Here is a 72,089-nt window from a genome sequence, read left to right on the forward strand (position 1 = left end):
TTCATTCGAAACATTCCAATAGACCTTGATACATGGTGGGCTGGATTTTACCAACCTCAGTGGGTCCGGGGCGGGCAATGTCCTTGGTGAGTCCCGACTCCACAGCTGTGATGATCCGGGTCTCCAACATGATTTTACCTTGATGGGCTAAGGTACCCGGCCAATTAAAAGGAAGAGGGTCCGATGGCATCATCTGATGACGCGTCATCAGCCAGTTTCCTTAGGAGGGACCATGTCCATATACATTTTGAAAGTTGTGCATCAGTGTTCTGCAGCATTGAGTAGCTGCAAACACTGACAAGCACTGCACAAAGGTTCATGGCTGCACCCAGGCTCTCCCATCACTCTCTCTAGATTCTTATGGAGGGAGTCACAGCTCGCAGGGAGGTTCTCTTCCCTTGCAAGGGACGGAAGAGAAACTCCCCAGGACATCAACGCAGCCTGGATGCATATTGCACAGGAGGACACACAAGGATGTGGTCAGGAGGACCTAGCTGCTGTGGCGCAAACCTTTCAATGATCTCAGTAGATCACAAAACGTTACTGCAAAGCCACACTGAACCTCATCCTGCTGTGCCACTCATCACATCCCCATCACTCTGCCTTCCCTACCCTACTCCTGCACATCCTTACTCACACTATCTGACCTTGCACCTCCACCATCCCTCTCTCTCTCTATCTACATTATCACTTCCCCATCTCACTAGCCACCCTTCACACTCACCCTCATCGTTGTCCAATCATACCAACTAAGAAGGGTAGGCACTTGGGTGTTATTACCATTGCTGATGTAAAGTTTCTGCTAATGTGTTGTCAAACATTGAAATCTATATTTTCAACACTTTATGTTCTTGGACAGATCTGTGTACACCTTTGCAAGTGGCTTAGTGAGTTGTAGTGAATGGTGAGACATAACAGTACCCCTTCCCCGCCCCCACCCCCCCACCCCAATGGTGATGAGTGCGAAAGGAATGGCTTGGGCATTTGGGCATTTTAGGGATACTAAATGGTGTTGGAATGGGGGGTGGTGCATGTGGCAGCTAGGGTGTACTGTGTCAAGCGAAGTAAATGTGGCATGGTGAGGCAGCAGTGTGGTTGGGTGCTGATGCCCTGTGTCCTGTGCAGCATCAGGTGATTGCGGAGAAGGTTGGTGTTGCTGTTGGTGATGCTGGTGTGTTTAGTGATGTTGGTGTTGGGGCTGATCGTGGTGGGATTCTGAGGACCAACATGAAGGGCACCGATGCTGCTGGAATAGATGGCAGGTGAGGTTGAGATGACAGAAGCAATGGTGAGATAGGTTGGTCCAAGGAGCTGACACTGGATAGAGAGTTCACTGCCACCCCTTAAACCTTCATAAAGCTGACAAGTGTATTCCAAATCCTGAAGGCTCCAGCTTCCTTGATTGGAAATTGAACAGCTGTGAAATGATAGCTTTTATACCACTTCTACAGCTGTCAGCTAGTCAAACTAACCCAGAGTTGTTGAGAATCCGACACATTTACCTGGCGTGTTCGCTGAGGGATGGGAGTGTCATAAACATAATGGAACAAATCCTTTGGACCATGTAAAATGCTACTTAAATAGATTTAAGCCGCTTTTTAACCAGCACTGACATGCTGCTTAGTGCCGGGTTTGCAAACTGCAGGCAGAACCGGCACTTGGGAAATTCACAAGGAGGTGGGTTCAGAATGGGACATCACCCCGCTGTCAATCACGGCCATTTTGACAGCGGACCCGCCGCCAAAACTCGCACTTGCAGGCTGGTAAGATTCTGGCCAATATGTTGGAATGGCTTCATTGAAGGGAGCTCAGCAAGGGTTGGCTGCCCAGAGCCCAGATCTAGGAAAAGTATAGCAAATTTAATTTATCAGTTTGACTGGTCAATCTCTAAGCACAGAGAGCTGGGAAGGGGGTGGGGAGTGATCAGAGATCAAGCTTTTGGCTTCCTTTCCAGCTAAGACGGGAGTCAAACAGAGGGTCCGGATAGATCTGGAAAGGAAGCCAGATCACAGAAGAGTGAGCTCTATTAGTTTAAGTCCTGGCCAGTTTCAGAGAAGTAGTGAAGAGTGAGGAGGATAGCAATAGACTTCACGAGGATATAGACAGGCTGGTGGAATGGGTGGACACGTGGCAGATTAAATTTAACGCAGAAAAGTATGAAGTGATACATTTTGGTAGAAAGAATGAGGTGAGGAAATATAAACTAAAGGGTACAATCCTAAAGCGGGTGCATGAACAGAGAGACCCAGGAGTATATGTGCACAAATCATTGAAGGTGCCAGGGCAGGTTGAGGAAGCAGTTAAAAAAGTGCACGGGATACTGGGCTTCATGAATAGAGGTGTAGTGTACAAAAGCATGGCAATTATGATGAACTTGTATAAAACACTGGTTCAGCCTCAACTGGAGTATTGTGTCCAATTCTTGGCACTGCACTTTAGGAAGGATGTGAAGGCCTTCGAGAGTGTGCAGAAAAGATTTACGAGAATGATTCCAGGGATGAGGGACTTCAGTTATGTGGATAGACTGGAGAAGCTGGGGTTGTTCTCCTTAGAGCAGAGAAGGTTGAGAAGAGATTTGATAGAGGTATTCCAAATCATGAGGGGTGTGGACAGAGTAGATAGAGAGAAACTGTTCCCATTGGCAGAAAGGTCGAGAATTCGAGGACAGATTTAAAGTGATTGGCAGAAGTACCAAAGGCGACATAAGAAAAATCTTTTAGACACAGCGAGTGGTTAGGATCTGGAATGCACTGCCTGAAAGGGTGGTGGAGGCAGACTCAATCATAGCTTTTAAAAGGGAGTTGGATAAGTACCTGAAAGAAAATAAATTGCAGGGCTATGGGGAAAAGGTTGGGGAGTGGGACTAGCTGAAGTGCTCTTGCAGAGAGCTGGCACGGGCTTGACGGGCCGAATGTACCCCTTCCGTGCTGTAACTATTCTATGATTCTATGATACATTATTGGTTAGGAAACTCACCAATAGGGATAGTGTGGTGTGTTTTATTAATTGTTATGTTATGAAGAGGGTTATGAAATGTTAAAACTCACGGCAATTTTTAATCTAATTATTCACATATTATATGTAAATCCTACTATTGGTTTATAAGTGTGTCAGCTGCGGCTCAGTGGTAGCACTCTCGCCTCAGATTCAGAAGTTTGTGGGTTAAGTCCCACCCAAAAGACTTGAGCATGAACATATAGGCTGATACTCCAGTGCAGTGCTGAGGGAGTGCTGCACTGTCGGAGATGCTGTCTTTCGGATGAGACGTTAAACCAAGGTCCCTTCTACTTTCTCACGTGGACGTAAAAGATCCCAGGGCTCTATTTCGAAGAAGAGCAGGAGAGTTATCCCCAGTGTTCTGGCCAAAATTTATCCCTCAATCAACATAACTAAAAAACAACTTATCGGTTATTATCACATTGCTGTTTGTGGGAGCTTGCTGTGCACAAATTGGCTGCCATGTTTCCTACATTACAACAGTGACTACATTTCAAAAGTACTTAATTGGCTGTAAAGTGCTTCGGCACATCCAGTGGTCGAGAAACGCGCTATATAAATGCAAATCTTTCTTTTTTTCTAATCAACATTGTCTTAGTACAGTGCTTATCAGTCTCCCTCCTGGGAGCACGTGCGAGTCGCGAATATCCAGTTCACATAACATGCAGTTTTCCTTGTTAAAATACCTCAACCTAGCCATTCTTTTACATGACCGGTCAATGGGCAACAAAGGCAAATTCTTGATCATAAGGACTGCAGAAGATAATAAACCTAAGTGTGTATAATGCAGACCTGAATTCTGCAACATGGAAGACTTAGCAGGGCATTATTATTTATCATGCATCTCTTTTTCTCTTTCATCGTAGCAAGGTGAAGCTGCGTTATACATCAAGCCTTTTGGTCGGCCCGATTCCCTTAGATTTTTTCATTGCCCCCACCTGTATGGCTCTGGTCCAATGAATTAATTGGACCAGAGCCATACAGACCAAGTAGATTCGGTGGGGGAAGGATTACCTCAGGTAGAAATATTGTGAATACATTCATAATGGATTTCTCTGATCTGTATGTCCAGTGAAATTTTGTGCTTTTTGAACAATTTATGATTTTGGTAGAAATATCAACCAGAGGAAATCTTACTGAAAACAATTACAATGCCACCACACATAGGGCTCAAGTTTCGGCCTGAGTTGCTCCTATTTTTTTGGAGCAACTAGAGTAGAATGGAGCATCTTAGAAATTGCAATTCTCGGCATTTAGTTTGCTCCAGTTCTAGTGAGTTAGAATAATTTCATTTTAGAACAGACTTGTTTTTCAAAAGGGGGCGTGTCCAGCCACTTACACCTGTTTTGCAAGTTTAGGCAGCGAAAACTTACTCCAAACTAACTTAGAATGGAGTAAGTGTAGATTTTTGTACACTCAGAAAAACCTTGCCTACACTTTAAAAATTAGGCGTAGGGAACGAAAGATGGTGGGGTGGGGGGGGGGGGGGGTTGGGGTGGAGGAAGGGAAGTTTACAAGCATTAAACACTTCATTTTTACAAATAAACAGCCATCACCAGTAATAAATGATCAATAAATCAATAAATCAACCAGTAAATCAATCCAAAAAAAAAAAATCAATCAATAAATAAAAAAATAAGTTTCTACTCACCTACTGCAGCAACTGGAGCCCTCCAACAGCGTGCTGGGATGGGACCCCCCAGGAGATGCCGGTCAGGCGGGCCCCACCACCACCCAGGACTTCAGACGGGCCCCGCCACCGCCGCCACTTTGGGCAGGGCCCGCACCCAGCGAGATGCTGGTCGGGCGCGCCCCGCCGCCGGTGACGGTGCCACTTTGGGCGGGGCCTGCACCCAGAAGATGCCAGGCCCACCCCCAGCGAGATGCTGGGAGGACGGGCCCCACTGCCGACGAGGTAAGGGCTATCAGGCCACTTGGCCCGGGCTAGGGATGACGTCCCTTCGGCCAGGGATAGGGTCGTCGCCCAGAGACAGGACGCGCTGGGAGGGCCAGGAGCTACTGCACACACGCGCAACCTCCACTGCGCACGTGCTCATCTGCTGGCACTGTTTTTGGTGCAAGGCTGTAGCTCCGCCCCCAGCAGCTCCTGCTGCCCAACGCCGAGCTGGAAACAGGCCTACAGATATTGGAGAATCGCGAGGTAAGTATTCGGCGCAATTTCTGTTCTACAAATTAGGCGGGCCTCTCCAATGTGCGCCATTCTAACAGGGGTCCAAAACTTGAGCCCATAGCAACCAGAGCAATTGATGCCTTCCTGTTCATCCCCAAACTGTTAGCTGATCTAAGCTGGGATACAGCTATGGGGCATTTTAATTTGGCCTGACCTGGAACTGCTTGATGCTGCTACCAAGTACTCGAAATGGAAAGTGTTCCACTGCCCAACACTAAAACTTCTTCATTTTAATGAACACACCAAAAAAAAATAGAGAGACTGGAAGAAAACCCATCAGCATTCTCACTCTTGATTACTATCCAATGACTCCTTCTGGAAGGTGTGTGCTATGTGTCATTGGTTCTGATCAGGATTGGGCTCAGCTGTGAATCTCTCCTGGTCCTGCCAATATTCATTGTCAAGGCTCACACATGTTGTATCATAGGGCAACTGGCACCTGAGGAACCGTACCCCAGAATGAGTCATCCCTTTCAGGAGCGGAGGTGAGAAAACTCAAAGGGATAACACAAGACTCTTATTTCCCCTCAACCGTCAGAGTCAACAGGGTGGCTTGCCAAGTGTTCATTGACACCCTGCTCTTTGACTTTGTGAATTTATGAGTGTGAAATTATATGAGTCAGTTCCAGCTCTTTGTTTATCAGAGTTCAATAGGGGTGGATTGAAACACCAACTGACTTGGAAATCATTTCCTGCACAATAGCTTTCTGCCTCTTCTGAATTCTTCAGGGAAAATATTCAATATTATCTTCCAAAATAAAGTTTTGATATCAGTGTTTTAGTCTGCCTATTACTGTGCAAAATGTTTTCTGATTATACTTTTACTGATTTTTTAAAATGTTGGATAAAGGACCACAGGATGAAAGTTCTCCTCACTTGGCACTAATTGGCAATCTCATTTAGTTCTCCAAAGTACAAAGATGTCACCCAGATGTGTCGGAGTGCTCATCTGAAGTCAGGACTGATTACATAGAATTACATTTTACAGCACAGAAAAAGGCCATTTAGGCTCCACATGAGCTTCCTTCCAACCCACCTCATCTCATCCTATCTGCATAAGCTTCGATTCCTTTCTCTCTCATGTACTTATCTACAGTCCCCTTAAATGCATGTGGTAGCATGTTCCGCATTCTCACCATTTTTTGGGTAAAGAGGTTTCTCCTGAATTAACTATTGGATTTATTAATAATGATCATGTATTTATGAGTCTTGGTTTTGGGCTCCCTCACAAGTGAAACATCTTCTCTACGTCTACCCTATCAAATCCCTTCATAATTTTAAAGACCGCTATTTGGTCACTCCTCAGCCTTCGCTTTTCTAGAGAAAAGAACCCCAGTCTGTTCAGTATTTCCTGATAGTTAGAACCTCTCAGTTCTGGTATCAACTGACACATGGGTTTGCACCAGAATCGAGGATAGTGCCTTTTATGAGTACCTAGTGTCAGTTATTCCTGGCCCAGAATCGTCTGATGCTGACACTGGCTACCCAACAATGAAGTTATTTTTCGCCTTGATGGGCACAAAATTCACCATAAAAATTTTTGTTATATAGCACTGAGCAAGTTTTAGTATTTAGAGCCTAGAAATTATTGTTTGTAATAGTAACCAATGGATGCTTGATGTGTTTGCATGTTCAGACCCCATGAAATTTGTACCTTCAGGAGAGGAATGAGATCAAATGGAAATTAAAATAGAAAACACTATTATATTAATAATTGAAATGAGAAAATGGTGATAAATGGAAAGTTCCTGGCCTATGGTGAAAGGATTTGCAATGACAAGTAGAGTTCTGTACAGTCTTTTCTGGGTCTCTTACTGTTCCTGTATGGCTCAGAGACATGGACCATGTACAGTAGATATATCACCAACGATGTTTCCACAAGATCCTACAAATCCCCTGGGAGGACAGGCGCACCAACATCAGCGTCCTCGTCCAGGCTAACATCCCTAACATTGAAGCACCGACCACACTCGATCAGCTGGGCAGGCCACATAGTTCGCATGCCAGGCACGAGACTCCCAAAGCAAGTACTTTACGCGGAGCTCCTTCACGGCAAACGAGCCAAAGGTGGGTAGCGGAAACATTACAAAGACACCCTCAAAGCCTCCCTGATAAAGTGCGACATCCCCACTGACACCTGGGAGTCCCTGGCCCAAGACCGCCCTAAGTGAAGGAAGTGCATCCAGGAGGGCGCTGAGCACTTCGAGTCTCAATGCCGAGAGCATGCAGAAATCAAGCGCAGGCAGCGGAAAGAGTGTGCGGCAAACCAGTCCCACCCACCCTTTCCCTCAACGACTATCAGTCCACCTGTGACAGAGTCTGTGGCTCTCGTATGGACTGTTCAGCCACCAAAGAACTCACTTCAGGAGAGGAAGCAAGTCTTCCTCAATTCCGAGGGACTGCCTATGATGATGATGACTGTTCACAAATCATGTGGATGAGGCTACCTACTTCTTGTTATCATATTATAACATTTTCTTATGACAACAAGCTGTATGGTCATGTGAAAAGTAAGAAAAATTTGTTAAAATTCAAAGGATCCGATGTGTCAATTAACAACTTAAAAAGAAGAGCTTGGTAAATATCTGATTAGGAATGGCACTGAAGGATATATGGATAAGTATGAAAAGGGATGATGGAATATCGGATATGCGACGTAAGGAATGCTGGATCCTGAATTGCCAAAACTATGGCATGTTATGCCAAGAAACCAACTGGCCAAGGGTGATTTGTTTTTAACGTATTCATTCATGGGATGTGGGCATCGCTGGCAAGGCCTGCATTTATTGCCCATCGCTAATTGCCCTTGAGAAGGTGGTGGTAAGCCGCTTTCTTGAACCGCTGTAGTTTGTGAGGTGAAGGTACTCCAACAGTGTTATTAAGTAGAGAGTTCCAGGATTTTGAGTCAGTGACAATGAAGGAACGGCAATATATTTCCAAGTCAGGATGGTGTGTGACTTGAAGGGGAACTTGGTGATGATGGTGTTCCCATGCACCTGCTGCCCTTGTCCTTCTAGGTGGTAGAGGTCTTGGATTTGGGCGGTGCTGCAGTGCATCTAGTGGATGGTACACACTGCAGCCACGGTGTGCTGGAGGTGGAGGGAATGAATGTTTAAGGTGGTGGATGGGGTGCCAATCAAGTGGGCTGCTGGATGGTGTTGAGATTCTTGAGTGTTACTGGAGCTGCACTTATCCAAGCAAGTGGAGAGTATTCCATCACACGCTTGACTTGTGCCTTGTAGGTGTTGGAAAGGCTTTGGGGACACTCGCACAGAATACCTAGCCTCTGACCTGCTCTTGTAACCGCAGTATTTGTGGCTGGTTGAGTTAAGTTTCTGCTCAAGTGATCCCCAGGATGTTGGTGGTGGAGGGTTCGATTTTGGCATTGGCATTGAATGTCAAGTAGAGGTAGTTAGACTCTCTTGTTGGAGATGGTCATTGCCTGGTACTTATCTGGCGTGAATGTTACTGTCAATATAGATTAGTATTTAATAGGCTAATTAGGCTGTCCGTTTAGATTAGTATTCTATTCTTTTACTTGATTTGCTTTTGGTCAGCAGCCAATAACTTTGCATAACTTCTCATCAGAAGGTTAACGAGTTGGGTATGATAGCGGATTGATGATCCAGATGGCCATGTGCAATTCTTTGCATTCTTACACTTATACATCACCGCGACAGAAATGGTGCATATGGGCTAGTCATATGCACACTTGGAAACACTTATTCAAAACATGAACTAACAGATGGTTTGCAACCTTAAATGTAAAACAACTAACACAAGGTAGCATTACAAAATTGGCCTGCATAGTCACATTTTTTTAACGCAATCAGAATCAACCTTTTCATATCGATATAGTTTTATAATTTCTCTCCAGGCTGAATGAGTTCAGAAAAAAAATCACCTTCTAACTGTATTCTTCTATGCAACATTTCATTACAAATCCATAGACCGTTCTATGAAGCTCATATTCCAATGCTTCAGCCTATTTTGCCACACATTGCATCATTTAACCCATTAAATAATATCAATCACAGATGAGTTATAGAGAACTATTTTATTCTATGTGAAACGATTAAACTTCAAGATCTCTTTTTGAAGCCCCGACCCTCTTTAAGTATCTTCTTTCTTCCCCTGAACGCATGGATTCTGCCGGGGGGACAGTTCCAATGGTAACCTTATGGTCATAAGTGAGCATTCTTCTTATTTGAGCCTAGTGAGCAATAGCAACCTATTCCATTGTTGGGGTTATGGAAAAAAAAGTTATAGCTCAGTCCAATTCTATCTTCATCTGAAAATCACACACGAATACTTCCTAACAGGAGCCATTCGATGTTAGTCAGGAGTGGGAAACCTGGCTGTTTTTGCTCCTGAGGAACATTCAGCTCCTCGAACCTGCTCCTCCATTCAATTAGATCACAGCTGATCTGTACCTCAACTCACCCGAACTCCATATCCCTCGATACCCTTATCTAACAAAAAACTATCGATCTCAGTCTTGGAAGCTCCAATTGTCTCGCAGCAACCACAGCCTTTTTAGTCATAAAGGCAATTTCAACGGATATTGTTGTTGTTTTGTGATACTGTCATAACGCCACCATGTGTCTTTTCTGCATTCACTGAAAGTTTGGCTCATGTTTATTTATTTTCATCTAAGCTTTCTGTATAAAACACAATTACTGTGAGGGGTGTGTTTGCGCCATGCTGCCCCAATGGTCGTGCCTCAGGTTAGCTGATGCAGGCAGCAGAGGCAGCAATGAGCAAATGAAATCTGTCACCATCGCACTTGCCACTGTCAGCTTTCTCCTTCCGAATTAAAACCAGCAGCAGAAAGAGTGCGCAGTTTGAAATGATTATCTATAAAATGTCCGGGTGACATTACTCGCCAGCAGTCTGTGGTCCGGAGTACCATTGTGATCTGTAGCTACTCACCTGCTCCGTTTGTCAATATCACTGCAGAGATACTTCCGGCTGGGAAATGGTGTAAAAGGCACTTTTCGAGTTGAATTAAAGGCGAATCATTGTTTTCCAGAGATTACCTGCTGCTGGGTTGCTTTCTACATGGAGATCAGAAAAAAGTCACACTATTTTTAAAAGAATGTTCATTCATTCGTGAATTGTTGCTGTTTGTTTGAAATGTGATATATATATTTATGTAGCTGGCGTATTTAATAGATTTGCCTTTTAGAAGTTCAATGAGAAAATGAATAATTAGGCAGTTGTTTTAATTGAAAAATACTTTTCATTTGAAAGATTCCTCCCGCCTAGTTCCTGAATCAGACAAGGTGATTGGGAAGTGTTGAAACTTCTGGCCACTTGAAGCAGTTCTTTGATAAAATGATACAATATGAAAGAGTGGGATTGGCTGCAAGGGGGCGATCGGATTGGTTATTCCAGTAGCCTCGCCTCTTTATTCTTTTCCAGCCTCTGTATAAATGATGCTCACGACTCACCGCCGCAATGTACGAGAGAGGCGACAACATAAAGCAGAAGGACATGACTCGATCCCTTCCCAGGAGGGTCAAGCATGATTAATGCTTAGGTGTTTTGCAGCACAGGCTGTTGCTCTGGTGCAGACACGGAGAGAGCTCCAGACCAGGGCGCTGCAAAGCTGTTAGCTCGATCGCTGGAGGAGAGACCCAGATGCCTCCAAGTTGGTGAAACTGTTGGATGAGCGCGATGAGTCGCTATCTGTGGCTGCCCTTGCCTTATGTCACCAACTCCTTCCGGAAGAACGGCGAGGAAGCCAATGGCAGTGACTTTTTCTCGGCACTGTATGGTCTTTCCAACACCTCCTTCTTCAACTGGCGCAACCTGACCATCGAGGACTGGGGCATCTTCAGCAACCACACCAAGTACGAAGCCGAGTCCCAGAACCCGACTGTCAAAGCTTTGCTGATCGTTGCTTATTCTGTCATCATAGTCATCTCTCTGTTCGGGAATGTCCTGGTCTGCCAGGTGGTGATCAAAAATAAAAGGATGCATTCTGCAACCAGCCTGTTCATAGTCAATCTGGCCGTGGCAGATATCATGATCACGCTTCTCAATACTCCCTTCACCTTGGTAAGACCTGCCTATTGTCTTAACACCAAACTCGAGGCACTCTGGAGGTCTCCAGAATTATTAGTGGCCAAGGTTGCATGAAATCTGATTTTTGACTCTTTTTATGAGAAAGTGTTTGGCTAACCTCTTTTGTTTGGGGATAGAAAAGAACTGAAGTGGCAGGATAATGTGTTTCAAGGTGCCCCTTGTTTCATTGTAAATTAATTTTTTTTAGATGCCAATCAATTTTGTTTTTAAATGAAGACACTTACAAAGATCTCTGCAGCAGGGTATTGTTTTATTCAAAAACAAATGCAAATTGAGAATTATTTTAATTGGTAATGAGTCAGCCAGTACAGTTGGGACATCTTTGCAAATTCTCAGTGCAGAGAAGGTGAGCATTTTGTTTTAAATATTAATACCATATTTCTGCTGTTATGTATTATAAAGCTTTGTTAAGAAAAATGTACTGAACCCTGAAACATTTAACAGGGCCACTGTCTTCAGTGGGTGGGGTTGGGGATAGTGTTTGGAGAGGGTGAAGAGCCAGGTGTTATCACTGTTGAGGAATATTCAGTTCTTTCTCATGCTCCCCAATAGGGAGCTGGGGTTAGAGGGAGGGTTACAACACTGCACGCCCTGATTCCCCAATGTGGCACCCCACTTGGACCATGAGATTGCTGAATTCATCCTGTTAGGTACAATAATCTCCATGATCCCATTTCAATGTTTAAAAAAAATTCATTCATGGGATGTGGGTGTCGCTGGCAAGGCCAGCATTTATTGCCCATCCTTAATTGCCTTTGAGAAGGTGGTGAGCTGCCTTTATATAACTGAGTGGCTTGCTTGGCCATTTCAGAGGGCAGTTAAGAGTCAACCACATTGCCGTGGGTCTGGAGTCACATATCAGCCAGACCGAGAAAGGGCAGCAGATTTCTTTCCCTAAAGGGCATTACGGCAGTTTTAAGATCACCATTACTGTTTCCAGCTTTAATTAATTCATTGAATTTAACTCCCCTAGCTGCCATGGTAGGATTTTAACTCGTGTCTCTGGATCCTTAGTTCAGGCATTTGTATTACTAATCCATTAACGTAACCCCATACCCCTGGCATGTAACCTATGTTAGCGGTTTCTGATGTAGAATCTACATCTGTGGGGGCTACCCATGATTTTAGAAAGACCACTGCACAAATGTTTTTGACATGTAAAATATGTAATGTTTTCATAATGTACCTCCCTCAGGACTTATCTCCCCTCTAACCAGAACCCCAATCAGATCCCCAAAACGTTTGCAGCTTTGACCTGGTTTCATCTGTGCATTTGTTCTTTGAAGAGTGGTGATGAAAAGTGGCATTACTGTCAGCAGCTATGTGCACATTAAAATCCGAGGGTTTGAGTTACCAGCAGTCCAGGGAGTAATCCCAACAGTCCTTGCATCTCCCTGCAGTGCAGCAAATTTGAATCTCCTGACTTCAAGGAGCATGTTCATGCTGACAACAGTCCTGCTCTCCTTGATACCATTGCTTTGCAGGCTCCAAAGAGAATGTGTTGGGTCTGACAGCCTTTAACTTCGTTTTAAAGAAAATGCGCTGTATGCGTCAATTTTCAATGACATTAACTGATTGGAATGTCCTTGATAATTAACCTTTTAATAAACTCCGAGTGCCTTTCAGACCACTTGCTCACTGGGGGTAAGTACCTCAGTAGTGCTATTGATGGGACGGAGCAGGTTAGCAGCTAAAGATCATAACTGTGCTCCAGATCTCCGATTACTCAGGAGCAAATAAAAACTGAAAAATGCTGGAAATATTCAAGATGCTGCCTGACCTGCTGAGTATTTCCAGCATTTTCTGTTTTTATTTCAGATTTCCAGCATCTGCAGTATTTTGCTTGTTTTACACTCGAGCAAAATCACCTGAAGAGGTCAATTCATTTTTAAATTGGTTTATTTCATGACAAAAAGAGATGACATAACTTTGCCAATTGTGCATGAGATTGCACCAATTATTAAAGGAGGTTACCATCTGGCTTCGCGCTGGTAATATTGTGCTGTGCATTGAACCTGTCTGTCTGACCTTTTACTTTCATGATTCCAATCAATTACGCTCCGCTGATATGTCTGTGTGCACTTAACTGAACAGTCGTATCAATATTGTGCTACATTTACGAAAGGATATACTTGCTTTGGAGGCAGTTCAGAGAAGGTTCACTAGGCTGATTCCAGGGATGAGGGGGTTGACTTATGAGGAAAGGTTGAGTAGGTTGGGCCTCTACTCATTGGAATTCAGAAGAATGAGAGGTGATCTTATCGAAACGTATAAGATTGAGGGGGCTTGACAAAGTGGATGCCGAGAGGATGTTTCCACTGATGGGGGAGACTAGAACTAGAGGGAATGATCTTTAGAATAAGGAGTCGCCCATTTAAAACTGAAATGAGGAGAAATTTCTTCTGAGGGTTGTAAATCTGTGGAATTCGCTGCCTCCGAGAGCTGTGGAAGCTGGGATATTGAATACATTTAAGACAGAAATAGATAGTTTCTTAAACGATAAGGGGATAAGAGGTTATGCGGAGCAGGCGAGGAAGTGGAGCTGAGTCCATGATCAGATCAGCCATGATCTTATTGAATGTTGGAGCAGGCTCGGAGCCGTGTGGCCTATTCCTGTGCCTATTACGTTCTTATGTTCTTCTTTAAAGCATTGCTTCAGATTATGTGACCTGCTGCCCACCAGTTAGCCTGGATTGTCCACATACTTTCTCTTCTCATTTTTCTTTCTCTGTCTACAGTAGATCTGGGGCAAGTTGGGGCACAAAATTGCTCAGGGATGTGCTCTATTGTATCCCTGCATTGCTGTGAGTAACCTCCACCCCCACCCAGCCACCCCTTTTCTTGCTCCTCAGGCTTAGCAATAAGAACATAAGAAATAGGAGCTGGAATAGGCCATTTGGCCCTTCGAGCTGTGCTGCCATTCAACAAGATTATGGCTGATCTTCTACCTCAACTCCACCTTCCTGCACTATCCCCATATCCCTTAATTTCCTTAGTTCCCAAAAATTTATCGACCTCTTTCTTGAATATACTCAATGACTGAGCATCCACAGCTCTCTGGGGTAGAGAATTCCAAAGATTCATAACCCTTTGAGTGAAAACATTTCTTCTCGTCTCTGTCCTAAATGGCCGACCCTTTATTCTGAGACTGTCACCCCCTGTGTTCTAGACTCCCCAGCCAGGGGAAACATCTTCTCAGCATTAACCCTGTCCAGCCCCTTAAGAATTATATATGTTTCAATGAGATCACCTCTCATTCTTCTAAACTCTAGGGAATATAGGCCTAGTCTACTCAATCTCTCAATGGACATATACAGGAAGGCTTATTCAAAATAAATACATCAAAGGATGTTTTCCCTCAGTTTGTATTTTCAAGCATGCTACGCTGGTTGTTAGGGAAACCTGTTGGAACCAGATCGCCAAGCATATCAAAGGTGCCGAAAAGAAGCTGGTTTCTTTTTTGTCGTGGCTGCTGGGACATGTACAGTCATTCATGGCAAACGAGCCCAAGGTGGGCAGAGGAAATGTTTCAAGGACACCTTCAAAGCTTCCTTGATAAAATGCAACATCCCCACCGACACCTGGGAGTCCCGGGCCAAAAACCACCCTACGTGGAGGAAGTGCATCCGGGAGGGCGCTGAGCAACTCGACTCTCATTGTGGAGAGCATGCAGAAATCAGCAGCGGAAAGAGCGTGCGGCAAACCAGTCCCACCCACTCTTTCCCTCAACGACCATCTGTCTCTCCTGTGACAGGGACTGTGGTTCTTGTATTGGACTGTTCAGCCATCTAAGGACTCATTTTAGAAGCAAGTCTTCCTCAATTCTGAGGGACTGCCTATGATGATGAGTCACTTTGGGAGATACATTACACATACTCTAATGTGAGTGTAAGTTTGGAAACATTTTTCGGCATCTTTCTCACAAACATGCAAAAATGATGGGTGGGTAAAGACCGTCTGGTCCATTAAGCCTGCCTCATGCTCATGATGCCTAATGCACAGCGACAAGCCACTTCCTACCCTGCCAGCATCCCTATGGTGCAGCAGGGCCCCAAGGCTTCCTGCAGCGGAACTCGGCTTCTCATTTTGACAGGATTCCCGGATGAGCTTGGAATGCCAGCTCCATATTTAATTCGATCTTGGGCTAGACAATAGTCTGGTCAGGATGCACCTCTGTCGCAGGACAAATTCATGCCAATGGGTTACATGGCCCAGTTCCAAGGAAGCAGATGATCTCAGCTACCTTTTCCACCTTACATTCTCTGGATTTTCATTGATTTGTAGCAAAAACAATTTTATTTTTTCATTGGATTTAACCGGGGTGGAAAATTTTCTGTCATAATTTTGCTCTAAGTTAAAGTTCTTAAATCTACACTGAAGTGGTTAAAAAAAGCAGCACGAAATCAAGTTTTACTAGCTCCGAGTGCTGAAATTGGAATATGAGCCCGGTCCACAGCTTTTATATCAACACATTGAGGCTGTGTTCAAGGGCTTGCGTTAAAGCTGGATCTCAAGGTGCAGGCTTACACACTATGTTCTTAATTTATGGAGTTCAGTTGGATTGGGGAGTGAGGTGGTCCAGTTGATTTGGGTTGCTGCCCTTGACTACCTCGAGTGGGATATTTATTAAAAGGCTTAGTTTCCCTTCCGTGCTGGTTAGGTTTCTTTTCCTGAGGTCTGCAACCCATGGTCCTATAATGCATAGGCCTTCAGAGCTGTTAACATGCTGCATCACCAGACTAACTCCACTTGGCTTTCTTTTAATAAAAATAAATACCAAAGACTTCTCCAATGGCACAGTTGGTAAATGTGCCGTTCATTGTGGTACTGATCTGGCTCAGCTGTGGTGCTGCCATGATTGAATAATCTGTTGATGCTCACATATTAAGAATGGCAATTTCAGCAAAGTACCAGTAGCTTGTCGACTTCTCTGGAGCCATACTCCAAGTCTGTGCCTTCAAGTGAGGAGCAGAGCAAGTTGTGGAGCGAGACATTTACCCTCTAAGCTTTTTATGTTTACTAGATAAGGATAACTAGAGGGATGGCAGTACAGCTCCGTTCCATGGAGTGGCAAGTGGGAAGTCCTGGATGCTTCACGTAGCCTAGACAACCATGTGTGCAGGCGGTGTCTCCAGTTTCAACTGTTCGAGTTCCACGTCAATACAAGGCATCCGCAAGGCTGAGAGCAACGTGGATAGCACGTATCAGGAGGTGGTCACCCCGCAGCTTAAAGGTGTGCATGTAGAGGGGAAGTGGGTGACTACCAGACATAGTAAGTGTGCTAGGCAGGTAGCGCAGGAGTACCCCCGTGAGTCCATCTCGCTTTCAAACCAATATTCACTTCTGAGTATCGGTAAGAACGATGGTGCCTCTGGGGAGTGCAGCCAGAGCCAATTCCAAGGCACCACGCGTGGCTCAGCTGTACAGGGGGGAGGGACGAAGAACAAAAGAGCCTTAGTGATAGGGGATTCTATAGTTAGGTGAACAGACAGGCTTTTCTGCGGCCGTAGATGTGACTCTCGAATGGTTTTGTGCCTCCCTGGTGCCAGGGTCAAGTATATCATAGAGCGGACGCAGAGCATCCTGGGGGGGCAGAGGGTAAACAGCTAGAGGTCGTGGTCCATATCGGGACCAACGACATGGGTAAAATGAGGGATGAGGTCCTACAGGAAGAATTCGGGGAGCTAGGAAGAAAATTAAAGAATAGGACCTCAAAGGTAGCAATCTCCGGGTTACTACCGGTGCCACGTGCTAATGAGCATAAGAATAGAAAGATAGAGAGAATGAACATGTGGCTGGAAAATTGGTTGTAGGAAGGAGGGCTTTAAATTTCTGAGGCATTGGGACCGCTTCTGGGGGAGATGGGACCTGTACGAACCGGACGGGTTGCACCTCAACAGCGCTGGGATCAATATCCTTGTGGGGAGTTTTGCTACTGCTGTTGGAGTGTTTAAACTAGCTTGGCATGGGGATGGGAATCTGAGCGAATTCAAAAGGGAAGGAAGTAAAGCAGAAATTGGATAGCAAGAATCTAGAAAGCGAATCTGTAAGACAGAGGAAACAGGGCTTTGTATGTAGTAAGCAAGGAGGTCTTCCTGTGCTGAACGGTATATACTTTAATGCCAGGAGTATAGCGAATAAGGCGGATGAACTAAGAGCACAGAGACACTTGGGAGTATGACATTATCGCCATTACAGAAACATGACTGAAAGAGGGGCAGGTTTGGCAGATCAATATTCCTGGCTACAGGACTTTTAAACAAGATAGAGAGGGGGGTAAAAAGGGGTGGGGGGGTGGTGCGGTACTGATTAAAGAAACTATTACAGCGGTGAGGAGGGATGATATGTTAGAGGGATCATCAAATGGAGCCATACGGGTTGAATTGAAAAATAAAAAAGGGGTGATCACACTGCTGGGTGTGTATTGTAGACCGCCAAACAGTGGGAGGGAGATAGAGGAGCAAATAGGCAAATTGCTGTGAAGTCTAAAAACCATGGGGTAGTAATAGTAGGGGATTTTAACTATCCAAATATTGATTGGGACAAATTTAGTGTGAAGGGTATAGAGGGTGCGGAATTCTTGAAATGCATTCAAGAGAACTTTTTTAGTCAGTATGTAGCAAGCCCAACATGAGAGGGGGCGGTCGTGGATTTAGTTTTGGGGAATGAAGCTGGGCAGGTTGAAGGGGTATTAGTGGGGGAGCACTTGGGTGCCAGTGACCATAATTCAGTCAGATTCAAGTTGGTTATGGATAAGGACAAGAATAGGCCTGGAATAAAAATTCCGAATTGGGGAAAAGCTAATTTTGCTAAGTTAAGGAGTTATTTGGCCATAGTGGACTGGAAACAGCTACTTATGGGTAAATCAGTGTCGGAACAGTGGGAGGCAATCAAGGGGGAGATCCGGAAGGCTAGGCCTAACATGTGTCTTTAAAGAAAAATGCTGGGAAAAATAATTCTAGAGCCCCCTGGATGTCTAGGGACTTACTGGGGAGGATTAAGAAAAAAAGGGAAGCTTATGTCATATACCAATGGCTAAATACTTTAGAATCTTTAGAGGAATATAGAAAGTTAAGAGGCAAAATTTAAAAAGGATATTAGGAATGCTAAGAGAGAGCATGAGAAATTCTTGGCCAGTAAAATTAAGGAAAACCATAAGATGTTCTATAAATATATTAAGAGTAAGAGGGTAACTAAAGAAAGGGTAGGGCCTATTCGAGACCATGAGGGTAATGTTTGTGTGGAGGTGGAAGATGTTGGTAGGATTCTTAACGAATACTTTGCATCTGTTTTCACAAAGGAAAGGGGTAATGCAGATACTGCTATCGAGGAGGAGTGTGCTATTCTGGATGAAATAAATATAGTGAAAGAGGAAGTATTAAGGGGTTTAGCAGCTTTGAAAGTAGATGCGTCCCCAGGCCTGGATGAAATGCATCCCAGGTTTTTGAGTAAGTAAAGGAGGAAATAGCAGAGGCCTTGACCATCATTTTCCAGTCCTCTTTGGATCTGGGCATGGTGCCAGAGGATTGGAGGACTACTAATGTAGTACCTTTTGTTTAAGAAGGGATAGGCCGAGTAATTACAGGCCTGTCAGCCTAACCTCATCGGTGGGAAAATTATTGGAAAAAATCCTGAAGGATAGGATAAATCTGCATTTGGAAAGGCAAGGATTAATTAGGGACAGTCAGCACGGATTTATTAAGGGAAGGTTGTGTTTGACTAACCTGATTGAATTTTTTGAGGAGGTAACTAAGAGGGTCGATGAGGGTAGTGCATAAAATGTAGTATATATGGATTTTAGCAAGGCTTTTGATAAGTTCCCACATGGTAGACTGGTCATGAAGGTTAAAGCTCATGGGATATAGGGCAAAGTGGCAAGTTGAATCCAAAATTGGCTTGGAGGCAGGAAGCAAAGGGTAATGATTGATGGATGTTTTTGTGTCTGAAAGGATGTTTCCAGTGGGGTTCTGCAGGGCTCAATACTGGGTCCCTTGCTTTTTGTGGAGTCTATCAACGATTTGGATTTGAATATAGGGAATATGATTAAGAAGTTTGACACTAACGACACTAAAATTGGTTGTGTGGTTGATAATGAAGAGGAAAGTCATGGGCTGCAGGAGGATATCAATCTACTGGTCAGGTGGGCAGAGCAGTGGCAAATGGAATTTGATTTAGAGAAGTGTGAGGTGATGCACTTTAGGAGGGCTAATAAGGAAAGGGTATACACATTAAGCGGTAGGCCACTTAATAGTGTAGATGAACAAAGGGATCTTGGAGTGCTTGTCCACAGAACCCTGAAAGTAGCAGGCCAGGTGGATAAGATGGTTAAGAAGGCATACGGAATACTTGCCTTTATTGGCCGAGGCATAGAATATAAGAGCAGGGGAGGTTATGCTTAAATTGTATAATACTTTGGTTATGCCATAGCTGGAGTACTGCATGCAGTTCTGGTCACCGTATTATAGGAAGGACGTGATTGCACTCGAGCGGGTGCAGAGGAGATTTACTAGGATGCTGCCTGGAATGGAGAATCTTAGTTATGAGGACAGATTGGAGAGGCTGGGTTTGTTCTCATTGAAACAGAGGAGGTTGAGAGGAGACCTCATTGAGGTGTACAAAATATTAAGGGGCCTGTACATAGTGGATAGTATGGGTCTATTTCCATTGGTGGAGGGGTCTATTACAAGGGGGCATAGTTTTAAGGTGGTTGGTGGAAGGTTTAGAGGGGATTTGAGGGGGTTTCTTTATGCAGAGGGTTGTGGGGATCTGGAACTTGCTGCCTGGAAGAGTGGTGGATGCAGAAACCCTCACCACTTTTAAGAGATGATTGAATGGGCACCTAAAGTGCAGTAACCTGCAGGGTTACGGACCTAGAGCTGGTAATTGGGATTAGAATAGATGACCTTTTGTTGGACGGTGCAGATATAATGGTAAGTACTGCAGGGAATAGAATGTGGCTAGGGTAATCTCCTGGACTAGTGTCGATTTCCTGGATGGGTCAGAGAGGAATTTTCCCAGATTTTTTTTCTCCCTAAATTGGCCTGGGTTTTTATCTGGTTTTTGCCTCTCCCAGGAGATCACGTGGCTCCGGTGGGGTGGAGCGTAGCTGTTTTCAGTAGAAGGGATGTCGCAGTTGTGAGGCGGAATGGTTGGGCTGGGTGCTTGCTCTTTGCCTTTCCGTCATTGTTCATGGGTTTGTATGTAACCTTTAGGGCTGCTGACGAAGGGCCATGCGGCTCTTGTCGGCCAGTGCAGACACGATGGGCCGAAATGGCCTCCTTCTGCGCTGTAAATTTCTATGTTTCTATGTTTGTCCTTAGCGTTGAAGGGTGAAGTATCTGTAGAAAAGTGAATAAATATTACAGTATGATAACTTCTTGTTTCTCTTGCAGGTTCGCTTTGTAAATAGTAATTGGGTGTTCGGGAAGTTGATGTGTCATATTAGTCGGTTTGCACAGTACTGCTCTGTACATGTGTCTGTACTGACCCTCACTGCTATCGCCTTGGACCGACACCAGGTACAGTATAGACAGCTGAGGATAGAAAAGCAATGCACAGCAACCTTCTGCTATTTGATGGGAATTGACAAAGTTAATTCAGGGAAATTGATCACTGCAGTGAAAAATTCATATAGGCGACACGAGTTTAAAAATTGGGATGTTCAAAGTCTTGAGAGTCCCTTTTCCTGTATTGTAGAGAGACAAAAGTCTTATCTCTAATACTAAGCAGGCATCACAACAACCTAACTTCTGGTGCCCCGTTATTTTTCTCTTCCTGCAAGTCCCACATCCTGATATGCTGTCTCCACTCCTTGCTGCCCAAATGAGTCAACATAGACAAGAATTTGACCATGGGCCATGATGGCCAGTGTCGATCCTTATTTCACCAGGTGCACAAACACTCTATTGGTAAGAGTCACCAGGCAATTCTCCAACTAACGTCAGCTATCTCAGCACAGACAAAGGATCGAATGTGGGACCATTTTATTCGATGACTTTTAGTCTTATTCACAGAAGGGGGAATTAATAGTTTGTTAATTAACTAAAAATGAAGTCATTCTGTTTTAATGTATTCTTATTTGATGCAGCTGTATATATTCCTGTACTTAAAAGGATTGTATTAAACACATCACTGCATAGTACAACTGATTTATTCACTATATTTGAGGCACTGCCGTTGAATCGTGGTCTCAGAAAATGTACTCGCAAATGTATGTGTAAAGATTCTAGGGTTAATCTTGCACTTCTAGTGCAGAGGGAGTGTGGGAAGATATGACATTGTAACCTGATCAAATTTGCTGATTTGTGCTCTTTGCAAGCATGGTTCTCTGTTGGCAACATAAGATTGTGTGGAATTATACTTTGTATCAAAGGCCAGTTATGGGGGGTGTACTTATCTTCCTTGCTTAGGCATGGTGCTAGGCATGAGTAATTCCTACCAAAGGAGAGCAGTCACTCACACAGCAGTGGTGTTGACTTCCCAGCTCAGTGGTAGCTGTTTGACAGCTGAATAAGCGTTGGACTGAAGCCCACAAATGCTGACAAGATTACCAAAGGTCACCTTTACATATTGGGATGAATTTGAACCAGAACCCCTCAGGTTTCAGTGGTTAGGTTTTTTTAAACTATCAGTCCACAATATAAAGATTGTATGAAAGGCAATATTGTTAAATTCATAAGTCCAAATTATCTAAAGCCCATAAGGAGGAATATATTTAGTTTATTTTCTTTATGGAAATGCTCTAACTGAAGGACTAAGGCCCATAAAGCAGGCAACCAAAAGTTCCAAAACAAAGAACTGGTTGAGTGATGCAAAGCTTGGCTTTTAAACCCTATAGATTGTTGGAGGGTGGGAAGTCAGAGAGGCAAGAGTTCCATTTTTTTTGAGGTCCTGGGAAAGAACAATTTAAGGTAGGATATGATATGAGTCTTGACTTCAGCACAGTGTAGGAAAAGCGACTAAGATGGTGTATTTGGAGATTAACAGGAACAAGGCAGGAGAGTTCAAAGGAGCAATAACAAAATAAAGAGAAGAAAGACTGTGATGCAACAAGTCTTTTTCTTTTGCCTATTCAGTACAAGAAAGGTGTACGATAGCCCCCACGTATATGGAAATAAAGTTCCTATTTTGGGCAGACTTGGGGTTTATAGAAATCTAAGATGTGGAGGGTGGGAAGCATTTGCCAGTTAAGATGAGACTGAGCCTCTATCATCAACAATTCAAGCATGTTGAGGGAATTACATAACTGTACACACTATTCAGGTCATATTACTCTTTACATTACCCAACTATGTTCATAGGCTAGTATATTACAGTATTTTTTCTGTTAATTTAGATTCTTGAGTCTTTGCTCTCATCATGGTACAACAACAACAACTTGTATTTATATAGTGCCTTTAACATTGTAAAACATCCCAAGGTTGACAGAAGCGTTATTAAACAAAATTTGACACCAAACCACATAAGGAGATATTAGGGCAGAGGTCTCAAAGATGGGTAAATTTACACATTTTGCCAACCAATGTTAGCATCAAAAGCTCATGTGAATTATATCATATGCTAGATATCCCTCTCCTCAGGTGCCAACCTTTGAAGAGCATTCTGTCTGCACAAGTGCAACATTCCCTACATAAGCTATCTTTGTGGCTTCTCTGAGTACGATTGCCAATTACTGTGGGTTGATAACTTGACAATTTTTTGCCATAGACCCATATCCACTAGAAACTGAGCTATGATTGGCCAAATCAATATGGGCAGTTTAAAGCCAGAAGTTGAAGTTCAACTTATACCAACAGTTTGGCAGTGATTACTGAACTGAGGTGGCTTAAGGTGCTACAATTGACTCTGTCAGAGCAGGAATTTTCAACTCTTGGTAGGCTAGCCAGTGACCACTACAAAATTGAGATAGAGGTCTGGAGTTTCCGTTCAATTTGCGTTGGCTTTTTCCGCGCAAGTCCGATATCGGCACAACCATTGCAGAGTTTTAAGCGCAAATTGCGATCAGTGCCACTCGAGTTTCCGCGATCTTTTGCACTAGTTTTAAAGACATTGCGCTAGAAGCTGGCCCCACCCACAAAACTGGCCACACACCCCCAGGGTGAATTGATCACTATTGGGAGTTTGCGCTAATTGCGCTCGTTTGCAGGCCTCTGAGGAGATTCCAAAAATTAAGCATGATCTTTTGGGCACAAGAACAATAATAGGTATGTTTTGAAAGGTTTTCAAATTTAAACATATACTAAGGAATTGACCACTGTAACCCAATCTAACTAGAAAATTGTTTTGTATATTTTTAAAGTCATTTTCAGTAATTTAAAAAAGGTGGTGGATTGGCACAGTAATAAAAAATGATTTTCTTTTTGTGAAACCCTTTTTCAGCTGTATTAATCAAACTACCAATCACTCTGGAATATTTTTTAAAGCAAAGTTTTGACAGAACCCTCGACCATATCCATTCCATTTCCTACACTTCTTCAGCGGATGTTCTTAGGATGTGAAAGATGCTATATAAATGAGTTATTTCTTTTTACTTGTCACCGGTGGTACAGGAGATAGGATTGGCATGATTTCTGGGGAGCATGGATTTGTGTTAAACCTGCCCCATCAGTGATAATCACAAGAGTCAGATTGCTTGCTGTTACTCACCGTACTGAGATCATGCATGAAGAATGGCCACTTGGGAGGTTAGCAAAGGACAAATGACTTCTGTGAAATTACTCCAGCGATGTATAACTCAGCTGTGTACTGAGCCATCACCATCACTTTTATTCTGTCATCGGGGTTAGCTTTGTTTTGCTTAAACATTTCAGTCATTTCTAATATTTTGTGGATGGAATTAAGGGCTGTTCATCAGCGGTCCTGGGAGAGCAACCAGGAGTGGAAGCCATGGCTCCATCCTGAGCAGTTCGCCAGCCCAGTAAACCAGGGTGCTCCAAGGTGGAACTGGGCACAAAAAAAATGTTTAAAAATTTTCACCAGCAAATGTTTTTACCTTCCCTTTACCTGCTCCCCTGAAGGTTTTATTCTTACACCCACTATGAACTGGGCTGAGATTGTCCAATCTCCAAACTCAATTTACTTTTTAAAATAAAATACTTTCATTCAATCATCTTGGCTGAATTCATACCCACGTTTTACAGGTTGTTATGTGGTTGTTTGTTTGTGAAGATTCAGCGATGAAAAATTTTTTTGCACCATAGCAGAGCTGTCACTGTCGTCACTGATGCCTATCCATGTGCACTTCCAACAGAGCCTAATTAATTGTGTCTTCACTGGTGCCCACCCATATGCACTCCTAGTAAAGATTGGCTTGGCGATCTCCTCAGGATGGAGCGCTGCTGAATTAGTTCAATTGAACTGAGGTAACCTTCTGGGTATTACAGTTGATTCAGGGGGGAGGCGCAAACGACTTCTCGCCCAGGCACAGCGCCGTTAATGACTCCCGCGGGAGTTTAGCGGCGGTGGTAACCAGTAGCACCCCACTCCGCCGCTCCACCGATGACAATATCACCATGCGCAGCGACCCGTTTTCGTCATACAGCGAAAATTCGGTAGCGCCCTCTGAGGCTGCGCCGGTGATAGTATTCTTATCTTTTAGCAGGTGGTGGGTTCAAGTCCCACTTGGGAGACTTGAGCACGCAATCTAAGATGACTCTTTAGTGCAGTACCGAGAGCACAGTCGGAGATGCCATCAATTGGATGAGTTGCTAAATTGAGGCCCTGTCCCTGTCCACCCTCTCCTGTGGATGTAAAGGATCCCATGGGACTGTTCAAAAAGGAATAGGGGAGTTCGTCCCCTGTCCTGGTCAAAATATTTTTTCGTGCTTTGTTTAAAGAAAGAAAAACTTCATATAGCACCTTTCACGACCACCAGACCGGATGTCTGAAAGCGCTTTACAGCCAATGAAATATTTTTGAAGTATAATCACTATTGTAATGTGGGTTAGACCTCATCTGGAGTACTGCGTTCAATTTTGGGCACCGCACCTCAGGAAAGATAGATTGGTCTTTGGAGAGGTTACAGTGAAGTTTCACCAGGATGATACCAGGCCTTAAAGGGTTAAATTATGAGGACAGGTTGCATAAACTTGTTTTTTATTCCCTTGAGTTTCGATAGTTGAGGGATGATCTAATTGAGAGTAGACAGGGAGAAACTATTTCCTCTGGTGGAGGAGCCACAACAAGGGAGCATATGTTTAAAATTAGAGCTAAGCTATTTAGAGGCACTTTTTTTTTTACAAAAAGTGTAATGGAAATCTGGATGCTCTTACCAAATGGCTGTGAATGCTGGATCAATTGAAATCTTCAAAACTGAGATCGATACACTTTTGTTAAGTAAGGGTATGAAGAGATAGTGAGCAAAAGCATGTAAAGCAGCTATGATCAAATAGAATATGGCATTTTTCAGGCATCCATAGGGGCTGGTAGAACAGGCATTGGACACATTACGTATGTTAATGAGGGGCCTAATGCTTGTTTTAGCTCCTCTGCCTGAAATCGGGCTGCACTCAATCCAGCAGGTTATGACTCTGCTTTGCTCAAGTTAAACCCTCTGTTGTGGGTACAGAGCCATAAGAATTAGAAGCAGGAGAAGGCCATACTGCCCCTCGAGCCTGCTCTGCCATTCAATAAGATAATAGCTGATCTTCGACCTCAACTCCACTTTCCCGCCCGTTCTCCATATCCCTTGATTCCCCAAGAGTCACAAAATCTATCGATCTCTGCCTTGAATATACTCAATGACTGAGCATCCACAGCCCTTGGGGGTAGAGAATTCCAAACACTCACAACCCTCTGAGTGAAGAAATTCCTCCTCATCTCAGTCTTAAATGACCAGCCCTTATCCTGAGACTGTGCCCCCCAGTTCCAGACTCTCAGCAACTCTCCTGCCAGGCCTTCTAGGAATTTTATACATTTCAATGCGATCACCTCTCATTCATCTAAACTGCAGAGAAATAGGCCCATACTGCTCAGTTGAAGAGAAGGAGTGTCCTTCCTGGCTCCACATCACTCCTGAAGGCCACTTCTGGACCACAATTGGCCTCACCTCCATTGTCCTCTCCGCTCATTTACCCCCCCTCCCCCCCCCAGCCCCAAATCCCAGAACTTACATGAATGCAACTGCTGACAAGGCAGGTGACTTGAAATTGATCTCTTGGAAATGGACCAGCTGACTCTGGAAGTGCAAAATGCCAAATTACTCATAGTAAAGTTATTCATAACTCGGGCCTCCTGTTTCAGGCGCACACTGTCTGGGTGCTGTTGGTTATGCATCCAATACAGGACCACCATCAATTTCTACCCCTAAATATTATGTTAGCATCTGGACAAAGAGCTGGAAAGTGGGATTTAAATTTGGATAGCTCTTTGTCGGCCGGCAAAGACATGATGGGCTGAATGGTCTCCCTCTGTGCCATAAACATTTATGATTCTTTAAATAACAAACTGCGATGACCTTGTACAACATGGCTCGATCACAGTAATTCAAGCAATACCCTTTTATGTTGGAGATAATCTTAAACTGTTGAAGCACATAATGCATTCCATGAAGTATGGTTGAGCAGCATATTCAGAACATCTATCTCAGCCACTCCAAATTGAAATGAAGAATAAACCTGTATTATAGAAAATACAATTTCTAATTTATTCTTCACTTCTGCAAAGTAAAAAACTAACTGGATCTGTTCGCATTGCAGCTGTGGACAAAGCAATTCTCTCCTCGGAGGCATTTTCTTCTGACAATGCTGCTAAAGTACCTTCTTACACTTCTCTTTTCCACAGTGATTTCATGATTACCTGCTACATAACAGTCATTTGAGACTAATTTACAATTGGTTTCAGTGCCTGTGGCCCAGGGGATAAACACAGGCAGATCACGCTCATCATCACTATCCTACTCCTGCTAGAAAGTGTGCATGTTCCTGCATGTGGTCATTTGCTGATGATTGTATCAGCTCTGATGTTCCATCCGGTCAAATAGTCTGCTGATGCTTGTAGTCCAGGCACATGAAAAATAGCTACTTGGGTGGGGACCCAAGAGGTAGCCTGCACCTGTGCAACTGTACCCCAGAATGATTTGATGCCTTCAGGGAATGAGAGGAGAAAATTGAAGGGAGAAAAAGTAATTTTTTGCATCTGGAACCTAAATTGCCTGTATACACTAGGATGCATGGGACACCCGGTGAAGAGGTTTGATTCCTGTCTGTTTTGCTTTGCGCAGGTTATCATGCACCCCCTGAAACCTAGGATGTCGAAGGCTAAAGGAGTCATCTGCATCATCATCATTTGGATCATGGCAACCTGCTTCTCCCTTCCACATGCGATCTACCAGAAGTTGTTCAGAGTTGAATACAGGTGAGGCAAGAAGCAAACCCAACCAGGGAAGATTTTCTTCCTCTTACTTTATCCCTTTTCATATAGGTGCACTTAAGAACATTATATACATTTACGAATCATTCTGCTGTTTGTTTTTGTTTATGTTCAAACAATAAATGCTGATAACCAAGCCAACGGATATTGGTTTTAAAGTGTAAGGAAGCACAATATCAGCCAGATAGTCTTTGGTTTGTGTAGGCAGTAGGCTTCACTATTTGCCAAATGTAGCTTGTTATTTTCCTGTCTGGCCAGTAAATATTTAAACTTACTGTTTCATTGCTCGATGTGGTGGGGAAGCATACAGACCAGGAGAACCAGATTTGATTCTCGATCTGTGCTGAATTAGCTGATCGTAGCCGGAGCAGCAGTGTGAGCTCTATCGTGTCCATGGATTAGGAAGGGAAAAAAGCAGTCAGGATTCCTGCTCCTGATTATGATGAGGACCAAGCCAGTCTTCGCTGTCGATAGCTTTCTAGCACTCAACCATTTGGGTGGAGGTACCAGAAGGCTGATGGTGCTGCTGGAACAGTACTCAAGCATGAGTTGGCACCTCCAGGAGAGGAGGGGCAAAAATGGGGGAAAGGGAGAATCAATAAATGTTACTGGCAGCAGGATCCAGCTATTCTTATGGCTGAGAAACAGAACAGTGTGAAAAGTAAAGGGTTCGCTCAGGGAGCCAGGCTGGCAAGTTAGTTTGGGGAATCGGTATGACTGGAGTCCATTTTCACCAAGGACAAGTCCCCATTTGTTTATGGAGGAGGTTTTATGGAAAAATAGCAGAGTAGTGTGAATGCACCTTTCCACTGCTCTTTACTCTATCCAATTGGAAATGTAGAAGCAGATAACAATCAATGCCACCGTCGCCTGGTTTAACATAAAATCTTCAAAGTATCTGTAACACATCACTGCTTGAATGGCTACACATTGATAGTAGCATCACAGGTAAAGACCCAATGCAACTGGCGAGAAAGCAGGAATGGGGTACTGAAGTTGCATGTTCAGCCATGCCGAATGGCCTACTCCTGTACCTATTTTCTATGTTTCTATGTAACAGTAACTAACACTCCAATTGGAAAAAAGGCCCACAGCCACATTCTAGTTGTACTTCAGGCCACGTTGCCAGATCTCAAAGGGATGCGCAGATTCTGGAATTGTATAAGCATATCGTGGGAATGGAAAGACTACATTACTGATTAGAGGGAGCAGCAGCAGCCTGGTGGGGAAGGGAGGGGCAAGTTCAACAGCCAGCTGAGTTCCCAGGTTTGCTGATACTTAAGGGGAGGTGCTGCTAACAGAAATCGGATCAAGGAGGGACGGAGGGAAGAAGCCCCATAAAAGAGTGTTATGGAGGGAGGAGGCAGTACTGCTACCTCCAACACCTCAAAAATCTATCGATCTCTGCCTTGAACGTGCTCAATGACTGAACAGCCACAACAGTCTAGGGCAGAGAATGCCAAAAATTCATAATCTTGTGAGTGAAGAAATTTCTCCTCATCTCAGTCATAAATGGTCGACCCCTTCTTCTGAGACTATGGGCTCAATTTTCCCCAAAGCTTTTTTTTGGTGTACTTGAAGAGTTAAGTCCTTTTTTCGGGGCCCAAGTATGGCAAAAAAAAAAATGTTCTAAGTTTCCCCGTTGGATTTCTTAATTTTGGCGCAGCCTAACCTGTCCTTTTAGTTTTGGGGGTGGAGCCTTGATCTGTGCCAAAAAGATCAGGTTGTCACGGTAACCAGGGACACAATGCGAGCTGAGACTGCAAAGTGAAGCATACAGCCAGCTCGCAACACATTGCATCAACTTAGAAACACATTAAAATATATTGCAGCAACTTAAAAACACATTAAATCACATTGCAGCAACTTACTTCCAATTATTAAAGTCTCCTCCCCCTCCCGATGTCCGTGCCGATCCCCGCCCCTATCCCAGGCCGAAGGACTTGCCGGTCCTGCTCCCCCGCACACCCCTTGACCCGAGTGGCTTGATGGTCCCTGTCTGTTCCCCTGCCCCCAGCCCTGGCCAAAGGGCTTGCCAGTCTGCTTCCCTAGCCCTGAGTGTCTTGCTGGTCCCGCTTGCCAGTCTGCTCCCCCACCCGACCCTGGCCCCAAGTGGTCTCCCGGTCTGCTACCCCGCCCCGATCCCAGGCCGAATGGCCTTTTCCGTCCTTGTCCCCGCATATAACTATACTGCAAGGCTTCCCCCACCCCCCTCTCTCCTCCTCTCTCTTACCTTTCCTGCTGTCCGGGCATCTGCTGCACTTACCTGCGCCGATTTCCTTAACTCTCCAGATGGTTTTTCTGCAGAGGACACATACGTTGGCCTAAGAAGAACAAGAATAACTCTCTGCTGGCCAAACTTGTCTAAATGGCCAGAATTGGTGCAGGTGGCCCCCTTTAGCTGAAAAAACAATTACCAAAAAAAAAAATCGTAACTAACTGAGTTACGCTGGTGCAAATTGATCAGGGAAAATATGTTTTTTTAAACTTAGGCCTAAAAAAGCAGCCTGCTCCAAAAAAATGGCGCAAATCACTGGGGAAAATTGAGCCCTATGACGCTAGTTCTAGACTCTCAAGCCAGGGGAAACATCCTTCCAGCAGCTGCCCTGTAAAGCCCTTTAATTTTATGTTTCAATGCGATCACCCCTCATTCATCTAAACTCGTGGGAATATAGGCTTGTCTACTCAATCTCTTCTCATAGGACAAACATATGAAGAAGTGCTACAAATCCTTAGGCGATACAGAGGAGAAGCAATGGGAGATGGGGAAGTAGGAGGTGAGTTGCAAAGAGCAAGTTGTTAAATGCCAAAATACAGTCCAGTAAAGTTGTTGCTATTTCCCAGATGTTCAAAGTTTATAGCTGGTCTACTGCTGAGCTGCAACATCTGTAAAGTCAACCCATCTAGAATTAATTTATTTTCATTACCCTACTCTGGTAATCAAGTGAACAAGATGTGCATACGTGCGCTCACAAACCAGCCTGGTACATCAAGCTCAATACACCCTTCCCAGTCCCATCAACTCTCATGACATTTTATGTAGTCAAGTACCAGTCCAGATACAATCACATGGGAGGAAGTTGTTAGTCAAAGGGAAATGTCACTGGGTGAAGTACCAAGTCCCAGTAATCAGGAGGTCCTTCGGATGGCGGAGAGGGTGAGGGGGGTGGGGGGGGGGGTGTCAGGGGACTGAGGTAAGCTATTGCAGAACAATGGATAGAGGAATGGCTGAGGAAACTAGCACCCAAATCTCTGGACCCACTCCTTCAAAAAGTGATTATATGGAAGCATTGATCTTGTGTGCAGGCAGTGGATACTGTGTTCATACAGGCGGTGGAGATAGTAGATAAGTTACAGGGGTCCGCTATCTGTATCACTGATGCTATGCAGGAAGTATGCCAGGATAATAACAATGAGACTACATCCTTTGCCCCCCCTCCCAGTGCCCATCGAATCTGCTCCGCCATTCAATAAGATCATGGCTGATCTGATCATGGACTCAGCTGCAATTCCCTGCCCGCTCCCCATAACCCTTATCGCTCAAAAATCAGTCTATCGCCACCTTAAATATATTCAATGACCCAGCCTCCACAGTTCTCTGGGACAGAGAATTTCATAGATTTACAACCCTCTGAGAGAAGCAATTCCTCCTCATCTCAGTTTTAAATGGGCGGACCCTTATTCTGAGACTACGTCCCCTAGTTTTAGTTTCCCCTATGAGTGGAAATATCCTCTGCATCCAACTTGTCAAGTCCCCTCATTATCTTATGTTTTGATAAGATCACCTCTCAATCTTCTGAACTCCAATGATTATAGGCTCAACCTAGCTTCATAAGTCAACCCCTTCATCTCTGGAATCAACCTCGTGAACCTTCTCTGAACAGCCTCCAATGCAAGTATATCCTTCCTTAAATACGGAGAGCAAAACTGTACGCAGTACTCCAGGTGTGGTCTCGCCAATACCCTGTACAGTTGTAGCAGGACTTCTCTGCTTTTATACTCTCTTCCCCTTGCAATAAAGGCCAACATTCCATTTGCCTTCCTGATTACTTGCTATACCTGCATGCTAACATTTTGTGTTTCATGTACAAGGACCCTCCGATCCCTCTGTACTGCAGCACTTTGCAATTTTTCTCCATTTAAATTGTAATGAGGGGGATTTAGCCCTGGGCCCAGTACCCCTTGCAATTGTAGTACAAAAGGAGCTGGAAGTGAGTCCTTCAGGGCAGCATCACTGAGACAAGTGGCACCTCATTTCTCAAAGACTCCAATGGAAGTATCCCAGCAATTCACTTCTCAGGCTTCTGTCACTCAGCACCGCGCAGAAGCAGAAAATTATGCACTAGAGTTAGCAAGGACTAGTCATGATGGTAAGAAATAGTTATAGTTAGAGTTTATATTAATTCTACAGTAAAATAGAAATTTGTCTGGAGTCATGAGTGAATAGATTATTTCAGTGGTGGTATGCAACTTTGTAATCTGAGTGTTCACGATCCTTGGAAAATGGTGTAATATTAAGAAATTGAAGGGAGCTGAAGCAGAGAGAAAAGCATTTGGTAGTGGAGGTTCAGAAACAGATGAGGTTGAAGAAGTGAGCCTCCATGCGTTACAAAGCTACATACTGCAATAATTCACAGGACCCTTACTGGGTTGTAGAGCCAATTGGGCTAAAAGTCAACTGATAATGCTATTTTATTGTCAACTAGATTTTACTTTCCCAGAGCCAATAACAGAGGTCATTCATTGCAAGTGAAAATTGTCTGCATTTTTCCCCCACAAAAGAGTGTCTCAAAAGTTGTGATTATATCTAGTGCCATAGATATTGAGAACTAAACTGTTGGAACTAGTAGATGCAGTGGGGTTGCACAATATTTTTACACCTGTCCACATTGCAGGTCTGAGGTTCAAATCCAGCTTAATTTGTTGGGATGAAAAGATGAAAAATGTCCAATATGAAATTAATTTGAGTAAGCTCAAATAAATCCAGTTTCTACTGGATGTGGGCTTGGAGCAGCAAGAGGTGTGCTGGTGCCTCAGCGAGATTATTCAGTGAGCCGTTGAAGGCTTTGGTTCCATTCCCAATCTCTGCTGTGTGAACCGATCACAACCATAAGGTTACGACCGGCCTCATTGTTGCAGGGCCTTTAATCTACAAAGGACTATTTTTGTCTGACCTGGGAATGTTTGGTTCTGGCTGGGTACCTGAAATAGGAAGGTGTTCCAGTCGCAACATTGAAGTTAACGATGAAAAATAGGTATAAAATAGCCAGTGAAGTAATCAAGTAGTCATTAAATGGTCTGTACACCACAACTATCATGGTGATGTAGGGAAAAGTCAATGAGGCTATTTTATAAGTTTTGATCAACATCCTCGGCCGCGATTTTGCTGACCATGGCCAGTCCATGGCGGGCGATCCGATGGTGGGTCTTGATCACGCTGCAGATTACACTGCAGATCTCACTGTCTGAAATTAATTTCCCTTGATTGGGCTTGTTACGCCTGCCCAGTGTGTTTCCCAGCCAATTAGAGCAAGCAGGTCTAGTGATGTCATTTGATGACTTGTCAACGGCCGGTTTCCTTAAAGGGACCATGTCCAAATTTAGTTTGACATTTGTACTGTCAGTGTTCTACAGCATTGAGATGCTGCAAACAATGACAATCACTGCACAGGGCTGCACCCTGGCTCTCCCATGACTCCTTCTGTATGCTTATGGAGGGAGTCACAGCACGCAGTGGGGTCCTCCTCCATTTCCATGGGCGAAAGAAACCTCCCAGGAGACCAACTCTGCACATTGCAGTAAAAACAGAAAATGCTGGAAATCTAAGCGGGTCAGGCAGCATCTAACGTTTCAGGTTGAAGACCCTTCATCAGAACTGGCAATAGTGTGAAATGTAACAGATTCTTAAGGAAGCGCTGGGACCCTGAAAGGGGGAGGGGAGGAAAGAACAAAAGGGAAGGTCTGATAGGGTGGAAGGCAGGAGAGATTTGAGACAAAGGGGATGATGGGCTGAATTGAGATGGTAATAGCACAAGTTAGGAAACAAAAGGTGAGTCTAGATAGGGTGTGAATGGCAGAATGATTACCAGCTGCCACGGAAAAGAGAGAGAAACAAACTAAAAATAAAGAAGGTGGGGGGGGCAGGAGTTTTTGTTTTTTTAAAAAAAAAGCAAGTGAGGCAAGGGAACAAAATATGGGCAGAGATTATGTTCTGAAATTGTTGAACTCGATGTTGAGTCCGGAAGGCTGTAAAATGCCTCAACGAAAGATCAGGGGCTAGATTTTTTTGCATGCATAACATCCACTTAACGTCCATTTTAACGCTGAAATGACATGTAACGCCATTTAGCCACAAAATGGAAACTGATGCCCCTTTCTCGGTCACTTATCGCCAAGCGTTACTTTCCACATGTGCGTAACGCCGAGAACAAATAATACCACCCGCCCATTTTTTTGGGGCGGATTCATCAGAATGGGCGATCCCAATGCCCATAATATCGGTCAGCATTACTTTCGGCATTTACTTAACGCCGAGATTTAATAATACCGCCCGGTCACGCCCGTTTTTTGTCGTGAAGATCAAATTTGCCGAAACTAATGCCCAGGAGATCGCCCATCCTTACTTTCGGCATCTTGCACACATCTCGTCCACAATATCGCTCGCCGAACAAAACGCCGGGAAAAAGTGGAACTAACTGGAACTACTCACAGCAGCGGTATGGACGCCATGTTCTAAATCACATGTCGCATCCTTTAAAAGGCTGCTCTGCTTTAACCTCGGGAGTTCGGATATACTCTGGAGGTCTTTGGAGGTGATGTGAACATCTGAACAAATATCATACTGTGAACGATTGAAATTTAACAGGTGTCTTAGTGGGGACATTCAGTCTTTGTGACCAATCGGTGAAAAACAGATAGCTATTGGAATGGGGCCTGTCCTTTCTCACCCTCTCTTGATGACTACTTACATGCTGCAGACTCGAGATGGCAGAAGGTACGCTCAACAGCATCATGTGCCCAATGTAAGATGTGAAAAACTGAGGAGGACCAGACGTTACGCCCCCCCACAAGTACAGGGAGAAGCAGTCTTACTTCGACTTGCCCGACACCATCTGCCTTCAGAGACTGCACCTCCACAAAGAGGTTATCTAAAGAAGGTTCACAAGGTTGATTCTGGAGATGAGGGGGTTGACTTATGAGGACAGGTTGAGTAGGTTGGCCCTCTATTCATTGGAATTCAGAGGACTGAGAGGTGATCTTATCGAAACGTATAAGATTATGAGGGGGCTTGACAAGGTGGATGCAGAAAGAATGTTTCCACTGACAGGGGAGACTAGAACTAGGGGGCATAATCTTAGAATAAGGGCCCCCCCATTTAAAACTGAGATGAGGAGAAATGTTTTTTCTCAGAGGATTGTGGATCTCTGGAATTCGTTGCCTCAGAGCTGTGGAAGCTGGGACATTGAATAAATTTAAGACAGAGATAGACACTTTCTTAACTGATAAGGGGTTATGGGGAGCGAGCAGGAAAATGGATCGGATCAGCCAAGATCGTGTTAAATGGCGGAGCAGGCTCGGGGGGCTGTATGGCATCTTCCCGCTCCTATTTCTTATGTTCTTATGTTCTTCTTATCAGTGAGATATGCCAGCTCCTCAGGGGAGGTCTGCAGCCTGCCAGCACCATCAGGACCACACTGTCCATCGAGGTCAAAGTCACCACGGCACTGTTGTTCTACGCATCGGGTTCTTTTCCGGCCTCTGGTGACATTTGCGGTATATCTCAGCATGCCACACATTGCTGCATTAGACAAGTCACTGAAGCCATGTACGCATGCAGGATGGACTTTATCAGCTTCCCGACAACCAGGGAGGCTCAGACTGAGGGCTTTAGGATTCTACCGAATTGCTAACTTCCCCAAGGTTCAGGGAGCAATAGACTGTACGCACATTGTGATGCGGGCACCTTTTCAGGGTGCAGAGGTTTTCAGGAGCCGCAAGGGATTCCACTCCCTGAATGTACAACTCGTTTTTGACCACCAGCAAATTATTATGAATGCTAAATTTCTGGGCAGCATCCATGATGCTCACATCCTGCGTGAGAGCACTGTTAAACAAGTTAGATACAATCAGCCACAAGGTCAGTGCTGGATGCTTGGTGACAAAGGATACGGCCTCGCCACCTGGCTGATGAACCCTCCTGCGTGACACCCACACCGAAGCCGAGAGGCGATACAACGAGAGCCACAGAGCCACTCGCGATATTGTGGAGAAAACCATTGGAGTGCTTAAGTAGCGCTTTTGATGCCTGGACCACTCTGGAGGCAAGCTCCAATACAACCCCGAGCAGGTAGTTCAATTCGTGGTGGTGTGCTCCATGCTGCACAACTTGGCTATCAGGAAGGGACAAGAATCGCCAGAAGGGTGTGACGGTCCACCTCAGGAGTGAGAGGAAGAGGAAGACGAGGAGGTGGATGCTGACCTCGGGCCACACAGTCAGGCTGACGCTGAAGCCATGCCCCCGCCCCAACTTTAGACCACAGGAAAGGGCATCATAGTTGTAAGACTCTTACGTCGGAGCTCATAAATGAGCGCTTTGCCTGAAAGAACATTGGTGTTATTTACAAGACTGACACACTGCTGGGTGTGTAGGTCATACATCAATGGTGTGCATCACCTTGGTGACAGTTAAAGTTAACTGTAATTTTACCCTTTTTGATAAGAAATCACCAGTATATAACGGTCCAGCTATCTGAGAAACTGTGCAACAAGGTTATGTTAAATAAAAAAACATTTTAAACTGACCATTTGTCTGAAATCATAATTATTTCTGTAAAAACCACCCCTTCCCCTGCTGACCTCAAGCCACCTGGCTGAGGAGTTCCTGCTTCATCGGGGGACGATGACGGCCTAACCGCAGCTTGGACGGAAATGGTGTGAACTTGCTCAGAGCCAGAAGATGATGTTGCTGCTGGCTCTCGTTTCATTGGCAATGGGGGTGCAGCATCTTGGGGTGTTGTGCTATGTTCTGGGATCACTGGGAAGCCTCTGCCACCAGTATTCCTGGCTAACCGCTGCAGGGCCTCCTCCATCCCTTCCATGTTGATATATATTATTTGTTGGACAAAAACTCCGGTGCCAACTATGTTCTTGGTGCTTAGTAGGCTTTTTGCAGCTGGTGTATCTCCCTCGTGCCTGCCACAACAGCCAAACAAGCACACACCACACCCACACACACTTTCAGTCCCTCTCTCTCTCTGTTTCCTCTTCTGCGCGTGTCATGATGACCCCTGACCTCCTGAATCGCGGGAAACGAGCATTGCCATGCCGTTGCTAAGGACGGCAACACTTTACGGCAGAAGATCAGAGAGATTTAACGCTAACGCCCATTTCAAATCGTTCGTGTTAACACCCAATTTTTAAACTGGAGACTAGGGAGTGGTTGAAACGAATAATATAGATGCATTTAAGGGGAGGCTAGACAAGCATATGAGGGAAAAGGGAATAGAGGGTTATGCTGATAGATTTAGATGAGGAAAGACGGAACGAGGCTAGAGTGGCGCATAAACGCCGGCATGGACTGGTTAGGCCAAATGGCCTGTTTCTGTGCTGTATATCCTATGTAATCCTTACTCACACCAACTTACCTTGGACCTCCACCCATCCCTCTCTATCTGTATCTCTATTATCACTTCCCCATCTCACTAGCCACCCCTCCCACTCACCCTCACAATCATACCAACTAACAACACACAAGGGTAGGCACTTGGGTGTTTTATGCAATGTCCATGTAGAGTTTCTGTTAATGTGGTGTCAAACATTGAAACCTTTATTTTTCACACTTTGCATTCTTGCACAGATTTGTGTGCACCTTTAGAAGTGGCTTATTGAGTTGTAGTGAATGGTGAGATATAACGGTTCCCCCCGCAATGGTGATGAGTATGAAAGGAATGGCTTGGGCATTGTAGGGCTGCTTTATGGTGCTGGTGTGGGGTGATGCCAATCTGGAGCATCATGTGGCAGCCAGGGTGTACAATGTCAAGTGAAGTAAATGTGGCCATGGTGAGGCCATCCCTGGCCTCCCGTGTAGCAATGTGGTCGGATATTGATGCCCTGTGTCCTGTGTAGCATCAGTTGATTGCAGAAAAGGTTGGTGTTGTTGGTGCTGCTGGTGTGCCTGGTGCTACTAGTGTTGGGACTGATCGTGGTAGGATTCTGAGGACCAAGGTGGGAGAGTATAAAGGGCACCCATGGGGATGGAATAGATGGTAAGTGAAGCAGAGATGACAGAAGCGATCTGTCAATGGTGAGAGAGGTAATGAGGTCAGACTGGATGGAGACTTGTGCAAAGACTTGTAGCATGGTGAATCTGTTGTGGAAATGCTGTGAGGAAGAGCTTATGGCTGAGTGAAGATATCTCTGTAAGGTGGGAGCTTTTACTTGACATTTGAAGCTGTCAACTCATCAGCTGATTCTGTGTCCACTGAACTCCCGCCTCAGCTTCATAGACGTGATCTAGCAACAACATGAAACCCGTGGGCGAGCTGTCAAATTCAAAAGTTAAGTTGAAAACCATTGTTAAGTGGTTGTAAACAAGCCACTAATCATTTAAATTGGCTTCCCCAGCCACTGCCTGTTGGTCTGCTCAACGCTGGCAATCCCAACATCAAAACCGGCAAGTGTGCGTGATTGACAACGGGTTCCTGACCGGGTAATGGACCCGCTGTCAATCAATTCACATTTAATTGCCGACTTGCCACTGATCCCGTCTGCTGAGCACTGGCCAAATTCCGGCTCTAGTGTAATAAATGATAGTTATATGTACCTAGAAATTGTACAGTGGTGACCTGCCGACGTGAAGGAAGGACCTTTGTGCCGGAACGTGTAGGCTCAAAGCTCACCCAATATTGCCGATTAACAAGCTCTAGACACCTGGGCATCTCCAGGCGGCTCACCCGTGAAAAGTATTGCAATTTTAGCTCTCTGGTCGGTCCTGGGAGAGAGGGAGGAAGCTCTCTGGAGATGGGGGAGGGGGACAACTAGAATGGGTAGGGGGCCATCAGGAGAGGGAAGCAGCAATTGGGAGGGCGCTGGCTATGGTATTTGGAGCTGCACTTGGCTCAGTACCTCTAGGCTATAGAGGGGAAGCCCAAGTTCCTGCAGTGGGTGCAGTGTTTTTTCATCTGAGCACACTGTAGGTCTGAGGCAAATGGCCTTTTTGTCCTTTTTTGCAAGGGGGTTGGAGTACAACAGTAAGTGGGGTTGAAATTGCCCCCCTGCCCGAAACGAGGCATACGCACCGTAATTGAGCCTCCGGTACCGCCAACATGGATATGGTGATATTAAGATAGAAATTTTTCAGGCTCGAAACGGAGCAGAGTGATAATGCCTGGTGGTAAGGGCTTTCAGAGGCGTGGCAGCAGAGTGTAGTTTGCACTGCAAAATTCCCCTCCCCATCATTTGAGGCTGCTCCCTGGCCACCTTAAAGGGCAGGTATTGCAGCAGTGTCTTGAGTTTGTTTTGACCTGTCTCCGAGGAGATGGCTGCAAGGGGTGGTTTGAGGAGGGCGAGGCGCTTCAGCGACGCAGAACTCGAGACTCTCATCGAAGGTGTGGAGGGAGATGGCAGAGGAGGTCTCGGAAACCTCCATTCACCAGCGGACTCCCAGCCAAAAAAGGAAAAGGCTAACCGACCTTATTTGATTGATGAAGGTAAGTACATACTGCCCTCACATTACATCTGCCACACTTTCCTTCACCTTATCTTCTTTCTCACTAACACTACTTCGTAGCTGAAGTGCCTGTTGATTGCTAGGCCTGTACGTGTGCACACTCACAATGGAGGATGCCTTGCATCTGACAGTCACAGATGCATGTAATGGACCCAGACATGCACTCATTGGCGAGGTCTCTTGAAACTGCTCCTTACCAACCCTTCGTTGCTTTGCAGGCCAAGGTGGCACACAACCGTGCCGACCAACAAGTCAGTGGTGGGGGCGAATCCCAAAATGTGCCGCTCAGATCTTGAGCAGAGGGTGCAGAGGCTAGTGGGCACGCATGTTGGTCACCCTGTGGCTGCTGGTTGCTCTAATGGCACTGGGGGCAGCATGGGTAAGTGAAGGCCTTTGTGCAATGCCATCTCTCCCTCACAGTTCATTGGCCTACCTGGCTATTGCTTATGCTTCAGTGCAAGCTGCTTGTTGCATGGTACAATGCAGCTCCTCACCCTCACTGCACCCCTTCTCCCTTTTATGCTTGCATATGATACTCCCAGTGTCATCATGAGCGACACAGAGACCCTTGACGCGACTGGCAGCCACAGTCAGGAGGAGACATTTGACACCCTCGATGATCTTGGTAGCATCTCGGATGAGGGAGATGGAAAAAAGAGCTCTGCCAGTCTCCGCTTCCTACAGTCCCACACACCAGCTCAGATACTGGGAGTCTGCAGTCGGGTATTTTAGATTAGGAGAGCGGTCTGCATTGGGTGAAGCCCCGGGGCCTAATGGGCTGCAGCATGGTGAAGGGCTAAGGGAACCTCGGGTGCCATCTCTCCCGGCGGGGGGTGGGGGGGCGAGTACGCAGCCGAGTCCTGCTGAGGAGGACTCGGACGAGGGCACAGAGCGTCTGACTGCTGTCGTCTCTGATTGCTTCCAGAGTGTGGCCGCTGTCATGCAGTCTCAGCTGGAGGCAGCGCGAGATCTGACTGATGCCATTGCGGCTGGGTCCACCATGGTCGACCGGGGGCCAAACGTGCCACCCCGCTCCGCCGACCTGTGCTCCAGCAGCTAGGTGGGGTGTTGCCCCGGGGAGTGGGGGGGTGGCGCTGGCTCCTCGGACCAGGATACTGATGTGAGCTCTTTGGTTCACAGCAGCCCTGAGCCGAGACCTGCCACTCGGCAATTGCTGCCAACCATGGCTTCGCCCCAGCCACTTCCGACTGAAGGTGCACAGGAAGATGCAGCCCAGTCTGCAGCCGGCCTTTGCAGGGCCAGAGCTGGTCGAGGGCCTCCGAGAAGGACATCTGCAGCTTCCTGTACCTGCACACTGCAGCCTTCCCAAAGTCATGAGACAGCCATAGGGGAGACACTGCGGCGCAGTTTAAGGATAGGTCTGCATGGGAGGGATAATAATTATATAGTTTGATAATTAATTATATGGCTGTCTTGGAAACCCATTGTTTAGGTTCAAATAAATCTTTATTTTATGTTTGGAATTTGTGAACAGGTCTCTCATTTTACTGTGCAGGAATGATGTGTGAAAGGGTTGGCCCATGGACATGGCTAGATGCAGGCTCAACAGGGCATTGAGTTATATGAACCGCGCAGCTATGAGACGGGGTTGTGCTTCCCTTGCTGGGTCACGATGGCGACGGCGCCTCCAGCGTGGCTGTCCACCCGCAGCCTCATGCGCCTGCGTCTCCTCCTCCACAGGTGCCACTGCTGCCTCGTCATCCAATGGCTGTGCTCTCATGATGGCCAGGTTGTGGAGCATGCAGCACACCTAAATAAATATGGAGACAGGCTCGGGCGAGTACTGCAGCATACCCCCAAGGGGCCCGAGAAATAGTGGATGCATTGGTGGTCATTTTCCAACATTCCATAGACTCTGGAATAGTTCCTATGAATTGGAAGGTAGCGAATGTAACCCCACTTTTTTTTTTAAAAAGAGGGAGAAAGAAAACAGGGAATTACAGACTGGTTAGCCTGACATCAGTAGTGGGGAAGATAGAAACATAGAAAATAGGTGCAGGAGTAGGCCATTCAGCCCTTCGAGCCTGCACCACCATTCGATAAGCTCATGGCTGATCATTCCCTCAATACCCCTTTCCTGCTTTCTCTCCATACCCCTTGATCCCCTTAGCAGTAAGGGCCATATCTAACTCCCTCTTGAATATATCCAATGAACTAGCATCAACAGCTCTCTGCGGCAGGGAATTCCACAGGTTAACAACTCTGAGTGAAGAAGTTTCTCCTCATCTCAGTCCTAAATGGCCTACCCCTTATCCTAAGACTGTGCCCCCTGGTTCTGGACTTCCCCAACATCGGGAACAATCTACCCAAATCTAACCTGTCCTGTCTCGTCAGAATCTTGTATGTTTTGATGAGATCCCCTCTCATCCTTCTAAACTCCAATTTATAAAGGACCAGTTGATCCAGTCTCTCCTCATATATGTCAGTCCAGCCATCCCGGGAATCAGTCTGGTGAACCTTCGCTACACTCCCTCAATAGCAAGAACGTCTTTCCTCAGATTAAGAGACCAAAACTGAACACAATATTCCAGGTGAGGCCTCACCAAGGCCCTGTACAACTGCAGTAAGACCTCCCTGCTCCTATACTCAAATCCCCTAGCTATGAAGGTCAAAATACCATTTGCCTTCTTCACTGCCTGCTGTACCTGTATGCCAACTTTCAATGACTGATGAACCATGACACCCAGGTTTCGTTGCACCTCCCATTTTCCTAATCTGCCACCATTCAGATAATAATCTGTCTTCACGTTTTTGCCCCCAAAGTGGATGACCTCACATTTATCCACATTATACTGCATCTGCCATGCATTTGCTCATTCACCTAACCTGTCCAAGTCACCCTGCAGCCTCTTAGCATCCTCCTCACAGCTCACACCGCCACCCAGTTTAGTGTCATCTGCAAACTTGGATATATTACACTCTCTTCCTTCATCCAAATCATTGATGTATATTGTAAAGAGCTGGGGTCCAGCACTGAGCCCTGCGGCACTCCATTAATCACTGCCTGCCATTCTGAAAAGGACCCATTTATCCCGACTCTGCTTCCTGTCTGCCAACCAGTTCTCTATGCACGTCAGTATATTACCCTCAATACCATGTGCTTTGATTTTGCACACCAATCTCTTGTGTAGGACCTTGTCAAAAGCCTTTTGAAAGTCCAAATACACCGCATCCACTGGTTCTCCCTTGTCCACTCTACTAGTTACATCCTCAAAATTCCAGAAGATTTTCCAAGCATGATTTCCCCTTCATAAATCCATGCTGACTTGGAGCTATCCTGTCACTGCTTTCCAAATGCACTGCTATTTCATCCTTAATAATTGATTCCAACATTTTCCCCACCACTGATGTCAGGCTAACCGGTCTATAATTACCCGCTTTCTCTCTCCCTCCCTTTTTAAAAAAAGTGGTGTTACATTAGCTACTCTCCAGTCCATAGGAACTGATCCAGAGTCAATAGACTGTTGGAAAATGATCACCGATGCATCCACCATTTCTAGGGCCACTTCCTTAAGTACTCTGGGATGCAGACTATCAGGCCCCGGGGATTTATCGGCCTTCAATCCCATCAATTTCTCGCCTAATAAGGATATCCTTCAGTTCCTCCTTCTCACTAGACCCACTGTCCCCTAGTACTTCTGGAAGGTTATTTGTGTCTTCCTTCGTGAAGACAGAACCAAAGTATTTGTTCAATTGGTCTGCCATTTCTTTGTTCCCCTTTATAAATTCACTTGAATCCGACTGCAAGGGACCTACGTTTATCTTCACAAATCTTTTTCTCTTCACATATCTATAGAAGCTTTTACAGTCAGTTTTTATGTTCCCAGCAAGCTTCCTCTCATACTCTATTTTCCCCCCTCCTAATTAAACCCTTTGACCTCCTCTGCTGAATTCTAAATTTCTCCCAGTCCTCAGGTTTGCTGCTTTTTCTGGCCAATTTATATGCCTCTTCCTTGGATTTAACACTATCCTTAATCTCCCTTGTTAGCCACGATTGAGCCACCTTCCTCTTTTTATTTTTACTCAAGATAGGGATGTACAATTGCTGAAGTTCATCCATGTGATCTTTAATGTTTGCCACTGCCTATCCACCGTCAACCCTTTAAGTATCATTTGCCAGTGTATTCTAGCCAATTCACGCCTCAAACCATCGAAGTTACCTTTCCTTTAGTTCAGGACCCTAGTTTCTGAATTAACTGTGTCACTCTCCATCCTAATAAAGAATTCTACCATGTTATGGTCACTCTTCCCCAAGGGGTCTCGCACAACAAGATTGCTAATTAGTCCTTTCTCATTACACATCACCCAGTTTAGGATGGCCAGCTCCCTAGTTGTTTCCTCGACATATTGGTCTAGAAAACCATCCCTAATACACTCCAGGAAATCCTCCTCCACCGCATTGCTACCACTTTGGTTAGTCCAATCAATATGTAGATTAAAGTCACCCATGATCACTGCTGTACCTTTATTGCATGCATCCCTAATTTCTTGTTTAATGCTGACCCCAACCTTACTACTACTGTTTGGTGGTCTGTACACAACTCCCACTAGCGTTTTCTGCCCCTTGGTATTCCGCAGCTCCACCCATACCGATTCCACATCATCCAAGCTAATGTCCTTTCTTACTATTGCATTGATTTCCTCTAATCAGCAATGCCACCCCGCCTCCTTTTCCTTTCTGTCTATCATTCCTAAATGTTGAATACCCCTGGATGTTGAGTTCCCAGCCTTGGTCACCCTGGAGCCATGTCTCCGTGATGCCAATTACATCATACCTGTTAACTGTTATCTGCGCTGTTAATTTGTCCACCTTATTCCGAATACTCCTCGCATTGAGGCACAGAGCCTTCAGGCTTGCTTTCTAACACACTTTGCCCCTTTAGAATTTTGCTGTAATGTAGCCCTTTTTGCTTTTTGCCTTAGGTTTCTTTGCCCTCCACTTTTACTTTACTTCTTTCTATCTTTTGCTTCTGCCCCCATTCTACTTCCCTCTGTCTCCCTGCATAGGTTCCCATTCCCTTGCCATATTAGTTTAACTCCTCCCCAACAGCACTAGTAGACACTCCCCCTAGTTTGTACTGGTCCCACCTCCCCCAGAACCGGTTCCAATGTCCCAGGAATTTGAATCCCTCCCTGCTGCACCACTCCTCAAGCCACTTGGTCATCTGAGCTATCCTGCGATTCCTACTCTGACTAGCACGTGGCACTGGTAGCAATCCTGAGATTACTACTTTTGAGGTCCTACTTTTTAATTTGGCTCCTAGCTCCCTAAATTCGTCTTGTAGGACATCATCCCTTTTTTTACCTATATTGTTGGTACCTATATGCACCACGACAACTGGCTGTTCACCCCCGCCCCCCTTTTCTGAATGCCCTGCACCCGCTCCGACACATCCTTGACCCTTGCACCAGGGAGGCAATATACTATCCTGGAGTCTCTGTTGCAGCCACAGAAACATCTATCTATTCCCCTTACAATTGAATCCCCTATCACTATAGCTCTCCCACTCTTTTACCTGCCCTCCTGTGCAGCAGAGCCACCCACGGTGCCATGAACTTGGCTGCTGCTGCCCTCCCCTGGAGAGTCATCCCCCCCCCCAACAGTACCCAAAGTGGTGTATCTGTTTTGCAGAGGAATAACTGCAGGGGACCCCTGCACTACCTTCCTTGCACTGCTCTTGTTGGTCATTCATTTCCTATCTGGCTGTGTACCCTTTTCCTGCAGTAAGACCAACTCACTAAACGTGCTATTCACGTTATTCTCAGCATCGTGCATGCTCCAGAGTGAATGCGGTCAGTCAGGAGCTGCAGGCGGATGCATTTCCCGCACACATATTCGGCGGGGACACTGGAAGCATCCCTGACTTCCCACATAGTACAGGAGGAGCATAACATGTGTCTGAGCTCTCCTGCTGTGACTTAACCCTTAAATAAACTTAATTTGGCAACAACAATGCTAAATGTTACTTACTATAAAGAATAGAAAAAGAAAAAAACTACTTACCAATCACTTACCCCCATGGTTGTGACGTCACCTTTCGATTTCTTTCTACTTCTTTTTTGCCTCCCTGCTGCAGCTGCACTGGTTGGCCTCCTCGACATCCCACCGCTCTTCCTGCTTGCTCTCCCGTTCCCTGGCTGCGACTGATGGGCTTTGGTAAGCCTCCCGTCTCGACACTGCTTCACCTCCTCGCTCTTCCACTCCCCGACGTTGGAATCAATTATTAAAGATGTAATAGCAGCACATTTGGAAAGCAGTGACAGGATCAGTCCAAGTCAGCATGGATTTATGAAAGGGAAATTATGCTTGACAAATCTTCTAGAATTTTTTGAGGATGTAACTAGTAGAGTGGACAAGGGAGAACCAGTGGATGTGGTGTATTTGGACTTTCAAAAGGCTTTTGACAAGGTCCCACACAAGAGATTAGTGTGCAAAATTAAAGTACATAGTATTGGGGGTAATGTATTGACGCAGATAGAGAACTGGTTGGCAGACAGGAAGCAAAGAGTAGGAATAAACAGGTACTTTTCAGAATGGCAGGCAGTGACTAGTGGGATACCCAAGGTTCAGTGCTGGGACCCCAGCTATTTACAATGTACATTAATGATTTGGACGAAGGAATTGAGTGTAATATCTCCAGATTTACAAATGACACTAAGCTGGATGGCAGTGTGAACTGTGAGGAGGAAGCTAAGAAGTTGCAGGGTGACTTGGACTGGTTAAGTGAATGGGCAAATGCAGTATAATGTGGATAAATTTGAGGTTATCCACTTTTGTGGCAAAAACAGGAAGGCAGAATATTATCTGAATGGTGACAGATTAGGAAAAGAGGAGGTGCAACGAGACCTGGGTGTCATGATACATCAGTCATTGAAAGTTGGCATGCAGGTACAGCAGGCGGTGAAGAAGGCAAATGATATGTTGGCCTTCATAGCTTGGGGATTTGAGTATAGGAGCAGGGAGGTCTTACTGCAGTTGTACAGGGCCTTGGTGAGGCCACACCTTGAATATTGCACACAGTTTTGGTCTCCTAATCTGAGGAAGGACATTCTTGCTACTAGGGAGTGCAGCGAAGGTTCACCAGACTGATTCCTGCGATGGCAGGACTTGCATATGAAGGAAGACTGGATGGACTAGGCTTATATTCACGGGAATTTAGAAGAATGAGAGGGGACCTCCATAGAATCATATAAAATTCTGACGGGATTGGACAGGTTAGATGCACTAAGAATGTTCCCAATGTTGGGGAAGTCCAGAACCAGGGGTCACAGTCTAAGGATAAGGAGTAAGCCATTTAGGACCAAGATGTAGAGAAACTTTTTCACTCAGAGAATTGTGAACCTGTGGAATGCCCTACCACAGAAAGTTGTTGAGGCCAGTTCGTTCGAAATATTCAAAAGGGAGTTAGATGTGGCCCTTACGGCTAAAGGGATATGGAGAGAAAGCAGGAATGGGGTACTGAAGTTGCATGATCAGCCATGATCTTATTGAATGGTGGTGCAGACTCGAAGGGCTGAATGGCCTACTCCTGCACCTATTTTCTATGTTTCTATGAGCGTTCCAGGCAACAGAACCTCTGTTTGAGAATACCAATAGTGTGTTTGATGATGCTCCTGGTGGGTCAGACTCATTGTACGCAAGCTGCCCAGCAGTTCCAGGGTTGCGCAGAGGATTCATGAGCCAAGTGCTCAGCGTGTAGCCCTTGTCACCGAGGAGCCAGCCGCAATCTTCATTGGGACCAGTGAAGAGGCGTGGCACACTGCTTTGGCGCAGTATGAAAGAGTCGTGTGTGCTGCCAGGAAACCGGGCATCCACTTGCGTAATCTTGCAGTTGTGGTCGCAATCGAGTTGAACATTGAGGGATGGGAAGCCCTTGTGGTTTCTGAATTGCTCCGGAGTTTGTTGGGGTGCCCTGAGTTCAACATGGATGCAGTCAATGACCCCCTGGACCCTGGGGAAGCCCGCAATGCACATGAATGCAGTCTGGCGCTCCAATTGCTTGTCCCTGATCATGGGGAAGGAGAGATACAAAGCATCTCTCACTTCTCGTATCGAGGTGAAGGCTGCAAACTGCGAGATGTTGCACAAGTCCGCAGTGGCAGCTTGGAAGGACCCAGTGGCATAAAAGTTGAGGGCGATGGTCACCTTGTATGCCACGCTCAGGGCTGTCCTCACCTGTGTCTGTGACTCCAATTCTGCCTGCAGGAGATTAGAGCTCAGTCATGATGTCCTTCCAGAATCTTAGTCTGCACAAGCACTGATCCTCATTCATATCCGTGTATGAGAATTACAGGCAGAAAACCCTTTCTCAATAAGGCTTCTCGCCCCACGTCTGTGTGGCCGTCTTGCTCTGTGATGTGGCTAATGGCTTCTCCCCGCTGCCCTGCTACCTCTTCCACCTCTGCAGGCTGCTGCTGCCCAGCATTTGGCTCCGCTGCAGGCTACCTCCTGGCCTGCTGACCAGTATCTGGTGTGGGGGGGGGGGTCGGCCTACCTAACTCTCCTCCTTAGGGGATGCCCTTGCTGAGGTCCTTCATGTGGCAGCTGTCTTGCCTCCCCTCTGTGACCATCTCCCTGGCTCTCTCCATGCTAAGCCACAATGGTACCGGCAGCCCTTGCCCACTGCCTCTGCTGCTGTTGCCCCTGGCACCGCCTTCTCCTCGGTGCCACGGCGGCACACACAATGTGCACGAGGAGTTGGCCTGCCAGCACTGCCCCCATCTCAAAGCCCTCCACAACCCATCCCCCTCGAAGTGGCCTCCTTGTTCTGCAGGTGGAAGGTGCCTCCAGCACTCGCAAAGCAGCGCGTGTTGTATCCTTACACTGCTAGTGAAACAGCGCGAAAAAGTTGCCGACACAAAATGCACTGAAAGCAACACACCTTTGAGGCACTCCGGTGGTGTGCATCAGCAACTGTGCACCAGCCAAAAAAAACAACTCTTGGCACTGCCCAGCAGTGCCACGACTTTTTTATAGGGCAATGGGACATCCGGGCTAGGACCTCGGCGGTGCACGCAGTGATGACGCATTTGGGAGTGCTGGCCATCACTGCCGCGGACGTGGGGGGGCGGGGTGGGGGAAGTGGTGCAGTAATGCACACCGCTGGGAAACCGCAGCAAGGCAATTGGGCTACGGGGCGGCCATTCGACGAAAAGTTGGTGCCACTGCACTCCGTGGCCTGGCCGCCGATTTTTGGTGCTGGCAGGCCTTTAGGAGAGGGGCAATTTCGGCCCCAGGAAGTCTTACTACAATCGTACAGGGCTTTGGTGGGATCATACTTACAACAACAACAACTTGTATTTATATAGCGCCATTAACGTAGTGAAACGTCCCAAGGCGCTTCACAGGAGTATTCCACCTGCAGAACAGGGAGGCCATTTCGAGGAGGCTGGGCTTGTGGAGGGCAAGAAACTTTTGATACCGAGCCACATAAGGAGAAATTAGGGCAGGTGACCAAAAGCTTGGCCAAAGAGGCACCTTTTACAGAACGTCTTAAAGGAGGAAAGAAAGGTTGAGGGAGGGAATTCCAGGCTTGGGGCCTAGGCAACAGAAAGCACAGTTTTGGGTCTCCTTATCTGAGAAAGGACATTAATGCCTTCGAGGCGGTGCAACGAAGGTTCACTAGATTGATCCCTGGGATGAGGGGGTTGTCCTATGAGGAGAGATTGAGTAGATTGGGCCTCTGCTCTTTGGAGCTTAGAAGACTGAGAGGTGATCTCATTGAAACATATAAGATTCTGAGGGGGATTGACAGGGTAGATGCTGAGAGGTTGTTTCCCCTGGCTGGAGAATCTAGAATTAGGGGGCACAGTCTCAGGATAAGGGGTCGGCCATTTAAGACTGAGATGAAGAGAAATTTCTTCACTCACAGAGGGTTGTGAATCTTTGGAATTCTCTGCCCCAGAGGGCTGTAGATGCTGAGTCGTTGAGTATATTCAAGGCTGAGATAGATAGACTTTTGGCTCTAGGGCAATCAAGGGATTATGTGGATCGGGCGGGAAAGTGAGGTTGAGGTTGAAGATCAAGCGTGATCTTATTGACTGATGGGGCAGGTTCGTGGGGCTGTATGGCCAATTCCTGCTCCTAATTCTTATGTTCCTAATTATTTTTAAATAACCATTCCTGGAAAGTATGCTTGTACACAGGTGGGAAGAGATTTGTACTTCACTAAATGCCCTCTATAGTGAAATAGCCTTCTAGCTCTTGTCGCCTTGGCTCAAACACAAATAATGACTAATCGGATGAGACGCCTAATTCCCCAGGAGGTGCATCCCAACAAAGAATCGATGCTTTCAAGTGAGGAGAAGAAAGGGGATAATAGAACAGATTAAAAAAAAGTGCTGCTAATTTGAAAGAACTTGCATTTATATAGTGCCTGTCACAACCTTGTGGCATCCCGAAGCACCTTACAGCCAATGACCTACTTTTGAAGTCTAGTCACTGTTGTAGCATAGGAAACATGTAGCCAATTTGCATATAAGCAAGATCCCACAAACAGCAATAAAAGAAATGACCAGATCATCTATTTTAGATGTTAGTTGAGGGATAAATGTTGGCCAGGACATCGGGAGAACTCCACTGTTCTTCTTCAAATAGTGCCATGATGCCAGACATGACCTCCGTTTAACATCTCATCCGAGAGGCAGCACCTCCGACAGTGTAGCACTCCCTCAGTACTGCACTGGAGTGTTAGACTAGATCATGTGCTCAGGTCTCTTGACTGGGGCCTGGACCCACAACCATCTGGATTCGAGGCGAGAGTGCTACCACTGAGCCAAGGCTGATACTGGGCACCAATTATTATTAAATTAACAATGTTGTAGAAAGAGGTCAGAAGTGATTAAAAAAAAATAAGGAGAACTGACAAAAAGTTGGTGAACCAGACTCTTCTCCCCATTTAATAGCCCCCTCTTGTGAAGCTGTAAATGCAGAGATTTGATTGTGCATCGGGTGGAAATTCATTATGGGCAGTAGAGCACAACGGGTGCTATCGCATTGGCTGCCTGACATATTGCTCCATTGAGAATGGATGTGGCGTATCATGGGTGGCCGATGCGATAATGTCAGTTTTGCATAACTGCCTGCGACTAATTTCTGCTCCCTTGTGTACTCATTAACTAAAGAAATCACTTATCTATTCTGTATTCCAGAAAAGAAAAAGTGCGAAGTTTATGTCTCCACAACTTCCCACAGCCAGCAGATCTGTACTGGAAATACATGGACCTGTCCACGTTCATCCTCCTATATGTTTTGCCGCTCTTGATTATAACCGTGGCCTACACTGCAGTGGCAAAGAAGCTGTGGTTGCGGAACGCCATCGGAGACGTCACCGTGGAGCAGTACTTTGCCCACAGACGCAAGAAGAAGATGACGCTGAAGATGCTGATGCTGGTGGTGGTGGTGTTTGCTGTCTGTTGGTTTCCTCTGAACTGCTATGTGGTGCTTATCTCCAGCAAATCCATCAACACCAACAATGCCCTGTACTTTGCTTTCCACTGGTTCGCCATGAGCAGTACTTGCTACAATCCTTTCATCTACTGCTGGCTGAACGCAAATTTCCGATCAGAACTCAAATGCTTGTTGAATATGTGCAAAAGGAGACGAGCCACCCAGGCGCAGCCCCTTCCCTATACATCCCCTCCCTACAGGCAGGCATGGATTGAAGGCAGAAGCCACAAGAGAATCAATCAAGCTCAGAGCTTGAGGTTTAGCACCAACACAAACTCTGCAAGGACCGATATCTCCATTGTTGAACCCATTGTGACTGTTAGCTAAACTGGAGAGGGAGGACAGTTTAACTGCCTTAATTCTATAACCAGAATATGTTCAGGGTTTCCCAATTTAAAACAAAATCATTCTTGGGATGTGAGCATGGATGGTAAGGCCAGGATTTATTGCCCAACCCTAGTTGCCCTGAGAAGGTGGTGATGGGCCGCTTTAGCGGTTTGATACAATCGTGTGACTTGCTAGGCTACTTCAGAGACCTGACGTGGCAAAGACAGCAGGTATCTTTTCCTACAGGACATTAGTGAACCAGTTGGGGTTTTATGACAATCCAACAGATGCATGCCCACTTTTTACTGATACCAGCTTTTTCCGTTTTGTTAGACATTGAATTCAAAGCCTCAAATTTGAGCTAATTAGTAATGTAGGCCTCTGGATTACGAGTCCAATAACTTAACTACACGACTGCACCCCTTTAATGAGGAGCGGACAATTCAGACTGGCAGACATTTAAGAATGACCCAATCTCCCAGGAAATTTTGTTGAAAGGTCGAAAGGATTCATGAATTACTGTATCTAATTCAGAAAACATTATCTTAATCTGGTGAAAATATGTAATCTATTAGTTGAACCGGTGCTTCTTGCCTGAATTATATATTGAGTATGGTAAGCTTAATTATTGTTGTATTGTATCACTGCAGTTCTTATACATGTTCTTTATACGATTTCTTGATATCAGTGGTCTGAATGTATTCCTATAAAGCTTTGTATCATGTTCTGTGATTGGTCATTTTACTTGGTTGAAAGAAAAAAAAATTTAAACTGGAAGTTATTTGCCCAGATTAGACTGTATGACTGAGTGCATAAATCAATTAAATAATTTGATTACTAAGTATATCCTTGCCTCTGTGGACACATGTTCAACTGGCAGCTAGTCTGCATATTGTTCACTCGAGTATCCGTTGTTTAATCCTAAAAATAATTTTCAGTTTTAGTTTTGTATCTGGATCGTGGATTTTTTAAGTCTTATGTTATCTATAGTCTTTAGAAGAGCTTTAGACCTTGTTTTTGTTTAATATTTTGTTCCCAAATTTTTGTCAAGTTTAGTCTTGGGGAGTGGGAGGGAAGAGTCAAAAATTTACTTGTTTTACCTTCAAATTTTTTCATTTTTGTCTCAGAAATTTTTCAAAAATTTATGTTTTTAGAAATGATCAAAATGTATGTTTCAAACATTATTATAATTGTTTTATTTGAGGATAAAAGAACACAGGTAGGCCACTCGACCTATTTAGCTCATCCTTCCATAGAAACCTCCCTCCCTCAAACTAGCAGCACTTGCGAATTTGACCAACTCGTATTGTGTTTTTGAATGAAACAATGAAGGCCCTAGCACAAATCCCTGGGGTATTCCACTTAGTGCCTCACTCCCTTAACTCGGATACCCACTGTCTGATGTACAGTCTTTCATGCAAGACTTTGTGGAAAGGCGTATTGGAAGCCCAGGCACACTGCGCCCTCCAGTGGCCATTGGGAGGAATCTGCTCCTTCTGCAACCGTGGCAGCTGCCATTCACGAGGGTTATTTTCAACTCTCAAGCCCAGAAGAAATGTTGAAAAATAAACTTGGGCCAGCTAGGACTTTATTTGTCCATTTCAGGTGTGACTACCAAGCAGACCTAAAGATAATTAAAATCTTAGTTTTAGTCTTCATAAGAAATTAGAGCTCAAAATGTATTTACGTTAAGAAAGGGTTAATTGAACATTGCTTGAGCTTTCCAGTGTGATTAAGTATAGTCCTGAATCTGCAGTTTTATTGTTCAACTTGTCTGTAATGTAACATGTATTATAATAAACGCACCTGGGACATCCAATGGGGCACAGGATCAATTATTAAAACAGAAGTTTTAATCAGTGTGAAGCCACTGAAACAATACATGAAAGCCCAGTGAAGCTGTTTACTGAGTGATTATTCTGTAAAATGGAGCCCAGTGGGCAAAGAACTCCCACTTTAATCGCTAAGCCTTGAAAACACTGCTTGAAGGAGCGTGACAGTATATGATGGAGATGAGCATTCTCTGGTGCAGCAGGCACGTGGGCAACTGCTGAAAGGTTCAATGCTATCTCCCAAATCTAGGATCAGGCAGATTGTGTAATAGAAGGTGGCAGATCTCAAAAAATCTGCTAAAGTAAGAACAATGCTGCTGTTATGCAAGACAAGCATCCGTCATGAGTAGGCAGGCAAGAAAGTCAGCGCTGACAATTTCTCCTCAATTCTGACTTGAACATATAAACCAATAGGAGGCTATTAACCAGTGCAATGATAACCAGTGCCATATTGGAATGAGAAAACCAGGGCAATAAATGCTTAGCATCCATAGGGATATTTATGTATGGCAAAGATACAATGAGAATGTGTATATGCCAACCTATAGGCACAACAACCATCACAAAAAGGAAATTCACGCAAGGGATCCTTGCATGTCAACCTACCAGGGCTGTTCAATTCGAAGCATGCAGAATGCCACTCCACCATACTGACAGGGACCCTGTAATGTTGGTCCCTCGGTTTGTCCCAAACATCACAGAGGAAGCAATATTTAACCATCTGAGCAGTTTAGATGATTTACTATGTTTGGGTGCAATGAGACTATTGCCACCACATGACTTAATGGCCCTGAAATTGCGGTCTCCATGACAGCAAACTCTCAGAGTACAGCATCGTAATCCACTTGAAAGGACCCGCAACTTCCGGGTTTCCGCATGCGTGAAATCCGGAACTTGCAACCTGCCAAGGTACGCCTTGACAGATCATCCGAACCACCTGGAAAATCAGAATTGCTGACGCAGAGTTGGGCTATTTGCCCCACATCTGCCCAGCATTTGCCCACGAAACTCTTACGGCTGGTAAAAGCAGGCGTAGGGCCTGCTTGCAACAGCGTAAGGGTAAATATAAGCCTCAAATTAAACAGTTAAAAATCCAAAATGACGCACATACACTTTAAATTAGTTTATTCGAATAAAGGCCTGGACTAAGATGTTTAAAATTATTTATCAAAAAGTTAAATTTTTATTGAGGTTGGTGCAATGAAAGAATTTATGAATAAAATTGAAATTCAGTACATTTATATTTATTAGAATTGTGTAAACTGTATAATTATTTGGGCATTCCATTGCATATCATTAGAGGATTCCCTTTTGTAAATGATTGCAATGGAATCCTCCTTTGTCATTGGAGGACTGGACCCACGTGATTCCAGGGACACTTCCAAACCGCCTGTGCCCCTGGGATCCACAGGCCTTTACACTGACGTCTGCCAGAGGCCCGAAACCAGAACTCTCCACAGCCTGGACACCTGGAGGTAGGTGTGGGAATGTTTCACGGGCCAGAGGCATACTCCAGGAGTACACCTCCGACCGCAATTTCTTACCCAATTTTTAAAAACATATCAGGAGTTGACCTTGATACCAGTTCTGATGAAAGGTCATCGACCTGAAACATGAACTCTGTTTCTCTCTCCACAGATGCTGCGTGACCTGCTGAGTATTGCCAGCATTTTCTATTTTTAGTTCAGAAGTTGATCTGCTTGTGTTCCTTGACCTCTGTGCAGCATTTGATACAGTGGATCTTGCCATTCTTCTCCTTTCTTTCAGCCTTGAGCTGAGTTTGAAACCCTACATCCTAACGGTTACCATGACCACCTATTTCCAGCTGCAACATTGCCTGCCCTGCTTCTCGGAAGTCAAAGAAATGCAAAATTGGACAGGGTCCATCATTGTTATTAAGGCAATGCATTGTTCTGGCAAGCTACCGCTCCACAGTCTCTCTGTCTGTCTATAAATATATATTTATTTACACCCAATAACATTATTGGCCCTGAAATTCTGATCGGAGGCTTCTTTCGGACAAACGCATCAAACCGGAGAATTTTTCCGAAAATACCTGGTGGTCCCGAAGGAGAATAGGATTCTGTTGGGGAGGCCTTCTCTTCCCGCGCTGCGAAGCGCGTTCCTGTCCGGACGGTTCCCACGCAGAAGATGCAGTCACGTGTGACTGCTCAACCAATCAGGTACAGTATTCTCAATTAATAGCAATGGGAACAATGTATCTACGAGTTCTCATTGCTATTAATTGAGAAAAAAAACAATATAACACCAAATAGAAAATAAAAAACACACCTCACATAATTAAAATTAAAGTTAATAAATATCAAGCTGGAGCTTAACTAGGTCTGTACACACTCCGTACGGACCTGGGGAGGCCAGAATTTCTGGGCCATTAAGTCTTACCATATGTGAAGTGTAACACTGGGCAGATACTGGGGTTGGAGATACCACTGCTGTAAGGAATTCTAATGCGCTTATCAGGAGATGTTTTGAGCTCTAACAAATATTGACAAAACAAGTGTTAAACTGAGCTGATCGTGTGGCTGATGAACTAATTAGCATCTGCAACATCACGAATGACAAAAGGAACATAGGAACAGGGCTAGGTCATTCAGCCTCTCGAGTCCGTTCTGCCATTCAATTAGATCATGGCTGATCTGCATCTTAACTCCATCTACCCACCTTGGTTCCATAATCCTTAATACCCTTGCCTAACAAAAATCTAGCAATTCCAGTTTTGACATTTTCAATTCACCCAGACTCAACAGCTTTTTGTGGGAGTGGGTTCCAGATTTCCACTGCCCTTTGTGTAAAGAAATGATTCCTGACATCACCTTTGAACTGCCTAGCTCTAATTTTAAGGTTATGCATTCGATTCTAAAATTATATTGTCTACAGGGGCCTACAGATGGTGAAATATTGTCGCTAATGAAAATATTTCCAATTCCGCTCCTATATAACTGGATGGAATAGTATTCCTTTCACACACAGCATATGGAGTCAGGGAACAAGCAGCAGAACAGATAGTAAGCTGGCTACAAAACAGAAAACAGAGAATAGGGGTTAAAGGCAGTTCCTTGGATTGGCAAATTGTGTTCCACAGGGATTGGTGCTGGGAGCACTGCTGTTCACCATTTACATTAACGATTTGGACTCGGGAATCGGAAGTTCAATTTCAAAATTTACGGATAACACCAAATTCGGGGTGGAGGGGGGCAGGATGGGGAAGGTGTTGGACTGCAACAAAATACAGGAAAACATTAATAAACTTGCAGAATGGGCATGTAACTGGCAACTGAACTTCAATATAGATAAGTGCGAGGTAATACATTTTGGTAGGAAGAATAAGAAGGCCACATACTGCTTGGAAAATGAGGCCTGAATTTCCTCAATGGAGGCGGGTTTACTGCAGGCTCTGCCAATACTGTCGGCACGGCCTGATCGAATGTGAGGCCTCGGATTCCTGCCCACAGCCAGCCAGATTGAGAGGCTGGCTAGCTGCGGGCGGGTAGGCCTCAGATGCAAGGTATTGGTCCGGTTGAGAGGACGGAATCGTGGGATTGACATGGTCAAGGATTGGGTGAGGGGGTAGCCCGGTGATTGGCGGGGGGAATGGTCGGCCGGCAATCGGGGATCGGGAGGGGGTTGGAGGATCGGCTGGGAATCGGGAGAGGTTTTTATCGACTTCGGCATGTTCGGAGATCAAGACAGGGGTCACGGATCGTGGAGGGTTGCCGGGGGTTCGGCGGGGTGGGGGGGAGAGGATCAGGGTTGGCCACTGGAGGATTGTGGCCAGCCTCAGCATCATCGGTGCGGGGGTGGGGTGGAGGCCTAATGAGGGGTTCATAGGCCTGGGAAGGCAATCAGAGGCCTCGTGGCGGGGTCTATGGGTTGGGTAGGGATCTTGGATCCAGGAGGTAGGTATAAAGCCATTTACCGCCTGGATGCAGCAGTCTGGAGCAGTCCGCGCCTCACTTTAACTTCCGGCTTTCACAAATTGTGTCAAACCCGTGCACAGGCAGTTAAATTCAGAATGGAAGTGAAAAAAGAGGGACACGCTTATTTGCACTACAAAATGCTCTGATTGGATCTCCATTGTCACATGACCTGATTGCTAATTGGTCCCGTTGGGGGAAAAGACACACCCAGCAGCTTTTCCATTGTAAAATGAAATTCGAGCCATTCTGGCTGCCGACTCCAGTCAGGAAAGAGCTCCCCCCTCCCCACTCAAATTCCTGCCCCGCCCCAGCTCAAGTTCATGCCCGCCCCAGCCCTGGTTCCTGCCCCATCCCAGCCCAAGTTCCTGACCTTACATTCTTCCTCACCCCGCCACACCATAGATGGGGCATTTTGTGTGGGTCACAGATTGTTAACAGGTTTATTGGGTATGAAGTGAATAGCAACACATAAGAACATAATAAGAATTAGGAACAGGAGTCGGCCATCTAGCCCCTCGAGCCTGCTCGGCCATTCAACAAGATCATGGCTGATCTGGCCGTGGACTCAGCTCCACTTACCCGCCCGCTCCCCGTAACCCTTAATTCCCTTATTGGTTAAAAATCTATCTATCTGTGATTTGAATACATTCAATGAGCTAGCCTCAACTGCTTCCTTGGGCAGAGAATTCCACAGATTCACAACCCTCTGGGAGAAGAAATTCCCTCTCAACTTGGTTTTAAATTGGCTCCCCCGTATTTTGAGGCTGTGCCCCCTAGTTCTAGTCTCCCCGACCGGTGGAAACAACCTCTCTGCCTCTATCTTGTCCATCCCTTTCATTATTTTAAATGTTTCTATGAGATCACCCCTCATCCTTCTGAACTCAGTCTACTCAATCTATCATCATAAGGTAACCCCCTCATCTCCGGAATCAGCCTAGTGAATCGTCTCTGTACCCCCTCCAAAACTAATATATCCTTCCTTAAGTAAGGTGACCAAAACTGCACGCAGTACTCCAGGTGTGGCCTCACCAATACCCTGCACAGTTGCAGCAGGACCTCCCTGCTTTTGTATTCCATCCCTCTCACAATGAAGGCCAACATTCCATTCGCCTTCCTGATTACCTGTTGCACCTGCAAACTAACTTTTTGGGATTCATGCACAAGGAGCGGTCGAGGGGGTCGTTCAACCTGACTGCCTGCCTCTCTTCCGCTCTTACATCCGGTCCAGGGTGTCCTTGGAGATGGAGCACGCGGTGTCCACCGGTACGCTCGCGGCCTTCCGCGAGAGGTGGGCACCGGAGGGACTGGAGTGCATCATCACGCCCGGCAACCAAATTTTAATTTGATTTTACGTTTTAAAGTTTAATTTGTTTTAATTGCCGGTGCTTTTAGTGTCCCCTTCCCTTTTATAGGGGGCACCGGAGAAATTGTGATTTTAGTGCCCAAAAAAAAAACAAAAAAAAAAAAAACCCAAAAAAAACACAAAAAAAAACCAAAAAAAAGGAAAAAAGGGCCTTGTAAATGTCTGGTGTGTCACCCAGGTCGGGTGGCACAGTTTAATGTTTATGTTTTGCAGGTAGACTCTAAAAGAGTTTCATGCACAAGGAGCGGTCGAGGGGGTCGTTCAACCTGACTGCCTGCCTCTCTTCCGCTCTTACATCCGGTCCAGGGTGTCCTTGGAGATGGAGCACGCGGTGTCCACCGGTACGCTCGCGGCCTTCCGCGAGAGGTGGGCACCGGAGGGACTGGAGTGCATCATCACGCCCGGCAACCAAATTTTAATTTGATTTTACGTTTTAAAGTTTATTTTGTTTTAATTGCCGGTGCTTTTAGTGTCCCCCTCTCCTTTTATAGGGGGCACTGGAAAAAAGGAAAATTTGATTTTAGTGCCCCAAAAAAAAAAAAAGGGCCTTGTAAATGTCTGCTGTGTCACCCAGGCGGGTGGCATGGGTTTAATGTTTTTGTTTTTGCAGGTAAACTCAAAAGAGTTTCATGCACAAGGACCCCCAGGTCCCTTTGCACCGCAGCATGTTATAATTTCTCCCCATTCCAATAATATTCCCTTTTACTGTTTTTTTTTCCAAGGTGGATGACCTCACATTTTCTGACATTGTATTCCATCTGCCAAACCTTAGCCCATTCGCTTAAGCTATCTAAATCTCTTTGCAGCCTCTCTGTGTCCTCTACACAACCCGCTTTCCCACTAATCTTTGTGTCATCTGCAAATTTTGTTACACTACACTCTGTCCCCTCTTCCAGGTCATCTATGTATATTGTAAACAGTTGTGGTCCCAGCACCGATCCCTGTGGCACACCATTAACCACTGATTTCCAACCCGAAAAGGACCCATTTATCCCGACTCTCTGCTTTCTGTTAGCCAGCCGATTCTCTATCCACGCTAATACATTTCCTCTGACTCCGCGTACCTTTATCTTCTGCAATAACCTTTTGTGTGGCACATGCATCGAGCTTCCTGAGAAATCGTGGGTGTAAAGGGGGTGGGGTGTTGGAAGAATGTGATTATTCTTCCATGAGTTCCCTCTCTCCCCTCCGATCCCCTCTCCCATGTCCCCTCGCTCTCCCCCAGTCTCTTTCTCTCCCCTGCCCCAGTCTCTCTCTCTTCCTCCAATCTCTCTTCCTCCAGTCTTGCTCTCCCCCCCATCTCTCTCACCCCCCCCCCCTGTATCTCTCTCCCCCCCTCCTGTCTCTTTCACCCCTAGTATCTCTCTCCACCCCCAGGGTCTCTCACCCTCCAGTCTCTCTCCCCCTGTCTCTCTCTCTTCCCGTCTCTCTCCCCCCTCCCAGTCTCTCTCCCCTCCAGTCTCTCTCCCCCCCAGTCTCTTCCCCTCCCAGTCTCTCTCCCCTCCAGTTTCTCTCCCCCCAGTCTCTCCCTCCTCCCAGTCTCTCTCCCCTCCAGTCTCTCTCCCCCCCAGTTTCTCTCTTCCCCAGTCGCTCTCCCTCTTCCCCCCTCTCTCTCTCTCACCCTCCTCCCTCTCTCTCTCTCTCTCTCTCCCTCCCCTCTCTCTTTCTCTCTCCCACCTCTGATATTTTCTCTCCCACAGAAGACCACGAAAATGTTTGTGTAGATAATCACAGCGATACTCTAGGGAGAAGTCCTGAAGATAATCCATAGCTCGATACACGCGGCACAACTGCAGCTCACGATACATGCCTGACTTCCGGTGTCGGGTTTGGGGAGGACGGGGAGGATGGGGTTGGAGTCCAGGCGGTGGTGGTGCGCATGCGTCAGCGTCAGGGACGGAGTCCAGGGCACGCAGGTGCTGAAGGATGCTCGAAAAACTAGTGCAAATAATCACTCTGGAAAAAAAGTCTTCCAGCCTCATAACAATATTTAAATTGACATACCGCCCACCTGGGAGCAGGTTGGTTGTCCGCCTCCATAAAACCGGTAGTGGGAGGGTTGGAGACAGGATCAGGTCAGGAATCTCATTTTTTACAATTTAACTGTCCCCACACTCCAAACCCACCTGTATTTTTAGGGGTAAATTCCAGCCTATGTGTCTGAATAGGTAGAGGAACAGAGGGATATGGGGGTACTGATACACAAATCACTAAAAGTAGCAATGCAGGTTAATATGGCCATTAAAAAAGCAAACAAAGCACTGAGGTTCTTTTGTAGGTTGATAGAATTGAAAAACAGAGAATGCTAAACTTGTATAGAACCTTGGTTAGATCGCACTTGGAGTACTGTGAACAGTTCTGATGTCCATATTATAAAAAGGATATAAAGGCACGGAGAAGGTGCAAAAGAGATTTACTAAAATGAAACTAAACTGAGAGATGGTACCTATCAGGAAAGATTGAACAGGGTGGGACTCTTTTCTCTGGAAAAGAGAAGACTGAGGGGTGACCTGAAAAAGGTCTTTAAGATTATGAAAGAATTTGGTAAGGTAGATGCAGAGAAGATGTTTCCACTTGTGGGCAAAATCAGAACTAGGGGCCAAAAATATAGGATAGTCACTAATAAATCCAATAGGGAATTCAGGAGAAACTTCTTTACCCAGAGAGTGGCGAGAATGTGGAACTCGCTACCACAGGGACTAGTTGAGGTGAATAGAATAGATGCATTTAAGGGCAAGTTAGATAAGCATGTGAGGGAGAAAGGAATAGGATATGTTGATGGGGTTAGATGAAGAGGGGTGGGAGGAGGCTCGTGTGGAGCATAAACACCGGCATGGACCTGTTGGGCTGAATGACCTGTTTCTGTGCTGTAAGTACTTTGTAACACCTATTCATCTTATAGTGAAAATATGTGCGTTGCTTTTAGCTATTAAAAACAGGAAGGTGCGCCCTAAAGATCAAGAGAAGCCAGTGCCTCCAGCTGTACTGTGATAATCTTTATCTAAACACTAAATGATTCTTTTAATTGTACTTGCAATTGTTCATTCCTGTTCAGTTGTAGGAAATGATTAGTTTCAGGTCATGTGAACAGCCTGGATTTTGAAATTTCATTTCTTTCCGTGGATTGAGCAAGAGTTGAATCGGTGCCAACAAGGTGACAGTTCCAAGCTCCGTTGACAGTTACTGTCAGTTACTAAACTCTTTCAAGTCTCGATCTATGGTGTTGTTCTGCTATTCTCTTATCTGTAGAGCTTTCTACATTTTACTGGGAAATTGAGCTGTAGGTGGAGGCAGGAAGGAAAATGGCCAAACCAATGGGGATTTGGGTTGTTCTTGTTTTTTAATGCCAGAGATGTGCTCACAGTGGGACTTATGCAAATTAGGTGCCTTCCCACTGATCCCACAAACGCTGGCATCGGTGGGCACGAATCTGGCGCAACCTCCGATCCACGCGTTTCTTCTTATTCTTGATGTGTTTTCACTGAATGGAGTAAACAAGACAGCAAGATTCCAGCGAGTGATTCATTTCTGGCTATCTATTATATGTACAACTGTATCTCTCAATTGAATTTCATCCTGTGACTCACCATATACACAAACAAATCTTGATGAATTGTTGAAGGTATCATTTATCACTGAATAGGAAACAGCTGAAGAACATGCTACTTTGTAATGAATAAATATATATAAACTTAAAAGATCAAGGTTAACTATGAGTAACAGGAAAACACTTAACATAGTGGGAATGGGAAATATCACTCCTCCAACACTTGCCCTGATGTTAAATATTTAAACGCCACGTCTAGCGACAACAGCACTGTCAATAGCGGTTTCTGCAACTGACAACTCAGTTTCTAACCTAAACCTTAACTCTAAACTGATCCCATTCCCAGCCTGATATTTACCCAGCTCTTTCGATGGAATGAATCAATCCTGCATCAATTCCTGTTGCTGGGAGTCTGTTTGACAGATGGGAATAGTACTCACGAAGGAGCACTCCCAGCAGACTGACTGTATGTTGATGATCCAGGCAGAGGCCAGTGGACTCGCACTATTATGCAACCATTAGTTACAACCACCATAATAGACTAAATAAGCATGAAAATGAAGTCTACATTCCTATTTAATTGGTAAAAATTATCTTGAGCCAAAATAAATTACATTTATTCATGTAATTTAAAACATCTAAATTAATTAAAAACACAATCCTGATTTATGGAAATATTTCAACTGATTGAAGATCACCAGCAAATACTTAAAAAAATAAATTACACTAAAAAATAGTCTCTGTTTCACCAGCTTGCTTCAATTGTCATTGTTTTTTCACTTTGCTGATTCTAATAGACTCATCCCCCAATGCGCCAGTCTCGCTCATAGTAAATCCAAAGATTTAACGCTGACAGCTCTCTTCGAATCCGCCAACACGTTCATCTTTTGATCGTTCTTAAATGTCAGGCTCAAATGTTCCTGACCTACTTTTTTTTGAAACATAATTGAATATAACTGAACACTTGGAAAAGCTGAAAGTGATTTTTAACTTGACTGATGTTGTCAGTGGGGGGTGGGGGAATGGAAGGAGAGTGTCTTGACTTGATCTCAGTCTGGCTGCACTAGGAAAGGACACATTGGCCAGAGTTCATTGTGCGGTGAAGGGTGGAAGTCTTGGGCAGATGCAATCAAACTTAACTATTCTGCCCAGCTTAGTCAAATAGCTTGATGCTGCTCAATGTCAGGGTTCGCACACAAATAAAGCTCCACTTGGATGAGGTATTAGAGGGCTAGTCATGAGAATCATATGCAAAACCACAAGGCTGCCAATCAAGGTACCAATGAGACTGTGGTGCAGAAATTGCGGTCGGAGGCTACTCGCGGGCGGATGCCCCCGACCTGAAAAATATCTACGAACTGACCTGGTGGTCCGGGAGGTTCGGAATCTTGCAGTCCCGGGTCTCTATGCATTGGCCTGCGTAGAAACCCACGTATCCCAGGGATGGAGGCGTTTCGCAAGCGTCCCTGGGATCACATGGGCCAGCCCAACCAATCAAAGTAGGGGGTATACCCATTCATACTTGTGGTGAGTTCCATATGTACAGAATCACCATAAGTATGAATGGGAATACCCTCCCCCCAAAAAGACACAAACACTTCAAATAATTTTTTTGAAAATCACATATTAAAAAAAACAAAATAGCATTTAATTAATTATTTAAAACAAAACATTTTTGAAAAATAAATATACATATTTTAAAGGGTCTAAAAATTAACTTCCCTTATTTGATAGGTTTTTAAAATGTTTAAATTATTGAAAAAAATTTTCTTTTCTGTCCTTTAAAAATGTTACGCTGATAAAATCATCATCATCATAGGTGGTCCCTCGAACGAGGATGACTTACTTCCACGAGTTCACAGATATTTCGATGAAGGACCCGATGTTCCAGTCCTGAACTCCAATTGAGGGGGTGGAAGATGCCTGTGCGTGGATTTTTTTAACATGTGGTGGCCGTTGCACACCAGCCACCACACGGGCTCGACAGAGCTAGGTCTTCATCCAGTGTCAAGGATTACCCAAGACGACTGGAGACCTGCCCTGCTGCACGGACCTAGTGCGCACACGTATCACAGTGTGGGCAGACCAGTGCTGCCCCTGGGCCCTCGGCTCTTTTGAGCCCCGTACCCTCATCTGTCGCACCTCTACCACGATTTCTCGCCACTCTTCCACCATAAACATTCACCGCATCTCGCTAGAAACACTCGCCGCTCATCCGCCCCGACCTTCCCACTCCTCTGTACCTGGGCCCTGCTGATGTTCCAGCCCACGCTCCAAAACAGCGACCAGGGTTTTGATGACGTCACGCAGTCACCCATCTCAAAATCGTCGCACACTTGGAGCAGCTCGCGCTGGAGATTGAAGTGGTATGCTGCTTCAGCTCTTTACACTTCCGGACCTGCGGGGGGGCCCTCCGTTCCAGCTCTTGTCGCGGACGTGTTTGTGTGAACGCGATTTGCCTGTGATGGCCGGCGTAGCACGGCAGTGTTAATAAAATTAAAAATCATTTTAATTTCTTGAGCTCCACACGCCCTTGCTTCACTTTCTATCCGTCTCTGTTGCTGACAAGATACAAATGAGCTATTTTAGGGCTTACGGCAAAAGAATTAGTGACAGAAATGAACATACTCATTCATTTCCTATCCTGGAGCCACGAGAATCAATTTGGCCTTGGCTTACACGAGATCTGTTCTGAACGATAAATTACCAATAAAGGGTTTAAAAAATTTGCCATGGAAGATTTTATGCAAGAATGACCAACTCATCAACTCTTAATACATGCAGTAGTTTCATGCAAGCCTTCGCAGAGTCTTTGCGAGATTACCCGCAGCAGTGAAACATAGTCGCTTTTAACACCTTGAGCTTCGAGCAATGGATGCTTAATTAAGAACTCCCAGAGGCTCTTTTATCACATTCAGTGCACCTTAACAAGGTGCAAACTAATGAGTAAACACAATTGGGGGAGAAATTTGCCTAATTTGCGCCTCCCGTTAGTGCCCGCGGGGACGCAAATGACTTCTCGTTCGGGGCACGGGGCCACTACCGCCTCCCGCAAAATTCGGCAGGGGTTATCGGAGGCGCTAACCAGTAGTGCCCTGCTCCTGCCAGTAGCCCCCCGGGCCGCTGCGCCGGCAATGACGACATCATCACCTTGAGCAACAACCCATTTTTGCCCCAGAACGGAGATTCGGTAGTGCCCTGTGAGGCTGCCGCAGGTGATACCCGCGCCAGAACTGTGAACACGATTTGCCTGTGATGGCTGGCGTAGCACGGCAGTGTTAATAAAATTACCCGGTCATGAACTGGGCCTCAGTCCGCTCGTGGGGCGGAAATTAAAGGGGAGGTGCAACACGCACTTTAAAAAAAATGTCCGACTTACCGCTCTTGCCTTTTCCGATTCACGGAGTCTGTGTCGTGACGTTGCTGCCCGCCACCCCGCTTCTGTGCCGGGTTACTGCCACGCGCTCCGCTCTTCAGTGGTGAAGTGGCGGCCCTTACCCCTTACCCTAGTCCCAACCCTGCGAGTCCCACGAGTTCGGGCTATTCTGGCCTACCTCAGGCTTCCCACCACATCACCCATTGCCGACCTCCGACGGCCTCCGACATCCCCCGGCGACCTCCAACGACCTCCGGCAACCTCCAGTGACCATCGACATCCCCCGGCAACCTCCAACGTCCCCTGGTGACCTCCGATGACCTCTGATGCCCAGTGATGTCCCCGAGCAACCTCCGACGACGTCCAGCGACCTCCGGAGTCAGCGCCCTCGACCTGGACCTAGCTATCGGGCCTCCACCGCCCCACTCACTCCAGCAGCGATCGGAACACCTCCAGCGGCGGCAGATGGGCCTCTCCTCCACGACAGAGTCTGGGCCTCCTCGACGACGGCTGGACCTCCCGTGGCAACATACGACCTCCTCCTCAACGACGGCCGGGTCCCCCTCTTCCACGTCGGCAACTGGCCTCATTCCCCATCGGCGACCTGACCTCTTCTCCACCTCCAACACGAGGTGAGTTCCATGGCTGTGACCTCCCTGCCCTCCCACCCTGAACCCCGGTGGACCACTGATCCTCCCAATGCCTGCTCCAGCCAGGCCTCGGACCACCTACCATCAAGGGCGCTACCCAGCGCCGAGCCTGCGGCCAACATCTCGCCGTAGACAACTAGGCCCAGATAGCAGTGCCTGGTCTCCAGTCATCTTGGACCCCCTTGCCACTAGATCAAGACCTCGCTCAGCTAAGCCCCTGTGGTAGCCGGTGTGCAATGACCACCCCACATTAAAAGAGCTCACGCACAGGCATCTTCCACTCCGTTAACATGAAGTTTGGGACCTGGAACGTCAGGACCCTCATGGACAATCCCAACAGCAACAGGCCGGAATGCCGCACCACCATAGTTGCCCAGGAACTTAGACCCTTTGATATCGACATCGCCGCCCTAAGCGAGACCCGCGAGCGGGGGAAGGCCAGCTTAAGGAACAAGGTAGAGGTTACACCTTCTTCTGGAAAGGGAAACCAGAGGAAGAACACCGCCTTCACGGATTCGGCTTCGCCATCAAAAACGAGCTTGTTGACCGCCTCAAAGACTCCCCCTGCGGGGCTAACTCTTCGACTCACCCTATCCCGGAACCAGTGCGCCACAGTCATCAGTGCGTATGCCCCAACACTCGATGCAACTGATGAGGCCAAAGAGGGTTTTTACACCAACCTTGAAAAATCCCTGTCCTGCGTTCCTGCGGGTGACAAACTAATCCTCCTCGGTGACTTCAACGCCAAGGTTGACAAGGACACAGACTTCTGCGGGGACGTGATTGGCAGAGAGAGGGTAGGGAAAGCCAACTCCAGTGGTATCCTACTCCTGACAAAATGTCTAGAGCACGAACTTGTCATCACCAACACCTTGTTCCGCCAGAGGGACAAATACACGGCATCGTGGCAACACCCTCGCTCCAAGCACTGGTATCTGCTCGACTATCTCATGGACCGAGCCTTTGATCGCAAGGATGTGCGCATCACCCACGCCATGACAGGAGCTGACAACTGCTGGACGGACCACCGCCTAATCTGATCCATCGTCGACATCAATATAGCCCCAAAGTGGAGGGGGCAGCAGAAGCAGTGCCGCAAAAAGGTCAATGCCGGAGCACTTAAGGACCCAGCTAAGAGAGCCCTATACAGCCAGTGCTACACAGCTAACCTGGTATGCCTTGACGGCCCCGAGACGCAGAATGCCAATAGCGCTTGGTCTGCCCTCCAGGCCTCCATAACCAATGCCTGCAAAAAGACACTCGGTTATTCAACCAGGAAACACCAGGACTAGTTTGATGAGAATGATCAGGAGATCCAAGAGCTAATAGATTGCAAGAGCAGGGCATTTCTGAGCCTTAAACAACAACCCAACGCAGGAGCAGCAAAGCAGCATTACAGACGGCTCAAGGCTAAGGTCCAACAAAAAACCCGGGACCTAAAGAATAGGTGGTGGATGGAGAAAGCACAGGAGATACAGCAGTTGGCCAACAACCATGATGTGCGAGGATTCTTCATCGCAGTCAAGGCCACCTACGGGCCAAACACCCAAGGCCCCACCCCACTGCTTGCCAAGAATGGGGAAACACTCATCAAGGACACCGAGGCAGTCAGGGTCCGCTGGAAAGAGCACTTCGAAGATCTCCTCAATTGAGACTCTGCCTTTGACTCAAGTGTTCTCGATTCCATCCCGCAGCATGCGACCCGCCACCACCTCAGTAAGACCCCAACACTGCACGAGGTAGAAAAAGCCATAAGACAACTTAAAATCAACAAGGCTACGGGTGCGGATGGAATCCCTGCTGAGGCATTGAAGTATGGCGGAGAGGCACTGCTGGCGCGAATACACGACCTCATCTCTCTCATCTGGAGGGAGGAGAGCATGCCAGGGGATCTCAGAGATGCAGTAATCATGACCATCTTTAAAAAATGGGACAAGCCTGACTGCGGCAACTACAGAGGAATCTCCTTACAATCAACCACTGGGAAAGTTGTCGCTAGATCCTCCTTCTTCCCATGGCCGAGGAGCTCCTCCCGGAGTCACAGTGCGGATTTCGTCCCCTACGGGGCGCAATGGACATGATTTTTGCAGCGTGACAGCTGCAGAAAAAATGCAGGGAACAGCACCAGCCCTTATACATGACCTCCTTCGACCCTACAAAGGCCTTTGACACTGTCAACCGCGAGGGTCTATGGAGCGTCCTCCTCCATTTCAGATGCCCCCAAAAGTTCATCACCATCCTCCGCCTGCTCCACGACGACATGCAGGCCATGATCCTTACCAATAGATCCATCACAGACCCAATCCACGTCTGGACCGGGGTCAAACAGGGCTGCGTCATCGCCCCAACCCTCTTCTTAATCTTTCTCGCCGCCATGCTCCACCTCACAGTCAACAAGCTCCCCGCTGGAGTGGAACTAAACTACAGAACCAGTGGGAATCTGTTCAACTTGCGCCGTCTCCAGGCCAGATTCAAGATTACCCCAACCTCTGTCGCCGTGCTACAGTACGCGGATGATGCCTACATCTGTGCACATACAGAGGCTGCACTCCAGGACATAGTCGATGTATTTACTGAGATGTACAAAAGCATGGGCCTTATGCTAAACATTCATAAGACAAAGGTCCTCTACCAGCTTGTCCTCACTGCACAGCACTGCCCCCCAGTCATCAAGATTCACGACATGGCCCTGGACATCGTGGACCACTTCCCATATCTCGGGAGCTTCCTATCAACAAGAGCAGGCATCGGCGACGAGATCTAACACCGCCTCCAGTGTGCCAGTGCAGCCTTCGGCCGCCTGAGGAAAGGAGTGTTTGAAGACCAGGCCCTCAAAACTGCCACCAAGCTCATGGTCTACAGGGTTGTAGTAATACCTGCCCTCCTGTATGGCTCAGAGACAAGGATCATGTACAGTATACACCTCAAGTTGCTGGAGAAATATCACCAACGATGTCTCCACAAGATCCTGCAAATCCCCTGGGAGGACAGGTGCACCAACATCAGCGTCCTCATTCAGGCTAACATCCCCAGCATTGAAGCAGTGACCACACTTGATCAGCTCCACTGGGCAGGTCACATAGTCCACATGCCAGACCCGAGACTCCCAAAGCAAGTGCTCAACTTGGAGCTCCTTCACGGCAAACGAGCCAACGGTGGACAGCGGAAACGCTACAAGGACACCCGCAAAGCCTCCCTGATAAAGTGCAACATCCCCACTGACACCTGGGAGTCCCTGGCCCAAGACCGCCCTAAGTGGAGAAAGTGCATCCGAGAGGTCGCTGAGCACCTCGAGTCTCAACGCCAAGAGCGTGAAGAAATCAAGTGCAGGCGGCGGAAAGAGCGTGCGGCAAACCAGTCCCACCCATCCTTTCCCTCAACGACTATCTGTCCTACCTATGAAAGAGTCAGTGGCTCTCGTATTGGACTGTTCAGCCACCAAAGAACTCACTTCAGGAGTGGAAGCAAGTCTTCCTTGATTCCGGGGAACGGCCTATGATGATGACGATGATGATGATGATCTTATGTTCTTATTTTTGGTCTATTTGCATTTGACACACATTTCCTGAGCCCAAACGGATGGGGCAAGGATCTCCTGTCTGAAACAGGTGGGAGCATTTACATTCCATGTGACTGATACAGGAACCACATAATAACATTGCCTGGGGACTCCACTGGGCAGCAGCATGGAATGAAAGATGTCGATGCAAACTGGGCAGAGTTGCACCAGGTGGGCATGAGGGTTTTCTTGCTGTCAAGAAGAGGAGCTACGCTCACCCGCCTTCATGCTGCTGATATTCCTGTCCTGCACACAACGTCCCCACCCCTACCAGGAGGGAGCACCAAATCTAAGATGATAGCCCCACCCGGCATTTGCCCATGGCATTTAAATGGGTTCCGTAGAGGTCACGTTGGGTGCACATCAATTTTCTCTACCTGTTTTACGCTGGGGCAGAGAGGTAGGAGGAAAATCAGCCCCACAGTGTTTGAATAAGGGTGAGGAATTGTGAGACAATCCCTTAATGAAGCACACATTTGGGCAGTTTTCATCTGTGATATTTTCTGGGAACCAGAGAAGTATATTCTAATTTGCACCAAAAAAAAGCTGTGTGTTATACATTCAATCAGGTGTATAATCTGAGTGCATGTTTGCCCTCTTAACAGTAATTTGCAGTTCAAAGAGCTAAGGGTAGAAAGCATCTTATTGTTGAAGTTTCTATTGGATCAGCAGAAAGACTTTCATCGGAACATAGCGCCCAATATTGCCCAACCCCTTTTTTCGGCACACTGACCTGAAGCGCGCCGACTTTGCGCGCTGGAAAGGGCGCCAGAAAAAAGGGGCCCCATCTTGGCCACTCTTCGGAGTCCCCGGAGTCCTGGCATGGCATGGAGGCTGAAGGGGGGGGGGCGGGGGTGAGCAACAGGCCAGCGCACAAAGCACTGCCGGCACCTGCGTGCATGCTCAGTGAGAGCTGCACACATGCTCCTGCCCTCCCAGCGCGTTCTGTGGGCTGTGAGCAGGACCCGATGTTCGCAGCCCCTATTCCAGGCCGAAGGGACGCCCCGATCTCGCTGCACCCTATCCCTGGCTGGCTGGCCCGCTGAGTTCCCGGGCAGATAAGGACTTTGCTTTTATTTTTTAATTTGTGGTTGTGCTTGTGTGGCTGTGCTTGAAACTTTTGATTGGGAGGGGGAAGAGGAGAGTTTTGGTGGCGGGGGGGGGAGAGTTTTGGTGGGGGAGGAGGAGAGTTTTGGGGGGAGGAGGAGGAGAGTTTTGGGGGGGGGAGGAGGAGGAGAGCTTTCGGGGGAGGAGGAGGAGAGTTTTGGGGGGAGGAGGAGGAGAGTTTTGGGGGGGGAGGAGGAGGAGAGTTTTGGGGGGAGGAGGAGGAGAGTTTTGGGGGGAGGAGGAGGAGAGTTTTGGGGGGAGGAGGAGGAGAGTTTTGGGGGGAGGAGGAGGAGAGTTTTGGGGGGAGGAGGAGGAGCGTTTTGGGGGGGGGAGGAGGAGCGTTTTGGGGGGGAGGAAAAGAGTTTTGGCGGGGGGTAGCGGGGGGAGGAGTGTTTTGTTGGGGGGAGGAGAGTTTTGATGGGGGGGAGTTTTGGGGGGGGAGGAGGAGAAGAGTTTTGGGGGGGGAGGAGGAGGAGAGATTTCGGGGGAGGAGGAGAGTTTTGGGGGGGAGGAGGAGAGTTTTGGGGGAGGAGGAGAGTTTTGGGGGGGAGGAGGAGGAGAGTTTTGGGGGGAGGAGGAGGAGAGTTTTGTGGGAGGAGGAGAGGAGGAGAGTTTTGGGGGGGGAGGAGGAGGAGAGTTTTGGGGAGGAGGAGGAGAGTTTTGGGGGGGAGGAGGAGGAGAGTTTTGGGGGGGAGGAGGAGGAGAGTTTTGTGGGAGGAGGAGAGGGGGAGAGTTTTGGGGGGGGGAGGAGGAGGAGAGTTTTGGGTGAGGAGGAGGAGAGTTTTGGGGGGGAGGAGGAGGAGAGTTTTGGGGGGGAGGAGGAGGAGAGTTTTGGGGGAGGAGGAGGAGAGTTTTGGGGAGGAGGAGGAGAGTTTTGGGGGGGAGGAGGAGGAGAGTTTTGTGGGAGGAGGAGAGGAGGAGAGTTTTGGGGGGGGAGGAGGAGGAGAGTTTTGGGGGAGGAGGAGGAGAGTTTTGGGGGGGAGGAGGAGGAGAGTTTTGGGGGGGGAGGAGGAGGAGAGTTTTGGGGGAGGAGGAGGAGAGTTTTGGGGAGGAGGAGGAGAGTTTTGGGGGGGGAGGAGGAGAGTTTTGGGGGGAGGAGGAGGAGAGTTTTGGGGGGGGGAGGAGGAGAGTTTTGTGGGAGGAGGAGAGGAGGAGAGTTTTGGTGCCTTTCCCGGGCAGACTTTAAAGATAAAGTAGGATTTACTTTTTTTATTGTATTTTAATGGTTTGAGCTTTTCCTTAATGTTTGCTGCTTGGTTATTGAGGTCCTCTCCAGTTCCCTTCCCTCCCCTATCCCTGCCCTAATGTCTGCCGAATGTGCGCTGCTTTTTCGTAACTGTCCGCAAGGTTTTTCAGAGCTGGCCACATACGCTGACCTAAGTGGACTTAGAGTACGTTTTTGCTGGCCAAAGTGGCATAAATGGCCAAAACTGGCGTAAGAGTCTGGGAACGCCTCCTTTTGAATAAAAAACTGACCTAAAAAAAATCGTACCTAACTGACTTACTCTGGAGCAAATCTTTTGGGGAAAATGGCATTTTCGAACTA

General features: G+C 46.3%; 1 protein-coding gene across 1 annotated transcript; it reads left to right on the plus strand.

The window, feature by feature from the left end:
• The first annotated feature begins 10,858 nt into the window (after positions 1-10,858).
• Positions 10,859-51,171, plus strand: LOC139265129 (G-protein coupled receptor 83-like). Its single transcript, XM_070882036.1, has 4 exons — positions 10,859-11,251; positions 20,671-20,796; positions 27,498-27,631; positions 50,547-51,171. Exons 1-4 carry the CDS (start codon positions 10,859-10,861, stop codon positions 51,169-51,171), a joined length of 1,278 nt encoding a protein of 425 aa, XP_070738137.1.
• Positions 51,172-72,089: the final 20,918 nt, after the last annotated feature.

This window comes from Pristiophorus japonicus, chromosome 6 (assembly GCF_044704955.1).
Source record: "Pristiophorus japonicus isolate sPriJap1 chromosome 6, sPriJap1.hap1, whole genome shotgun sequence".
Taxonomy (NCBI): Eukaryota; Metazoa; Chordata; class Chondrichthyes; family Pristiophoridae; genus Pristiophorus; species Pristiophorus japonicus.

Bases quoted from the DNA above. Each gene is read 5' to 3' on its own strand.
- LOC139265129 (XM_070882036.1), top strand. From the start codon at position 10,859: ATGAGCGCGATGAGTCGCTATCTGTGGCTGCCCTTGCCTTATGTCACC. The intron at 20,797-27,497 runs GTACAGTATAGA...TGCTTTGCGCAG, and splicing joins TCGCCTTGGACCGACACCAG to GTTATCATGCACCCCCTGAA. The intron at 27,632-50,546 runs GTGAGGCAAGAA...TCTGTATTCCAG, and splicing joins TTGTTCAGAGTTGAATACAG to AAAAGAAAAAGTGCGAAGTT.